Source organism: Zingiber officinale, chromosome 9B (genome assembly GCF_018446385.1).
Source record: "Zingiber officinale cultivar Zhangliang chromosome 9B, Zo_v1.1, whole genome shotgun sequence".
NCBI lineage: Eukaryota > Viridiplantae > Streptophyta > Magnoliopsida > Zingiberales > Zingiberaceae > Zingiber > Zingiber officinale.
Window position 1 is genome coordinate 1,455,255 of NC_056003.1, and position 72,089 is coordinate 1,527,343.

Below are 72,089 nucleotides of genomic sequence, written 5' to 3' on the forward strand. Positions count from 1 at the left end.
CTAGGACCCCCTGAGCAGTGACATCTATATGCGCTAACCTAAGAGAATCCAACCCAAACTCATCATAACGGGTAAGAGGAATGATCGTCCCCCGAGTCACATCTATGTCCTCTATCGTCGAAAAGATGGACGTCAGCACATGACAGTAGTGCTTGTGAACTACTGTGGATGTGACGAGACTAGCCTCATGAACTATGTTATAGAACATATGTAGTGCAATGTCTATATCTAGATGATGACATAATGCATACAAAAAGAAATAATGGGACGGACGCATCTTCGGGACGTCTCGAGATGTGATGGGTAGAATGCATGCAGTGAGAACTCTGTACATGACGTAATACTGCACCTTGAGAGACATCGACCTGAAATCAGAGACTCCAAGTGGTCTCTCCCCACCAAAAAAATACTCATAGAGTATATCTAGAGTAATGTGGGAGTAGGGGTCGCCAAATGGCAGATCCCTACTAGGGTAGCACAGGAAAGGACAGGCTGTCTGTCTAAGCTCTAAACTGGTGTGTAATAAGGCAGGTGTAAACTGGATGTCCTTTCCACCAACCTGGGTGGAATAGACCAAATCATCAACCTTCTCAAGGTTGTTAAAAAACTAGGCACATAGATCTCGATTTACTGCATGACTGCAGTAAACTAGTCTGTCCAACTGATAGTGGGCAATCATCTCTATGACAGACAGACAATAACTCGTGAAACAGAGTCTATTTAGGTATCTACACTTAATGACAGAGTATGAATGCTGAGAAAAACTAAGCCTATGATGCTCAGTGGGAAATCTAGCGTCAGTGGACGGGGTCGTGCCCGAGGTGGACGCAACATTACGTCGTTTCCTAATTTTAACCATATACATAAAAATTTGCAAAACAAGTACTAGAATCATGTAAAGGATGATTTAGGATAGTTTAGAGTATACATAGGAGGCATTGTAGGGTATTTGAAGGAGTTGAAGGGTGAAAATCCGGGTTTAAGGCGCCTTAGATCATTGAGAAATCGCCGTGAAGAGTTGGAGCGAACTTTCTGTTCGCTGCATATTTCTGTATTGAAGGCACCTTCAATCTCGCTGAAGGCGCCTCTGTCAGCGCAGAGGCGCCTTCATTTGGCGTTGTTGGAAATGTAATTTTTTTTTTTTGGTTTTTTTGTTTTTGTTTTTTTTTAAAAGTATTTTTGAATAATTTTTTAAAATATTTTTAAATAAGTTTTTAAAATAATTTTTAAATAATTTTTTAAAAGAATTTTTTAATAATTTTTTAAAAGAATTTTTAAATAAGTTTTTAAAATATTTTTTTTAAATAAGTTTTTAAAAGAATTTTTTAAATAAGTTAAAATATTTTTTTAAAAATTAATTTTTAAATAAGTTTTAAATGAATAAGTTTTTAAATTGATCTTATTTGTTAATTTTAATTATTAATTTAACTTGAATTTTAATTTAAATTATTAACTATTAATTTAAGTTGAATTTTAATTTTTAATTTAATTTGAATTATTAATTTGATTTGAATTACTAATTATTAGTTTAATTTAATCCTTAGTCATATCACCCGATCGAAATTTCAAATCAGGAAATCCTATAATTTTGTGAGATGAATTAGGTTTAATTATAAGGTTTGGTTTAACTTTGTGTTAGATTCAGGTTTAGTTTTGGGCTCAACAAATAGGCATTCTTTGGATAAACTTCTGGGATATGGTGAGTCACTTGGATATCATTAAAGTAACTATGACTTCGAGGTTTTCCAAATAGTCCTATCCACTAAACTTAATACAAAATCTTGGTCTAATTGGTTAGGATCCATAAAGGGTAGCTTCGGTTAGTTTCACTTAGCCAAATGCACCAGGTCGAAGTCATATCTTCCTAGACATGCATAGACTAAGCTTCCCTAACGTACTATCATCCAAAATTTTACTAGTACCATAGGTCAAGTTAAACTTGTTCCTTTTCTAATTAGTTCTAATTCCCCTACCGAGTAGCTTGGTTTGGGTTACCCTGCCGGGTAGGTTAGTTTTGAAGGTGCCAGCTATTCTGGAGCCTCCACCTAAATTATTGATAATTTTATATATGTTTATTTAATTTATAGATTAGATTTAAGTTTTTTACATTTAATTTAATTATGTTCTTTTACTGATTTATTTGTTTATTAATATAGTTTTTCTTTTGGCTCCCCTTGGATCATAGCCTCGATAAGGTCTATCAAGGTAATGTACTTGATCCTTGGAGACCCAATTTTGACCAAGTCCAACTTGATTTTCCAAGTTGGACTTGGGTACCCATGCTTGGACCACTTTTCTATTTGTTCTGCGTACAAGTGAAAAATATGATCTATACTTCTTTTTAGGCTTGAATCCAATTCCGGATCTGTTGTATACGGCCTTTTGTTTTCCAAGAATCAGGTCAAGATTCTTGGAACCCAAAGTGAACCGTTCCAACGCAGTCTTCAAATCCTTGACTTGAATTTTCAGGTTAGAATTCTCTTCCTCAAGCTTTTTGACTTGAGTCGAGGTTCCAGTCTGAACGGATTCAGACAAGGATTTGGAGTTGGTCACTTCTTTAGGGTTGTTACCTCTTTCAGAAGTGACTTGATCCGAATATTGGATTTTGCTAATTTACATAATAAATAATTAACTAAATGCTTACATAATAAATAAGAATACTTACAGTGGGGGCAGGCCCTTTGGAAACGGATACGGATTCGTGGCTTCTTTCTGATTCAGCTTCCGATTCGCTCTCTCTCTCGGACATATTGATCTAATCCCGGGCCATCAATGCAAGGAGACTCGTCTGATCGAGTTCGTCGTCGTCGTCTTCTGAGGAGGATTCTTCTAATGTTGCCTTCAAGACCTTTTCCTTTCTCTGTTTCTTTACCTCTTTTTGGTTGGGACAGTTGACATTGATGTGTCCCTTCTAGTTGCAGCCATAACATGTCACTTCAAATTTTACCTTTGAGCTTGATTGGGCATCCTTGGAATGAACTGCCTTCTTGAGGTCCTTCTTGTTGAACCCCTTCTTCTTCTTGTAGAGCTTCTTTATAAGGTTGACGAGTTCAGCCGTTAGCTCGTCGTCTTCATCGCATGAGTCAGGTTCTTCATCTAATTTTGGTTCGATTCTACGCCTTGGTTTTGGCTCACGTATTCTTCTTGTCCCTGCAACCAAAGCAATGCCCTTCTCGGTTGTCTGTGTAACACCCACGAAATTATAAGATAGGTATATGAATATTATTTTTCCTTAGAGCATAGAAATGAAAAGAATAAGAGAAAAGGGAAAATAAAAACAAAAATATAGAATAAGAAGAGGTGAGGTCAAGGATTGAACCTTGAACCTCCCACAAATGATGGAGATAAAATTGATGCATGATAACCACTAGGATAAGGAGTAATATTTGGATGGAAAGGAATGAAAAATTTAATTAAAGGTGAGAAGGAAATAAAAGAAAACTAAACAAAAGAGCAAGAGAAAACCAAGTGACTTACCTTCTTTTCCTCTTAGTTAAGAAAAGGAGCAAGCAAAAGAGGAATTGCCTACTTCCCTCCCTCTCTCAATTTTCGTGGGAATTAAAGGAATGATGGAGAAGAAGAGTTGAGGGAATGAATGAAGACATGTTTCATTGAACAAAGGAATAAATAGATTTGGGAGAAGAAAAACAAGAGAGTAAGTCCTTTTCTCTCTTCCTCCTTCTTCCTTCTTCATTCCTCACTGAACCAAGAACCTTTCCCTCTCCTCATTCTAATAGCTAAGTTAAGTTTTTCTCCAAGAAAACTAATTTCCGTGAAGAAGTCCTCAAGTCCTAGCCCTTCCAAGCAAAGGAAACAAAAGGAGGTACAAGAAGAAGAAGTTTTCCCCTTCCTTGGCACTTAGGATACTTTTCTCCTTAAGAAAAACCACAAGCGAAAGGATGTAAGTTTCCCTCACTTGTGGTACAATAGCTTTTGTGTATTCTATGAAGATTCGGTTACATAAAATTCTAAGAAAACCTCATGCAGAATTTCGGCCAAGATAAGACCAAAGGAAGGACCTAGGGAATGTAAAGATCTAAATTTCGACATGCTCGATATGTTTCTTGTAACATGTATTTTATGGTAGGGATTTATTTCATGTTTCTATGCTAGAATGTTTAGTTAGAACTTAGATTCATGATCCTAGACTTTCGGCCAAGCATGAACAAAAGGATTAGGTAAGCTTAAGTCTCAAACTAAAACATGCTCCTTTGTTCTTATGATAGGTGCCCTATGATAATGGTATTGTTAACAATTTCTCCTACTTGTTATGTTGTTTGGAACTTTATTTTCAGGCTCATGAATATTCGGCCATGGTAGAACTAAGGGCCTAGGAGAGCTTTAATTTAAAACTAAGCATGCCATGATTTCCCTAAGATAAGATATGAAGCTATTATGATATGCCCATGATTGTATGTTGAGTTGAACTTTATTTCATGTCTATGAAGGTTCGGCCATGTTTAGATTTAAGGCCTAGGAGAGTTTAAAACAAGTCTAAGATGCTCATGACCTTTTTGATGAAATGATATGAAACTAACTTAATGTTCTTATGTTTGTTTGTTGCATGGAAATTTGGTTACATGCTCTACAACTTTCGGACACACAAGGTTTTAAGACCTAGGAAACTTAGAACCTAACTCAACTATGCTCATGTTGTTCCTTGAAATATTTGCTATGAAAGTTGTTTAAGGTTCTCATGCTTTTAGGACACTTGAACCCTAGCTTTAAGCCCTACAAGTTTCGGTCATATCATGTTTAAGGGCCTAGGAAACTTAGAACCTAACTCAACTATGCTCATGTTGTTCCTTGAAATATTTGCTATGAAAGTTGTTTAAGGTTCTCATGCTTTTAGGACACTTGAACCCTAGCTTTAAGTCCTACAAGTTTCGGACATATCATGTTTAAGGGCCTAGGAAACTTAGAACCTAACTCAACTATGCTCATGTTGTTCCTTGAAATATTTGCTATGAAAGTTGTTTAAGGTTCTCATGCTTTTAGGACACTTGAACCCTAGCTTTAAGTCCTACAAGTTTCGGCCATATCATGTTTAAGGGCCTAGGAAACTTAGAACCTAACTCAACTATGCTCATGTTGTTCCTTGAAATATTTGCTATGAAAGTTGTTTAAGGTTCTCATGCTTTTAGGACACTTGAACCCTAGCTTTAAGCCCTACAAGTTTCGGCCATATCATGTTTAAGGGCCTAGGAAACTTAGAACCTAACTCAACTATGCTCATGTTGTTCCTTGAAATAATTGCTATGAAGTTGTTTAGGGTTCACAAGCTTGAATGATAATTTTTAACCCAATGTATGTTTGATAAGTTCGGCCATGATAAGTTGTAAGCTTAAGAAACCTAGAACTCTACCTAAACTTGCTCATGGTGTTTTCTTATGGTATAGGAAATGATACTTATTTAGGGTTCACATGTTGGTATGGAGTTTTTACCTAAAACTCAATCTATATGTTTCGGCCACTATAAGACATTAGGGTTAGAAAATCTAATTGTGTTTCCCATGTATCTTATATGCCATGTTTATGAGATTGCTATGCTTCTATGTTTAGTTATGCACACTTATGATCTATACATGATGGAAACCCTTATGCTATGCTGTGTGTTATTTATGATGAGCTGTGTGCCCAATTTACGCATGATATATGTGATGAGCTGTGTGCCCAAGTTTACATGCTATTTATGATGAGCTGTGTGCCCAAACTATGCATGTATTATGATGTGCTATGTGCCCAAAGTTTACATACCATTATGATGAGCCGTGTGCCCAAAATTCTATATGGTATTATATGATAAGAAATACGATGTGCAAGAAATGATAAGAACCATGATATGATATGCATGACATGATACTTTACTTTATATGGCTTGTACCAAGGGTGGGCTCCATAAGCGCCCCGGGGTCGATGGACTAAGAAACGGGCCTCGTTAGGGATGGGCTCCTAAGTGCCCCTAGGTCGATGGACTAAGAAACGGGCCTAGTATGTATGCCTTGTAGGGTTCAAGACTTGCTACCTTGGACCTACATGGGACGCGCGCATTTATGTATGTGGTACAAGCCGGGGCCCTAACCATGTTATGATTATGTTTAAGTATGTAAGTAAAAAGTTTTTCAAAGGGCATGCTGCATATATTATTGCATGAATCATGTTTTTGAAAGTCATCTCGCATAACACATTATGATTATGTTACGATATACCATGATGCCTATGATTATGTTATGTTATGTTAGTATGAACCTTATGATTATGTTATGATATGTTATGATCATGATTATGTTATGCTAGAATGCACTTTATGACTTTATTAGGATATGCCATGATACCATATGATTATGTTATGATATGATGCTTCTATACTTGATATGATGAGTTGTCTTTATGCTTTATGCCTTGAAGCTTTATTTATGCTATACGATTTTCGTGAGTAGGAAAGGATCTTATTGAGCCTTGAGTGCTCACAGCTTACTTTCCTTGTACCACAGATAAGGGCAAAGAATGGATGTACTAAGGGAGCAGCAGGAGGGGGCAAGGAGGACGTGTGTAGTAGTGACTTGGCTAAAGAGAAAGACCTGCTTCTAGTTAATAAGAATTATGTTATGTTGTTTCTTTTATGACTCTATGACACTTCATCATGCTCTTTAGTATTATGGGTTAAATTTATGTTAAGCATGTTATGTGACTCATATGATAGGTAGTTAGCGATGATGATTTGAAAAGTAAAAAAGAAAAGTTTAAAAGAAAAAATATATACTATAGATAAGACTTCCGCTGTTCTAAGAAGAAAAGATAAGTAACCCCCGTCCGCTTAAGCAGGAAGGGGCGGAGCGTTACAGGTTGTGCATTAGTCAGCTCATGTAATTCAAACTCAGAGAATAACTCATCTAATTTTATAGAAGATAAATCCTTGGAGACCTTGTAGGCATTTACCATTGATGCCCACAATGAACTCCTTGGAAACACATTGAGAGTGTACCTTATTATATCTCTGTTCTCGATCAATGTGAGTGCCTTCTTGGTCACAAAAAAATGATTGATTGGTGGTTGCACCAAATTGAAGCGACCCCGCTCTGATACCAATTGTTGGATCGAGAAGCGCTAGAGGGGGGTGAATAGCATTCGTGGCTATTTCGTTCGATTTAAACTGTATAGAGTAGATAAACACAACGGAAAAGAAAAGAACAAACGCTAACTCAAGTTGGTTACTTGGTTCGGAGCCTGTGGCGACTCCTACTCCAAGGCCCGCGATCATTGATCATTTCCGGTGGGCAACAACTATAAGCTCGAAAGGTGTTACAAATTACGTACAATAAAAGCTGTTAAATTTACCAACAACTAAAGGAAATAGCAGATTCAGAGCTTCGGGTTGTCAGCTTTGAGTTATAGCTTTGTCGGGTCGTTTCTTGAGCATCTCGTTGCACAATGATGGCTTAGAAAGTTGTGTACTTGTTGTTGTCTCAAGACCCCCTTTTATGCACTGCTGGAGGCGCCTCCAACACCATCCAGGGCGCCTCCAACACGCCGAGTTAGCCGTGTGGATCAGTGCTGAAAGGTTCGTCTCTTATCCTGCTTGAGGCACCTCTATGGTCACTCCAAGGTGCCTCCAAGCCCTGGTCCAAGGCGCCTCCAGCTCCGTCCGAGGCGCCTCCATCTCCTCTTCGCAGCCAGCTCACACTTTGCACCCAAGGCGCCTCCAAGCTCCATGGAGGCGCCTCAGACACTGTTCATCTGAGGTGTGACTTGCTCCTTTGTTCCTGCAAAAATGTGTTAGTCCCAAACACATACACTGCAAAACAAAGTTAGCACATAATAGTCATAAATAAAATATTGACAGTCTCCGGACTGTCTTGGTCTGACTTCAGATTTCTAACCGGAAATCCTAGGTCGACCTGACGTCTACTGTTCCCTCTACGGGGAACATGTCCTCACCTACTCCACTCAGGAGATTTACCTGATGCCAGCACGATCCTCCAGACCGACTGGACTTTTGCTTGGCGCTCGATGCTTCCGGACTTTCTGCTGGACGTCCGCTCCCCGACCCATCCAGTCTTCCACCTGGTTCGCGACACCAGGACTTTCCACCTAGGGTTACCACCCCCTAGGACTTTTTCCTGAACCCCTCGACCCACCAAGACTTTCCGAATAGGGTTACCACCCCCTAGGATTTTTCACCTGCCTAACCGCAGCTAGGACTTTTGCCTAAGTACACTTAGGACTTTCCTGCAACCTCATTCAAACTGTTAGATCATAAAACAACTTAACTTTGAACCTTTTTCCATTATCAAAACACAGGTTCGATCGTCGGATGCTTCCACACCAACACTAGTAATCTAGGTTGATGATGTTCCCTTGAGGAGCTCATAAGGATTGCCATGTAAACCCTGCAGGTGGACTTAGTCCGACATGACAATGAGGTTAAGTGGTACTACTCTTGGAGCTAGATATTAATTAAGTGAGTTGTCAGTAACTCATTTAATTAGTGGGCATTCAATATCTTAAACACAGGAAGATTAACACACTCATGGAAAGAAGGAGCTCATATTATAATATGAGATTTGTGCGGTAGTGCAATAATAACTCTTTAGTGGCATGATTTATTATTGATGAACTTGAGTTGGATGTTCAGGGCGAACATGGGAAGCTCAAGCTCATCAGGAGACCAAAACCAATTCCTCCTCTCGGTCCCTATTGTAGTCTCTTATTTATAAAGTCTTATATCTACTTAGAGCCAAGCTTCTTACCCATCTCATTGTGGTCGACCAAGCCAAGCTTGGAGCCCAAGCTAGGGCCGGCCAAGCCAAAGGATGGAGCCAAGATTAATGGCTGGCCAAGCTTGGAGCCCAAGTTAGGGCCGGCCAAGCCAAAGGATGGAGCCAAGATTAATGGCCGGCCAAGCTTGGAGCCCAAGCAAGGTGCCGGCCACATTAAAATAAAAGGATGTTTTAATTTTTAAAATCTTTCCTTTTGTGGAAGCCATGGTTTTAAAAGAGAGTTTTAAAATTTTAAAATATTTCCTTTTATAGCTTTCTACAAAGGATTAAGAGAAAGGTTTGATATCTTTCCTTATTTGTAGTTAAAAGGAAGATTTTAATTTTTGATAAAACTTTCCTTTTTTGTAATCATCCACATGTTTTAAAAAAAGAGATTTTAATTTATAAAATTTTCCTTTTATAACCAACAAGGGATTTAAAAGAGAAATTTTTTATTAAAAATTTCTTATCGAAAATAAATAAGGAGGTTTTAATTTTATGTTTAAAACTTTCTTTTTTTTGGAGCACAAGTAGGTGGCCGACCATGACAAGTATAAAAGGAAGTTTTAACTTTTTGTTTTAAAACTTTACTTTTTAGTCATTGGCAAGGAATATAAGGAAGTTTTAATTATGTTTAAAAATTTTCTTTTTTGCCAAGACCAAGGATTATAAAAGAGAATGAGAGGGTGCCTCGCCCATAACACATCTTCTATTCCTCTCTTCCAATCCTTGGTGGCCGACCCTTATCCTTCTCTCTTCTCCTTTTGTTTTCTCTCTTGGTGGTCGGTGGCATCTTGTGTGGAGATCTCTTGGTAGCCGGTTGCTTAAAGGAGAAGAAGAAGAGAAGGAAGCTCTCTTGTCTAGCATCCCTTGGAGGATAGTTGGTGGACGGTTCTTGAAAGCCTTGAAAGAAGTTTGAGTGGATTTCATCTTGGAAGATCATCGCCCACACGACGTCCAAGAGAAGGAGGGGAATACAACAGAATATCAAGAGGTCTATAAGCTACAAGAGGTATAACTAGTTATTAGTTTCCACATCATAGCTAGTTCATCTTTTTATAGATCTTGAAAAACCAAACACAAGAGGTTATCGGTTTTAAGTTATCATTTTTGTTGTCAATTTTATTTTTTGATTTCATGTTTCGATAACGTGTTTCTATTGAGGTCTCTATAGTTAAACCTAGTTTACTGCAAGAAGTTAAATATCTGATTTCTTTGTGAGGCTTTGTCTAGGAAGTGGTGGATGATCTCATACCCAAGAAGGCCTAGTGTCTCACCATGTTTAACCTGGAAGCCGATCTTTGAAATAGATATTTGATAACTTCTGTAATATGGTTTAACTTAGGAAGATCACATCGATTAAACTTGGAGTAAAAATGTTAAGTATCATTTCCAATCCAAGTTTAACATCTGAAGGACAATTTGGATTAATAATGTTAAGCATCGTTTGCAATTCAAATTTAACTTCAGTAGATCACATGGGTAGCTAGGATAGTTCTATACTTGTACAAAATTTTTGTACAGAGGAACTAGAACGGTATTCTAAGTAGCAACCAACAGGTACAAGCTAGCTCTACAGAATATGGATCCTCCTTGCAATTTGAAGGAAGTACAAAGACTGACTGACCGAATCATCGCTCTGTTTCGTTTTATCTCCAGGTCGGTTGATCGAAGTTTACCCTTCTTTAAGATACTTCGCCGAGCGACTAAATTTCAGTGGGATGCTAATTATGACAAGGCATTTGAAGAGTTAAAGAATTATTTGTCTTCTTTACATATATTAGCCAAACCAATAGTAGGGGAGGCCTGGTGGGTTTATCTGTCAGCTAATGAACGAGCTATTGGTGCAGTATTAGTAAGGCAGGAGGAGAAATAACAACAACCTGTGTATTTTTTTAGTCATCTATTAAAAGGAGCCGAGTGTCATTACACCGCACTCAAAAATTAACTTACGTATTGGTTCTAACTACCCGAAGATTGCATCTGTACTTTTTATCTCATCTGATAGTCGTATTAACTAATATTACATTGGGTCGTGTACTTATTAACACTGAAGCTTCTAGAAGATTGATCAAGTGAACCACAAAGCTCAATCAATATGATATACAGTATCAACCTCGAGCAGCCATCAAGGCCCAGGCCCTGGCAGATTATATAACAGAAATACAAGGCTCAGAAATGGAAGAAATTTGGAAAATATATGTTGATGGATCCTCTACCCGACAAGGTAGTGGGATGGGTATTCTTGTTATATGGCTCAGAGAGGATTGGATGTAGTTATTTGTTCGGTTAAATTTTCGGGCCACTAATAATGAAGCGGAGTATGAGGACTTAATAACAGGATTGTAGATCGCACGACATGTAGGAGCCGCCCGGGTCATAATTTACTCAGATTCTCAGTTGGTTGCCCAATAATTGCTCGACAATTTCGAAATCAACAATGATCGGCTCAAGCTATATGTAGAAGCGTTTGATAAGTTAAGAGCTAAATTTTCAAGAAGTGATTATACAAAAGATTTCCCATTCAGATAACCAAACAACGGATGAGCTAGCTAAGTTAGCCTCCGCCATAGTTCCCTAGAATTTGGATAGGCCTGTTGAACTGACATGATTAGTGACTTGTATCGAACAACAAGCTAATCTAGAAATATAAAGTAATTGAAGGACGCCAATCATCTTATTCTTGCAGCAGGGCATTCTATCCACTGATGGAGAGCAAACATGTATACTTAAAAAAAGGGTTAGTTGTTTTACTATAATTGGAGATCATCTTTATAAGAGAGTCTTCTCTCGTCTATTACTTAAATGTATTGGGTCAGAGGATGTGCATTATATTCTTCAGGAAGTACACCAGGGTTCTTGTGGAAGTCATATAAGAGGGTGGTCTCTCTCACGGAAGGTGTTATTGGCTAAGTATTTTTGGCCTACTCTACAGTTTGATGCAACTTAGTTGGTGAGGATCTATTTATCTTGTCAGAAACACTAAAATATATCACATCACCCCACAGAATTGCTCAAAATTTCTATTATTTCTTGTCCATTTGATCAATGGGGTATGGATATACTAGGACATTTTCCTTTGACACTTGCTCAAAGGAGATTTCTATTAGTAGCAGTGGATTATTTTTTGAAATGGGTGAAAGTTGAACCACTGGCTAAGATTACTGAGTAAGCAGTTATCAAGTTTTTATGGCAGCATATTATCTGCATATTTGGTATTCCATATAAGTTGGTTTCTAATAATGGAAGGAAATTCCAAGACAGAAGAATATGAGAATGGTGCTTAGGATATAGTCTTACAGAGGTTTTTACTTCTGTAGCTTATCCACAAAGTAATGGACAAGTCGAAGTATCAAACAGAAAAGTTATCAGAGGACTCAAGACTAAATTAGATCATGTTGGGGAGGGGGGAGTTGGGAAGATGAGTTACCCAGTGTGTTATGGGCATATCGCACCACTCCTCGAGAATCGACAGGTATAACTACTTTCCACTTAGAGTATGATGGTGAAGTAGTGACATTGGTCAAGATAGGGATAGAATCAGATCGTAGACATTTATATGATAAAGATAATGCCGACCGACGTCTTACAGAGTTCGACCTGATAAAAGAAGTTTGAGATAAGGCAGCAGCTCAACTTATGTCATACCCTCAAAGGATGAGGCAAAATTATAACAAAAGGGTTATTTCTAGATTTTTCCAGGTAGATGATCTGGTCTGGAAGCGCATCAAGCCGATCGAGGATGTTAACAAACTCGATCCACAATGGGGAGGACCATTCAAGGTGATACAAAAGCTCATCTCTGGTTCTTACTATCTAGAAGATGATGAAGGTCGGAGATTAGATAGACTTTGGAGTGTCAATCATCTACAACCTTATAGAGCTTGATAAGTATGCCTATAACATACTCTTGTATTTTGCTCAATATATTTAATGAAAAGTGCAGGCAGAATTATTACAATCAATCGGTCTTGCTAAACAAATGGTTGGAGACTTTAAACCTTACAGTCGATCGGTTGCGTTAAGCAGACAACCGGAGACTTTAAACCCTAAAGTCGATCGGTCACACTAAACAGATGGTTGGAGACTTTAAACCTTATAATTGATCGATCGCGCTAAATAGACTACCGGAGACTTTAAACCTTACAGTCGATCAGTCACGCTAAACAGACGGTCGGAGGCTTTAAACCTTGGTCACGCTAAACAGATGACCGAAGACTTTAAACCTTACAGTCTATCGGTCCTGCTAAACAGACGGCTGGAGACTTTAAACCTTACAGTTGATTGATCGCACTAAATAGACGATCGGAGACTTTAAACCTGACAGTCGACCAATCACGATAAACAGATAGCTGGATACTTTAAACCTTACAGTCGATCAGTCGTGCTAAATAGACGGTCGGAGACTTTAAACCTTACAATTGATCGGTTGCGCTAAACAAATGATTGGAGACTTTAAACCTTATAGTCGATCGGTGTCGCTAAATAGACGACCAGAGACTTTAAACTCTATAGTCGCTCGGTCGCTTTAAACAAATGATCGAAAACTTTAAACTCTACATAGTTGAACTCGAATTTAAACTTCATATAGTCGAACTACGACTTTAAACCATATTCATTCCAAATATCATCAAAGATACATATATATGACCTGTTTATTTCGCTCAGCATTCGGTTGGTGTAGTGGTTTGCTTAGCTTATTATTTCATCCGGAAGTTCATCAAGAAGCTTACTCATACATATGTTCGGACGGTTTATTTCGCTCAGTATTATATTCTCACCCAGCTTATTATTTCGTTCGGAAGTTCATCAAGAAGCTTACTCATATATATATTCAGATGGGTCATTTCACTCTGCATTATATTCTCGCCCAGCTTATTATTTTGTCTCAAAGTTCATCACGAAGCTTACTCATACGTATGTTCGGACGGGTTATTTTGCTCGGTATTATATTCTCGCTCAGCTTATTATTTCATCTGAAAGTTCATCAAGAAGCTTATATATATATTCAAACGGGTCATTTCGCTCGACATTATATTTTCGCCCAGGTTATTATTTCGTTTAGAAGTTTATCAAGAAGCTTACTCATACATATGTTCAGACTGGTTATTTCACTCGACGCTATATTCTCGCCCAGCTTATTTGTAACATCCCTAGTTTTTCCTTTATTTTTTTTCAATTCATAAATGTAACTGCGGACGTCACTTGCTTATACTTCCATAGCGGTTTCTTAGTTTAAATAAAATTACATAGACGGTTTAAAAAATAACATAGCTAAATGCGAAAATTAAACTAGAAGCTCTTCGGGTTGTACTGCCATTATTCCGAGCTAGCTCACTAGTCAATGTCTCCTGTCTCATTTGTTCCATTGTCTAAAAAAGAAATGTTAAAGTCTGTGAGTCGAGAGACTCAGCATATTCAAAACCATGTCATGCAACAATAGCGCCCATAATCTAGTATACTAAGGAAAACCATATTCTAGGTAACTAGGAACCTTTCTACTAACATACCACGAACGTACGCATAGGTATCGACATAAGCATGCGGGCATAAATATAAGCATATGAACAAACATAATCATGAGCATGTACATCAGAATAACATAAGTATAAACATAAGCATGCGAACAAATATAATCATGAGCATGTAGATAAGCATAACATAAGCATAAACATAAATATATGAACAAACATAATCATGAGCATATACATAAGCATAAACATAAACATATGAGCAAACATAATCATGAACATGTACATAAGCATAACATAAGCATATGAGCAAGCATAATCATCAGCATGTCCATAAGTTTAAACATAAGCATATAAGCAAACATAATCATGAGCATGTACATAAACATAACATAAGTTTAAACATAAGCATATGAGCAAACATAATCATGAGCATGTCCATAAGTATAACATAAGCATAAACATAAGTATATGAACAAATATAATCATGAGCATGTACATAAGCATAATATAAGCATAAACATAAGCATATGCGCAAATATAAGTATGAGCATGTCCATAAGCATAACATAAGCATAAACATAAGCATAGGAATGGACATAATCATGAGCATGTACATCAGCATAACGTAAGCATAAACATAAGCATACTTTATCATAAAATATTTTTAAGGTAAGGATCGTTGAAAGTAACTATCTATCATCATATGGTCGATTGATCAATCTCAGTTGTAAAACCATGGTACCAGGCGGCAGGACATCAGCAACCATTTTTCATTACTGTATCTTGGCCTATACTTGGCGGGGTCTCCAGCAACCCTTTTTTCATTGGGTTGTGGCCTATGGAAATAGATACCTTTTCTCCTTTCTTAAGCTTGATGTTGTTGAGTTGAAATTGGAGAAGGTCTCTTCTTACCAATTTTTCTTTCGGCGTCCCTTCATGAAACTCAACCAACTTTTCTTATAAGTCCTTGGCACTTGTGTAGTTTCCAACTCAAGTGATTTCTTGTTAAGGAAGCACATTTAGAAGATGATACATTGCTCTTGATTTTACTAAATGTTCTTCCCTTTGCTTCTTGCTCCATCTTATTTTCTCTATTATCTTATTATTTTGATCCCTAGGCATTTCAAAATCATTTTCCATGATTAGCATTATATCAAAGTTGGTTTCAAAGAATACATTCATTCTTTTCTTCCACCAAGAGAAGTCTCCTTTGAATTTGGGTGGATGAATGCTTGAACCAGCTATTTTGATGATGATGCTCTTCTTAACGATTAGTTTGTTGAAGGGCAACCTCGCTCTGATACTACTTATTGAGGATCTTTGGTCAGCTAGAAGGGGGTTGAATAGACGTTTACCCAATTCATTTATCTTCCTATAAGATGTTAGTGCGTAGCGAAAATCATGAAAGCAAAGTAAGAAGAGAAAGCAAACTCTAACAAGATTGTTTAACGTGGTTCGAAGATAGCTTGCTCCTACTCCACGACTTGTCCTTGAGGTGGACGAACCCTCAATCCATAGGTAGATTAGTCCCCAACAATCTCCGACTAATGTTTTCTCCTTCTCAGTAGAGCAAAGTTCTCTTCCTTTTTACAAGATAGAGACTTCAGTTTAGGAGGAAGAGAATAGACTTGGAACCTTGAGGGAAATGACTTAGGAGTATTGAACAAGAATCAGTAACTTCCTTCATCCCTCAAAGCTCCTTTAAATAGAGTGGAAAGAGTTAATCATAAAACAACTCATTTCCTGCACCAGTTGACTAGTGTAACCATTAGACATAGCTAACGACACTCTACAGAATTCGGGAGTCTGCCAACGGCTTTCTACCAGTCGACTGGTGAAAGTACCAGTTGACTGGTCTTTACAACCATCGGGTATAGAATCATTCTGTGCTCCCCTGAATTTGGACCAGTCGACTGGCCTCAGTACTAGTCGACTAATCCATTACATTCACTCGTACTCATTCTCTCTGGAGTCGCCTTTGAAGCCCTCTTCCTCAACCTTCGTCTCTTAGATGCACTTAAACCCACGACTCCTCTCTGTGACATCTTTCACATTACCTTGAAGTTCGCTTTCCTCAACCTACTCCTTTGTTCCTCATTCGGTGGTCCATCGGATGTATCATCCTTCACTGATCTTAAGAACCCGAGTCATAGGATGCACTTACCAAACTTAGCTGCACCAAGTTTCTCATGTGTGGTTCACCAACTCCTGTACGACTCAAGTACACATATCAAATCCATATAAAAATCTAACTTAAACTCTTTGACACACACATCAAAATCATAATCATACCCGATCAAACTTAGGTTGATTGCACCCATAAAAAGCACTTCAAGCCTTGGGTGAATAGTGATCCAAGGCGCCTCCTGTTTGACTAGAGGTGCCTCGGCTGCCTTGGCCGAGGACCCGCACAGAAAGGCTCGAAGGCTCTTCCCATGTGGTTGGAGGTGCCCTGGAGCATAGCATAGAGGCACCTCAAACCGTCTAGAATGTGCCCTCATATAGATAAAGGTTGTAGATTGCGGAGCTTATCGAATCTAAAGCTCAAGGGATAACCTTTACACTTGGAGGTGCCTCGGACGAGGATTGGAGGCTCCCTCAAATCCTATAAAAGGAAGGTTCGACCAATCATTCAAGACAACTGAAATACAACTTCTATACGCAATTCTTTGAGTTTCCGGCTGCTTCAACTTCGTCCTTCCTTTGTGCTGCCATGCAGCTATGTCCTACTACTACTGAGAAGCCATCTAATATCAAGTTTAATCTGATATTCTTCACATGTTGGGTAACCAAATTTTTAATTAAGTTTTTAATTACTGCATAAAGGGAAGTGTAGGATTGTTACACTTCTCCATTGTTATTTTTGTATTTGATTCCCTCTTCCTGTGATTCTAGAAGATACTTATAGTGGATTATCTATCAATAGGTCCGAGGGACCTGGATCTTGTGTAGATCCTGTGCAACTGACAAGAGAGGATGAATTACCCTGAAAAGACAAAAATGCCCTTTTTCAAAACTTTTGACTTAAGTAAGACAAACACTTTAAAAAGCAAGACTAAATAGCATAAAGAGAGTACGAGACAAAAGAGTTTACTTGGTTTGCAACCGGGGAAGTTGCTAATCCAAGGCAGATGAAGCTCAACTAGTAGTCTCCTTCGTTGATACAAGTCAAAGGCAGAGAAGCCTCGTACAAGACGTTGAAAGCACAAAAATTGAAAGAAAAGTAAAGAATTCGAAGTACAAAAGTGTTGTATTCAATCTCGAGCACCAGGGCTCCTTTTATAAGCTCATTGTTTAAAGTGATTGTTTGATGATGTGGCATGATCCGGGCACCCAAACCCGATTCGGGCACTCGAACCCGATCCGAGCACCTCCAACTGGTTGCCTAGCTGTCTATCTCAATCTACTTCACAACGGTAAAGGGATACCCATTTATCCTTCCCTAGGCGCCCGGATCATCTCCGGGCGCCCAAACCACTGCTGACATGGACCCAAAGTTGATCCACTCTGATGAGGCGCCTGTTGGGCACCAAAGTGGTCCGGGCGCTCAGACAGTCAGGGCAACCTGACCAATTGATCCGTCAGTCGGCCACACACTGATTGTCAAGCGCCTTCTTCGGTCGCTTGAGTGATCCTCCGATCTTCTAAAGTTGAGCTCGCCTGAACTCAACTCTGGCTTTCTTCTAGAGCAATTTTTCACACCGGCTTCTCGTCCCTCGAAAGCACCGCGCGCATCCTTCTCGCTCCACCAGTGTACTATTCTGTAGCTTCTAGTCCCTCGAATGCACCAAGCCCATCGACTCGATTCCCGTGTCATCATTCTCGCCCGCTGCATCTTCGACTCAAATTTTTATATTCCTAAGTTCCTGCACACTTAGACACAAGGATCAAAACACCACAGAACCTAACTTAACCAGGTTGATCATATTAAAACTTACTCGGGGTACTTACATCTTGGAATAGGAGTCGATAAAGGCTTCGAACCAAGTAAACCGACCGAGTCTTGTTTGTTTTTCATTTTTGTCTTCTTTTATTTCCGTTGCACTTTGTACTCTCTTTTAAGTTTCTAAAAATAATAAGTTTTTAAAAATACATGTGATTTACCCCCCCCCCCCCTCTTTTACCTCTCACATGCCTGGATCCAACAACAATAACAACACCTAACAAACTCACATTTTTCCATCTTCACATAGAGTTGATACTCCCTTAGCCAAACCAGCACCATCTCCAAGTGCTCATCTAGTGACTTGCTATAGATTACAATATCATCCAAATAAAGTATAACAAAATTGTCAAGGAAATCATACAACTCCTAATTCATCAAATTGCAAAAGGTAGTAGAGGCATTTGTCAAGCCAATTGGCATGACAAGAAACTCGTAGGAACCATAACAAGTCACGCAAGTTGTTTTGGCCTCATCCCCTTCTGCAACTCTGACTTGCCAATAGTCTTATCTCAAGTAAGCTTGAACCATGATGTCTTACTCAATCTATCCAATAGATCTCGCACCAAAGAAATTGGGTACTTGTTCTCCACTGTGACCTTGTTCAGGGACCTATAATCCACACATATCCTCAAGGAACCATCTTGTTTTTCTGGAACAACACCGGTGCACCAAATGGAGCCTTGGAGAGTCATATATATCTTGCCTCCAACAATTCATTCAATTGTTTTCGCAATTCAGCAAGTTCAAGTGGAGACATACGATATGGGGGCCTTGTGGGAGGGACAACACGAGGGATCAACTCGATTTTGTGGTCGATATTTCTCATTTGTGGCAAATATTTTGGCAATTTCGGCAGCATCACATCATCAAATTTTGTAATATCCTTAATACAATCAGACAACTCAACATTCTTACTAGATTTGATGTCACTTCAAGCCTTTCTTAAGTGACATTGTAGATATGATATCTGTCTTTCCCTTGTTCTGGCCCTTGCCATAAGGGTGAACATAGCGAACAAAGCAAGGATTTGACTCCTGTATCACCATTACTCCGTCCTAATGAGTCATGTGTACTATTTTTATCTTTCATAAGAAATCAATACCAATAATTAATTGAAGATCCTCAAATGGAATCACTATCATATTTTCCTTTTCAACCCAAGTTCTAACAATTATAAGAATATTATAAATCATACCTACAATAGTTCGCACCTTTGCATTCACCGATTTGATATAGCTTGGACATTTTCTTGGCAAACACAAAGGTATAAGTGACCCCCCGTGTCAACCATGTCATGAACAATTTTCTCATTCATTTCTATAAAATTGTGTAAAAGTAGAGAAGGTGCCTGCACCATGTCCTTTGACATATTGATTAGTAATTCAACAGGATTAAAATCAACAATTGGAGTTAACAATGGTAAAGGATTAACAAGAGTAGCAACTTCCTATTCCAGGACTTCTACATTCCCCCCACGAAGAGAGCATTTAACTTCTCACATTTGGCATAATCCTTCACAAAATAAGGGTCATTGCACAAGAAGAAACCCTAGTTTTTCAAGTTAACCTTTCCTTGGGTGGCAGGAAGTTCAATCCTCCCTTTCCATTGGTTGTTTCCCATATGCTTATTTTTCCCATCCTTCTTGCCATCTTTCTTGTACTCTCCTTTATTATCCTTTCGGATGTCCTTGGGTTTGAAAGATGAAGAAGTATTCAAATTGTCTCTGTTCATAAGGTCAACTAAGGCATTAGCAGCAACAATTACACTAGCAAGTCCTTCACATTTTGTCTTCAAAGTTCTATATGTGCCCAACGTTGTAACACATATAAGAAATTATACAACTTGCCCTCCTCATACATATTTTAAATATCCAATATCAAAGAACTAAATTATTTGGCATAGTCTCTCACAAAATCATTCTGTTTAAGATATTTCAGCCTTTCTCGTGCAATCCATGAAGTGTACCAAAAGGAATTGATCATTCATTTCCTTTTTCAACCGATCCCAAGTATTAATTTTCTATCAGCCTGCATTGGCATCATCCGCCATGCATGTTCTCTACCATAACTTGCATCACTAACAAGGCACATACTAGAAATTGTCACTTTCTTAGTTTCAGGTACCCTAGCAGCAACAGAGAAGTACAATCCATATTGTCGGTTGCTACTCGGAAAACTTAATGGTTCCACTGCACAAAAATTTTATACTGTTGGAACCCCAAGGTGTTTTGATGTGATCAAACAAGCTAAGTTAGGTCCTGCGTTTGTTTAACCCTTGTGTCTAAGTGTGCAGGAGCTTAGGAACACAGGAAGTCGAGCGGAAGACGCGGCTAGCGAGAAGGACGACACGGGAGAGAGCCGACGGGCTCGGTGCGTCTGAGGGACGAGGTGTCCGCGGAAGAGTACACCGGTGGACGAGAAGAGCGTGCGCGGCGCTCGAGGGACGAGAAACCGGGAAGGAAGGCTGCTCGAGGAGAAGGCCGGAACATGGGTTCGGGTGAGCCCTATTCTGGAAGGCCGAGATCACCCAAGCTAACGGAACCGGAGCGAACAGACCCGGACCGAAACGAGCTAAACCGGAGTAGTAGAATCGGACCACAAAAAGTCAACAAAGTTGACTTAAGGGGTCCGGGCGCCCGGAATCATTCCGGGCGCCCCGGACACTATTGAGGGTCCGGGCGCCCGGAGCTGACTTTTGACCAGGATCGCGTCAAACACGATCTGATCGTTGGGGATAGAATTTTATCCCCTCCAGGGCGTCCGGAACTCCTTCCAGGCGCCCAGACCAGTACTATAAAATAGTACTGGTCTGCACATTCAGTTTAACTCACTTGTAATCAATTCTTTCTGTGCTTTCAGTTGTGTTCTTTTCATTTGTGCTGTCAACGTTGTAAAGAGGCTTCTCCGCCTAGAGGAGATCATAGTGCGCTTACTTTCCTTGGATTAGCAATCCTCTGATTGCAAACCAAGTAAATCTCTGGTGTATGATTTCTTTACTTAGTCTCTACTTTTTATTACAAGTGTAAATGTTATATAGTTGAAATCCGAGAAAGGTTCGAGTTTAATTTTGTAGGGCAATTCACCCCTCTCCTCTTGCCGGCCTCCAAAGGGACCAACAAGTGGTATCAGAGCAAGGCACGCTTCAGGAGGACTAACCGTCGATCGAAGCAACAAGATGGCCGGACCAAGCATCGTCCCACCAAAATTCGAGGGGAACTTCGCAGACTGGAAGCGTCGTATGGAGGTATTCCTAAAAACAGATTTTGAAATTCGATTTATTATGAAATATGGTTTTGTAGCTCCAATAGATAAAGATGGAAAAGAAAAAGAAGAGAGCGATTGGACAAAGAAGGAGTAGAATGAGTCGGTAGCAAACAACCGTGCGGAACATCACCTGCTGAGCGTGTTACCGCCTCAAGAGGTCAACCGCGTCGGAAACTATTTATCTGCTAAAGAACTTTGGGAGAAGTTCTTGGAACTCCACGAAGGCACGTCCGAAGCAAAGCTCGCTAGAAGGGAATCCTCCGCAACAAACTGATGAACATCCGTCTGGAGAAAGGTGAGAAAGTAGCTGGTTTACACGCAAAGGTAAAAGAACTAGTTACTGGTCTCGAGAACCTCGGTGAAACGATAACAAATCGGGACACTATACGCTACGCGCTCAACGCGTTTCCAAGAACTCCGGAATGGACATCAATCGTCGACGCCTACTACATCTCAAAAGACCTGGAGGTAAGCACTTTAGAAGAGTTGTTTTCTACTCTTGAATTGCATGAAACCAGGTATGCAGGAACGACAAAGGATACAACCCAGACTATGGCGCTGAACGTAACCCAGAAGGATGAACTCGAGTCAGACTCCGAAGACGATCAAGAAGCATACATGGTAAGAAATTTTAAAAAGTTTTTTAGATCTAATAAATTTAAAATGCAGAATAAAAGGAATCAAAAAGGTGGAAGAAAGGTGCGGTGCTACCAGTGTCAGAAGGAGGGACACCTAAGAGAAGACTGCCCAGAACTCAAGAAGGCCAAAAGGAAGTCTCCCAAGAAACACAACCTAAAAGCAACTTGGGACGACACTTCTTCATCCGAATCAGAAGCTCAAGAATATGCCGGAATAGCACTAATAGCAAGCTACGATAGACAAAGTACATCAGAACCTAGCATCGATGAAGGGGGAGCGACCTCGGATGAAAGCAGTGAAGCAGGGGGAGATTCAGGTTTCAAGTCCGATATGGTAAGTGAGGTATGCCTCTTACCCCCTGATCAACTTTATTCTGGCATTAAGGCAATGACGAAATCCATGTATAAATTAGAAAATGAAAATATCAAATTAAAAAATGAAATTTTGGAAACAAAAAGAATTTTAGCAAAATCATGTCTTATAGAGGATTTTGATAAATTGAAAATTGAAAATGAAAAACTAAAAGAAGAAATAGAAAGATTGAAAAAATATAAAAGTTCAAATATTTCTACTTTTAGAAATTATAGAGGTTTAAATTGGTATTATAGATTTCATCAAAGTCAAATTAGAAATATATCAAAAATCTATGTACCTAGGAAATACTTGGTTAACCCTGTAGGTAGGAATCTCTACTGGGTTCCAAAAACCTGTTTAATCTAAAATTAGACTTAGCATTTTCAGCAAGGAAATTAAACGACTAATTTCATTATGAGGCTTTGTCTAAGGAAGTGGTTGTTGCTCCAATAACCAAGAAGGCCTAGTGCCTCGCCACGACCTGGAAGCCAAGTATCGAAATGAAAAGTTTAATTGACTAACTGAAAAAGCATTAATTTAATTTATCTAATGCTTTAAAAGAGTTATTCAATTGTGTTAGAAAATATTTAAAATTAATTTATAAATAAAAAAAAAATGGAAAATATTTTTTTTAATTGACTTAGAAAATTTCTGAAAATTATTGACTTAGATATTTTTTAACTTAGGAATTTTTCTATGAATATTGTCTTAGACATTTTTTTTTTTGAAAATTGCCTTAGAAATCTTTTATGAAAAATAACTTAAAAAATTTTCTGTATATTGACTTAGAATTTTTTTAAAACTAGATATTCTCTTTTGAAACATTGCCTTAGAAATTAATATTAACTATCTTAGAAATTTTTATGAAAATTGACTTAGAAATTTTTTTTAGTTATCTTAGAATTTTTTTTTTGCCTTATCATTTTTTTTTAAAAATTGACTTAAATTTAAAGTGTTTAATTTTTTTTATAAACACTTGTGACTGTTTTTATCTGAATTTACCTTAGACTTGTTTAAATGTTTAAATTTACCTTAGACTTGTTATGCCCCAATTTTTATGTGATCAAAGGGGGAGAAGTATGTTAAGTCTAGGGGGAGATACTATAATTTTTCAATTGAAAAATATTTGGACTTATTGGAAAATAAATCGTTTTTATTGCATATGGTTACCCTAACTTAACTTGGGTTGCTCACATCAAAAAGGGGGAGATTGTTGGAACCCCAAGGTGTTTTGATGTGATCAAACAAGCTAAGTTAGGTCCTGCGTTTGTTTAACCCTTGTGTCTAAGTGTGCAGGAGCTTAGAAACACAGGAAGTCAAGCGGAAGACGCGGCTAGCGAGAAGGACGGCACGGGAGAGAGCCGACGGGCTCGGTGCGTCTGATGGACGAGGTGTCCGCGGAAGAGTACACCGGTGGACGAGAAGAGCGTGTGCGGCGCTCGAGGGACGAGAAACCGGGAAGGAAGGCTGCTCGAGGAGAAGGCCGGAACATGGGTTCGGGTGAGCCCTATTCCGGAAGGCCGAGATCACCCAAGCTAACGGAGCCGGAGCGAACAGACCCGGACCGAAACGAGCTAAACCGGAGTAGTAGAATCGGACCACAAAAAGTCAACAAAGTTGACTTAAGGGGTCCGGGCGCCCGGAATCATTCCGGGCGCCCCGGGCACTATTGAGGGTCCGGAGCTGACTTTTGACCAGGATCGCGTCAAACGCGATCTGATCGTTGGGGATAGAATTTTATCCCCTCCAGGGCGCCCGGAACTCCTTCCAGGCGCCCGGACCAGTACTATAAATATAGTACTGGTCTGCACATTCAGTTTAACTCACTTGTAATCAATTCTTTCTGTGCTTTCAGTTGTGTTCTTTTCATTTGTGTTGTCAACGTTGTAAAGAGGCTTCTCCGCCTAGAGGAGATCATAGTGCGCTTACTTTCCTTGGATTAGCAATCCTCTGATTGCAAACCAAGTAAATCTCTGGTGTATGATTTCTTTACTTAGTCTCTACTTTTTATTACAAGTGTTTATGTTATATAGTTGAAATCCGAGAAAGGTTCGAGTTTAATTTTGTAGGGCAATTCACCCCTCTCCTCTTGCCGGCCTCCAAAGGGACCAACATGTACAAAGGTCTGAACCTTTTCCTAGCTACCATGTGTTCTTTTAAATTAAACTTGGATCGCCTGCGGAACTTAACACGTTTGATCCTAAGTTTAATTTATTTGTTCTTTTAGGTTTAGACTTGGATCTCCTGAGGAACTTAACACATTCGATCCAAATCACCTAGGTTATTAATTCCATTAAATATTAATTTCCAAAATTGGCTTCCAGGACTGCATGGCGAGGCACATGTCTTTCTTGGATATGGGAACAACCACCACCGCCTAGACAAAGACTTTTAAGGAAAGCTAATATTTAATTTCCTTAAATAACTTTAGGTCAACCAAAAGGAACAATCAAATCACAAGGAAAAGAAAAATAAAAGAACACAACATCGAAAACTAATTCGAAATACTAGAATCGCATGCCTCTTGTATTTGGTATTTCTACATGGAGATAAAACTAACATGATGCGGAAAACTATATTAGTTATACCTTACTTAGTAGATAATGACCTCTTGATCTTCTACCGTATTCCTCTTCTAATCCCGGACGTTGTGTGGGCAACGATCTTCCGAGACGAGAACCACCAAGGCACCTTCTTCTTCTTTGCAAGGTTCGGCCACCACATGACTCCAAGAAAGGATGAGATTCGGCCACCACCATCAAGCTCCAAGGGATGCAAGAGCGAAGCCTCCTTTCTCTCCTTTTCTCCAAGCTAGATCCGGCCACCACAAGGACTCCAAGAGAACAAGATGGTTCGGCCACAAGAAGGAGAAGAGAGAAGAGGAAGAGGCTGGCCACTAAGTAAGAGAGGGAGGAAAAGAATAATAGAGTTGTTCACCATAAAGCCTCCTCTACCCCCTCTTTTATAATCCTTGATCTTGGCAAATAAGGAAATTTAAATAAAAACTTCCTTAATTCTTTTGCCATGAAAAGAAAAAATTTATTTAATTAAAAAAAAAATCTTTTCATTATAACATGGCCGACCACTTATTTCCCCAAATCAAGGAGAGTTTTAATTAAACAAGAATTAAAACTTCCTAATTTGTTTCCGGAAATTTATAAATAATTTTTATCCCTTCATGATTGGTTTATAAAAAGAAAATTTAATAAATTAAAATCTTTCTTTTAAACATGTGGATAAAAAGAAAGTTATCTCTAAAAATTAAAATCTCTTTTACTCTACAAATAAGGAAAGATATCAAATCTTTTCTTAATCTCTTGTAGAAATTTATAAAAGAGAATATTTAATTTTTAAACTCTCTTTTAAATCATGAACATGGTTAAAAAGGAAAGTTTTCTTAAAATTTAAAATCCACCTTTTAATCAACAAATAAGGAAAGATTTCAAATTTTAAACTCTCTTTTTTTAAACATGTAGATGATTTACAAATAAGGAAAGTTTTTACCAAAAATTAAAACCATCCTTTTAATCTACAAATAAGGAAAGAGATTAATCTCTTCTCTTAATCTTTTGTAGAAAGCTATAAAAGGAAATTTTAATTTTTAAACTCTCTTTTAAAATCATGATATCCACATAAGAAATAATTTTAATAAAACTCCTTTTTAATATTCTAGTGGCCGGCCACCTAAGCTTGGGACCCAAGCTTTGGCCGGCCACCAACTTAGCTCATCCATTTGGTCTTGGCCGACCCTAGCTTGGGTTCCAAGCTAGCTTGGCCGGCCCCATTGGATGGGTAAGAAAGTGGGTATGTGGTGGGTATAAATCTCTATATACAAGAGGCTACGATAGGGACCGAGAGGAGGAATTGGTTTTGGTCTCCCGATGAAATTAAGCTTCCCGTGTTCGCCCCGAACACACAACTTAATTTCATCAATAATAATTCATTCCACTAAAGAACTATTATTGAACTACCGCACCAATCCCAAATTACATTTTAGGCTCCTTCTTATTATGAGTGTGTTAGTCTCCCTGTGTTTAAGATGTCGAATGTCCACTAATTAAGTGAGTTACTGACAACTCATTTAATTAATATCTTAGTCCAAAAATAGTAACACTCAACCTTATCGTCATGTCGGATTAAGTCCACCTGCAGGGTTTAACATGACAATCCTTATGAGCTCCTCTTGGGGACATTCTCAACCTAGATTACTAGGACACAGTTTCCTTCTATAATCAACAACACACACTATAAGTGATATCATTTCCCAACTTATCAGGCTTATTGATTTATCGAACTAAATCTCACTCATTGATAAATTAAAGAAATAAATATCAAATATATGCGCTTGTTATTATATTAGGATTAAGAGCACACAGTTCCATAATAACTGAGGTCTTTGTTCCTTTATAAAGTCAGTATAAAAGAAACGACCTCTAATGGTCCTACTCAATATACTCTAAGTGTACTAGTGTAATTATATAGTTAAGATAAACTAATACCTAATTACACTACGACCTTCCAATGGTTTGTTCCTTTCCATTTTGGTCGTGAGCTACTGTTTATAATTTATAAGGTACTGATAACATGATCCTCTGTGTGTGACACCACACACCATGTTATCTACAATATAAATTAATTGAACAACTACATTTATCATAAATGTAGACATTTGACCAATGTGATTCTTATTTCTAGATAAATATTTATACCAAAAACTAGACATTTAGTATACATCCTAACACATATTCCATAAGCAATTTTCAAGTTCCTTGGCACTTTGCCTCCAAATGAATTTTGGCTCTTGAACTCTTATCGCTATATGATCATCCATGACAAATTCGCTTCATTCACGTATTACTTCATTATATTAAGATTTATTATAATATTGATTCTTAATTGATGTTGCAAATTGAAATATAAAATGTACAATGTTAATAACTTAATTTTAACTAACAAGAGAATAATAAGTTTATTGAAGTGCTAAAATTAGAATGATAGATTTTGAAAAGGAGTAAATTGATTTAGCTTTAGCTTCGACTCGAGCAAAAGGGTAATACAAATAGAAACATGCAAACATAATGTAAATACTAGCATTTGACATTTAATTTAAACAGGGCAGGCTCGGAACAAGATGTCTACTACATTTGCTAATCTCCAATCTAATATGATACAAGATTACTACAAGCGTTCATTCAACAAAAGACAAAATCGAGAAGGAAGAATGAAGCAAAGAGGTTTAAAGAAAATCACAAGGCTTCTAGTAACATTTAACAAGAAAATAAACAAAGTCGAAAGGAAAAACTATAAACGATAAGTTGACATAGCATGTCCTCATTTTGATTTAAATCACAACAGCTGGATAAGTTTTGAAGGAAAAACATTAGAAAACTTGTTGGACTCAGAATAATCATCCACTAGCTTCATGTATAAAGAAAGATGCTAACATTCAAGGAGAAAAATAAACAAAGTAACAGGATAATAACTAAAACGTTGCTCTTTGCATGCCAAGAAAAAGTACTAACCTCCATCTTTATCAGCAGTATCAACCAACAAATAATCATCATCCTCATCATCAAGCCCATCTCATCAGCACCACCTATTCAAGTTCTGTAAAAATATTGAAACAAAGATGAGAATCCACAAAGAATATGACCAACATTCCCTCCATGTTTAGGTAAGTTGACCTACCGAGAAGTCCGTGTCATCAAAATTCATGCCATCAAAATTCATGCCTCCAATTGCTCAAACAAACATTAACAAAACAAGAAGTGAAATTCTAAAAATAAAATACAGATCATTACTAGTGCAGTGTACGGTAACAACAATAACAAAAGTAGGAGTGATTACATTTGTTTTCCTTCTCATTATCTTCATCAATCCATTTGTCCCAATCAACTTTCAGATAGAAAGGAGGCTTCCCTTCCTCCTTTAAAAACCTGCTCCACCATTTCTTCTCGGCTTTCTTGAAGAGGTATCATATGGTCCTTGACACTGTATATAAAAATGGGGTCCGATAAAATTAAATAGTCAAAAGTTAAGGGAACATAACGGTTAATAGTCAAGGGGATATGACAATCAAAGATCAAAACGACGTGGATGTCAATAGTCGAGGGGTCGGAATAGTCAAAAGTCAAGGAGACGTGACAATCAGCAGTCAGAAAAAAAAGAGAGTTGGACTGCCTCACGTTATCAACCGTATATTTCTTGGACGGTCACAGTCAGGGCATGCCCCCCAAATCTGAGACATAAGATAGAGCTCGTACTAGTTCCTGACCTGCCCCCGACTGATCGGACTTCCCTAGCTCGGTCTGTGTAGCCAAGCCTGGTACTTTCATTAAGACAACTCCCGACTGGCCCTTTAGCGATCAAGACGTGAAAGATGGGTCACTTGTCACAGCTCATTCTCCTCATCAAGACTCAAGCCGAGTGGTACATCTGAACGGTTTTCCTGAGCTGTCTGTAGCTAAACTCGGGTTGAACGGAAAGCGCTAAGCGACAACAATGTCAGAGAATCGTAATCTCCTATCAAAAAATAACTGTCATATGTCAGGGAATATTCCAATGGTCTGCTATCATCTGCGAATGGAACTTTCCTTCCACCAATAGAAGGTCACTGTACATCCTCTCTAACTCGACAGACCCTGACATTCAACATTCTTTGATAATAGGCAGGCTCTGAAGGTACGCAGTGTCATATAAAAAGGGAGGTCCTTTTTCTTAGCCAGGTATGCGCACATAGACACTCGTCTTCAACCGTTCTTTTTCCATCGTACACTATTCTTCTGGGGGAAAATGATCTGACTTGAGCGTCGGAGGGCTTCCGCCGTGGAGTTTTTCCCTTGTTTCTAGTTTCTAACGTTCCGAGTTTTTGTCTGAATGTGTGTAGAGTTCAGGTACTACTAGTCCTCATACTATAGATCAAGGAGTTTCACATAGGGTTGACTTTTCGGATGTGCATATACTGGATGCATCAAAGTCACTTCTCCGTCAATACTAACGTTATCTCCATCGACCTCCGTCTAACAATCCTCAGGCCAATGACAATTTTACTCTCTTGCAGTAGTTCATGTCAATCTAGGAAGTCGAAAAGTGGAGTTGAGTGTAATCAAACAGATTATGTTCTCTGCTCCACTGTTTGTACCGAAATAGAGACGACCTTCTCGCTACAATGTGAGCATAACATCTTTTGCATCTGGCAGTTCAATTGAAAAATAAATCGTATCCGATTTTTTAGCCCATTTTGTAGATGGACACCGACTGCAGCTCAAGAAAATAACAACAAAAACAGTAGAAAAACTTCCAAATATTAATTCAAATGGCAATTCTTCAGCTACAACATACAAGTAAATATACTTGCATGACATTGATAATATTTATTTCAATTTCCCTGAACTTGCCCCGATGACCAGAAACATCCGAAGGAGGAAATGGTTGAGATTTCACATTCTTCTATAGTATTTTAAAATATTCATAACAAGGGAGCAGAAAAATGTGAGAAGAACCTTCCAATTCAATGATAGTATAGTTGGAATATTATGACTCCACCATGCGTCACTTATACAAGTATATAAATCTGAGTGAAGAAAATATGTTGCAGGAAAAGAACATTGCATGATTAAGCATCTTTGATGAGCAAGGGAACATAAAATCTTAGAAAAACCTTTCAAATTTATCAAAGTATAACTAAGTGAAGCGAAAGGTTGCAGTTTGCACAAGTAACAAACTAAGCACAGAAGACAAACAATTGATTAAAGCTAGAAATTTCAATAGAAGCTCATATCTAAACCTCAAAAAAGGAAAAACTTAGAAACATCGTACAAAACTACCGTGAACACTCACCGTATGGTCCATATCCACAGATAAAATCAAACATGGAGGGGAAAGCAGGAATCCATGAATCTGGTCAATTTCATAGTTTCATAACTGCAAAGCAACAGATCAAAGACAGAGGAGGAGAGGGAAGGACAGGGAGGTAGGAGAAGTGAACCGGCAGAACAAAGAGGAGAGGCAACTGAGGTGCACTTTTAGGGGTTTGCGGAGGGCTCTACCCCACCAGCTCGTCCGACCCTGCTCGTGAGCACGAGTTGCTGATGAGAAAAAAATAATAAAACAGTAGAGGACACAAGTGGATAAAAATAAATTTTCACACGCTATTTCATTAATAATTAAACATCATATTTATAGACACGAATACATAACGCATACTCAAAAACTCACTAACTCCACTAAGAACATCCGCAACGCTAATACGTTATAATATTCATTACCTCATCAAAAGATATGGGGTCCACTACCACATATTCATTATAACAATATATCTCTTTTACTCACATCCTTTTTATCATTAATATGGATCCCACCATCCACTTATTCATCCCTTTTATTAGTTTTTTAAATAATATTAAAAATTTTATAATTTAAAAAAGAAAAAAAATATTAAAAAATTAAGAAAGAGGGTGTTCAAACCTTTGAACAGCCTCTCTCCTTTCTCTTGTGAGTGGGCATTATAATGCCCACTCACAATTGAGAGGGGGTGTTAAATGGGTATTATAACACTCATTTAACACCCCATTGTGGGTGCTATAAAACATCAACGTTAACCATTAACATTATATTACAATGATTATCTTATTATTTTTTTCTCCACTAACACTAATATCACATAATAATCATTATCCTATTATTTCTCCCCCACTAACTCAATTTCTAATCAACCCACTAATATACTAATTTTATCAACAATCTCTTTCTTAAATTGATATTCCAAATGTAATAATCAGTTTAAAAAGAGTTAAACTTTTAAACTCCATATAAAAACACCAACTAACTTTCTGAGCTTTTAGAATGCATAAAATTTGAAAGGCTTGGTTAGGATATCAACAATTTGATCCTCACTTCTGTAGTAAACAAGATCAATGACTTTATTATTTGTGAGATTTCTCAAGAAATGATACCTCACATATGCATTTACTTTGACCATGTAACACTGGATTTTTGTAAGAATCTTCTTTAGCAAAATAGTTTGACAAGCACAAGATGTTGCAGCAACAAACTCAGCTTCCGTGGATAATAATCTAACAATTGATTATTTTTTCGAAGACCATGAAACAACTCTTGTCCCCAACATGAAAATGTACCTAGATGTACTTTTTCGATAATCTAGATCTTTTGCATAATCACTATCTGTAAAATCAAATAGATTTGACTTTTCTCCTCCTTTTAAAAATAACTCAAACTCTTTAGTACCTTATAAGTAACAAAAATTCTCTTTACAGCTAAGAGATACATTTCTGTAGCACAATCTATGTATCTACCAATCATACTTACAACATGCATAATATCAGGTCTTGTCGTCGTCAAATACATTAAACTCTCCATTATCTGTTTGTTAAGTGTGGCATCAACCTTTTTCCTCCAATATGTTTATGTAACTTCACACAAACTCAGATGGAGTATTTACAGAATTACAATATTTCATCTGAAACCTATCTAGAATTTCTTACACATATCTTCTTTGAGAAATACAAATTCCAACAGAAGCTTGCACCACTTCAATATCAAGGAAAAAATACATCATACCAAGATAAGACATTTCAAATTCTTTCATCATAGATTTTTTTTAAAATCTCCAAATATAGATGTACTATTTCCAATGTAGATTAAGTCATCTATATATAAACAAACTATCAATATTTTTCCTCCATCATCAATCTTAATAAAAATATGTTCATAAGAGCATTTTTGAAAATCTTCCTTCAAAAAATAAGTTTCTATACAATTATACCAAGCCCATGGGGTTTGTTTTAATCCATATAGAGCTTTCCTTAATCTATAAACTTTATGCTCATTACCAAATTTTACATAATCCGAAAGTTGATTGATAAATACCTCTTCTTTCAAATATCCATGGAAGAATACTGATTTTATATCCAATTGAAAGATAGTTCATGAATTTTGTACTACCATAGTTATCACCACTCTGATTATATCATTCCTTGCTACATGAGCAAAAACTTCTTTATAATCAAGACCAAACTCATGCTTATTGCCCTTCTCTACCAAGCATGTTTTGTACTTGTCAATGTCACCATGTTCGTTTAGCTGTCTTATAAATTTACTTTATACTAATTGTCTTTTGCCCTTTAGGAAGATCACATAACTTCCATGTATTATTTTTTTTCCAATTTCTGTAATTTTATCATCCATAGACTTTCTCTATTTTGATTTTTTAACAACCACTTCAAAAATAGTAGGATCACAATATGAAAACAAAGTGAAATGTGTAAGAGGATTATCATCTTGATCAATTCTAGTCACCTTATAATTAGACATCCATGTTGGTCTTCTTAGAACACGCTGTGGCCTTTGTGATTCTACTCCAACTGGACTTTGATCTTCTATAGGAATATTTTAAGAAACTTCCACATGTTGCTCATCCTCCATAGGCTGCTGTATTTTCTCATCATCATCAAAATCTATAGGGATAATTTTTTTAACATCATTTTGATTCCATTGCCAAGTGTCTTTTTATCAAAAATAACATCACGACTTATAAAGATTTTCTTAGTGCATGGATTATATAATCTATAAGGTTTTGATGTATTACTCATACAAAAAAAAAATATATTTTTCACCTTTGCTGGAATATAAGTATAAGTAATACATTCAAAAATTTGAAAATGATCAACAGTAAGTAGGTTTTATTCCACACCAAGCTTCCTCCGGTGTCATATTTTGAACAGATAATGTGGGACTTCTATTCAATATATGGATGCTCAATTAATTGTTTCTAGCAAAAAATTTTAGGAACGCCACTTGTCGTCAGAAGATTTCATACCATATTCATAATAGTGTGGTTCTTCCTCTCGCATATACCAATCTATTGGTGTGTGTAAGATGTTATAAGTTACCTCTCGATTCCATGATTCTCACAAAAATTTGCAAATTTATGTGAGTTATATTCTCCACCATGATATGTACACAAAACTTTAATAGAGTTTAATAAAGTTCTTTCTCAACAAGTACTTTATAATTTTTGAAAGTGTCATAACCATGCATCATCATCAAATTTTGCTGAAAAACATGAATGAAATGTAGTATAAATATAAAGCGGAAACATACGATTTGCTGTCATGTTAACTTACGCAATAAACCCAACTTTGCATCTTAAATCCGACAAACTCCTTCTTTAATAGCAATTTCATATCTTTTTCTTGTAATTGACTCACACTAAGCAAATTAGTCTTTAAATCTAACAAAGAAAGAACATTAGAGATAGTATGGGTAGAATCCCCCTTTTCTTATATGGTTACCTTTTCCTTTTCCATAATAGAACTTGTAGAGTTGTCGTCAAATTTGACAGAACTACAAAAGGATTCATCTAAGTCTGAAAATATATTATTCTCTCTACACATATGATTGCTGCAAACTGTATCTAAATATCATATGTTCCGTTGAGTTTTCTCTTTCTCATGGCATACTATTAAAAGAAACACTTCTTCTTCTTCTAGAAGTTAGTTTGATCTTCATTATGTTTTTAAATTAGTATAGCATTTTGATCTATAATGGTCATATCTATGACATCGATAACATTCAACATATACTTATCTACTGACTTTGTTCTATTAGTTGTAGAATAATGGTCTCCACATCCTCTATCTCTTCTTTGAAAATAGCTTTCCTGATGTTAATTTTGTTATTGATTCCCACGATCATTGTTATTTCTACCTCCTCTTCCTCGATCCTTGCCTCTTCCTTGTGCTCTATCACTTCTATTTCTAATAAAGCCTTAAATGTTGACTTCTCTTTTTCATATTGATTGATTTTCTACTCATAAACCAATAATAAACTTTGTAATTCATCAATTGAAAGTAGACTTGCATCATTTACTTCTTCAATGACACATACAACAAAATTAAATTTTTGTATCATAGATTGAAAACAAATTTCGATGATGAGAACATCCTCTGTCTTGGCACCAAGGATCCACATTTTGTTGACAATTATCTGTTGGTGCAACATTCCTCAGGTCAAGGTTGACCTGGTTGACCAAGCTTGAGTCTTGGTTTGGATTTCGATGTTTGACAATGCAAGGTTGATTGAAGAAGAGTCAAGTAGGTCAAGGATGACCGGATACTTGACTGGGAAGTCCTAACTGGGATGTTAGGCAGGAGGAAAATCCTGGTGAGTGAAGCCAGGTGAAAGACCTAGTGAGTGAAGCTAGGCAATTGGGGAAGTCCTAGTGAGTGAAGCTAGGCAGGAGAAAAATCCTGGTGAGTGAAGCCAGGTGAAAGACCTAGTGAGTGAAGCTAGGCAATTGGGAAAGTCCTGGTGAGTGAAGCCAGGCAAGAGAAATCCAGATGGGTCAAGGTTGACCAGACATCTGGTGAGAGTCCAAGTAGGTCAAAGGGATTGACCAGATACTTGGCACGAGGAAGAAAAGTCCAAGTAGGTCTTAGGGAGTGACCGGATACTTGGCAAGAAGAGAAAAGTCCAAGTGGGTCAAAGGGATTGACCAGACACTTGGTGAGAGAGTCCTAGCTGGTCAAGGGTGACCGGATGCTAGGTCTTATGTACCAACAAGTCATGGTTGACTAGATGTTGGTTTAGGGGGCTTTGGGCTTGGTTTTGGGCAAAAACCAAGATCTGGATTGATCAGCCGATTGATCCAGCAGGTTTGGATTGATCCGTGGATTGATCCAGCAGGTTTGGATCAATTCCGTGGATCGATCCAGCAGATCTGGATCGATCCAGAAGATCTGGATCGATCCACCGATCGATCCGGTGAGTCCCCACGAACAGAACCCCTCTGGATCGATCGGTGGATCGATCCAGAGGTCCCAATCGATTAGTGGATCGATTGGGACGCTGCTGCTTCGCGCGATAAGCGCTGGATCGATCCGTGGATCGATCCAGAAGTTTTTCCAGAGCACAGAGGTGCTCTGGATCGATCCGTGGATCGATCCAAAGCCTCCCCGATCGATTGGGAGCATTTCAATCGATCGGGATTCGACCGTTAGCGTCGATTTAAGCCGCAGGCGTTCATTTCCTTCGGCAGAACTTCACCGATTCATTCCAGATTCATCACAGCTCCTCCCCAGCACTCTCTAAGCTCCTCACCGCCAGTTCTTGAAGGTTCTTGGAGGTTCATCCAAGTCAAGAGGCGAGTTGCAACGAGAAGAAGAAGAAGCTAGGGTTTTTACTGCATCTCTTGTAAGCTTTTGCTTATTCTTTACTATCCTTTCTTCTACTTGTATTGAGAGTCTTGTAGGGCTTCTCCGCCTTCGGTAGTTACCGAAAAGGAGTGCTTATTAGTGGAGGTGTGTGTGTGTGCGTGGATCCTTGGACTAGTCACCTCTGGTGAGGTGGATACCAAGTAAAATCCTATTGTTAGCATTGTTGTAGTTTGTTTCTTTGTATTCCGCTGCGCATCACTTTGAAGAAACAAGCAACGAAGCACGACGAGCACACGCGAAGCTATTCACCCCCCCCCTCTAGCTACTTTTCGGTCCTAACAAGTGGTATCAGAGCAAGACCGCTCTTCACCGGAATCATTGCCGGAAGGGTCAAGCATAACAAGAAAAGCTAGAGAGTGAAGAAGTTGGAGAAAATTCTTCAAGTTCAAGATTTTATCAAGCTCAACTTCAAGATGCAATTCCAAGATGGACTTGGATTTGATACAAGGGTGGCTCCACCATACACATCCACAAGTTTCGATTCTTGGAAATAAAGAATCGAAAATTTTCTTATGATGGAGATAGAGCAATGGTTTACTCTTATGGAAGGCTTCAAGGCTCCAACAAACTCCAAGGGCAAGCTTCTCAAGAAAAGCAAATGGAGCTCAGAGCAAGTCCAAAGGTGCGAGGCCAATGACAAAGTGACCAAGCTTTTGGAAAATTTATTGCCAAGCACCATCCTTTGCAAAATTGGAGAATTTGAAGATGCAAAGGATTTATGGAGCAAATTGGCCAAGCTTCATGAAGAGATCCCCTCCACTGTACAAGAGCAAGAAGTATCCAGAGAGGGTGACTCTTTGGAGCAAGACCAAGAGGAGGACTCCAAGGTTGAGAAATGCTCAACCTACGAAGAAGAAGTCCAAGAAGAAGCTTCATCCTCAAGGGAATGCATCGAAGGGAACAAGGAGGGACCATACTCCTTGTTTCATATTCAAGATGATGAAGCCTCCACCTCTAGGATTGAGGGGGAGCGATCCTTGGTGATGCCGGATCAAGAAGAAGGAGAAGCCTCTACATCCGGGTCAAGAGACGAAGAGGAGGAAGAAGATTCTACCTCCACAAGTCAAGAAAAATCAAATGGAGGGGAATCAAGGTCCGATCAAGAGGAAGCTTCCACCTCCGGATCCAAAGGAAAAGATGCCACCCCTACAAGCAAAGGTATAAATATTTCAATTAATAATAAAAATCATATTATATGCTTTGAATGTAGGGAAAGTGGGCACTACAAGAGCAAGTGTCCCAACTTGGCCAAGAAAAAGGGTCAAGTGACACAAAAGGGCAAGGAGAAGCCCAAGGAGACCAACCCCGGGACAAAGAAGAGCAAGGAGCACATTGTGTGCTTCTTGTGTCAACAAAAAGGGCATTACCGAAGTCAATGCCCCAAGGGGAAGAAGATGGTCAAGGCTCAAGGAGGCACTAGTCAAGGGGGAGCCTCCAAGGTAAAGAGGAAGGTAACTTTTATTGAGCCTACCTCTTTACATCATGGTAAAAAGCATGCTAGTTCTAATTTTTATCATTTTAATGCAATTTACCATAAGAATAGAAAGCATGAGGGCTTTAAGGAAAAGCATGTGGCCCTACATGCCAAAACTACCCAACCTAAGGTTAGGAAGGTAGATAGACACTTGGGCGGGAATACTAAGGATAATAGATACAAGCCCAAGAACAAAAATGCTCATGGAAAACCAAAAACTAAGGACTTAGTGATAGAAAATCAAGTCTTGAGGTCAAGGCTTGATAAAATGGAAAAGACCCTAAAAAAGATGGAAAATATTCTAAAAGGGCAAAATGAGCATAGCCTAGGTCTAGGAGCACAAAGGTCATCTAATGGCCATAGGGGTTTGGGATACAAATCAAAGGCTAAGAAGGATGTAATCTCTTACCATAGGGTTCCATATAGTTATGGAACCAACCCTAGGTCTAGTGGTCAAGTCAAAAATACAAAGGAAGTTATCCCTAAGAGTATTTTTGAAACAAATGTGACTAAGACTTCTAAGAAGTCTAAGAAAGTCACAAAGAAGGTTACAAGGGAAGCAATCCCTAGAGTTGACCTAGAAAATGTGACCAAGGCTTCTAAGAAGCCCAACAAGGTCACTAGGAAGGTATCTAGGGAAGTAATCCCTAGTGAGTACCTAGAGCATCCAAGGAGCATCAATAGGTGTTGGGTTCCTAGGAGCATCTTCTCTACCCCATAGATGGGTTAGAGAGTGTCAACTCCGATTAGAAGGGTAGTTAACCTAACTTTGAGGAAATTGACACTCAAGGAGCATTTTCAAGGTTTTTGTTAACCTTTGAAAATGAAATGGAATTATTATTTACTCCTTGAAAGAGTAAAATGTGCCTAATGGTGGAAAAATTGATTTTATCCTAAATGGGATAAATTGAGAGAACCTAGAGAAATACCAAGTTGGGATTTTGGCATTCTCTTAAGGAAATTGGGCAATCTAGGGTTTATGCTTTAGGATTAGCTAAGGGTTAAGGATACTTAGATAGATAATCTAGGTATATTTTAATTATGCTAAATCTTGCCATGTTTGGTTGCCCATTATATGCCATGACATCATGTCTATTTCTGCATTCATGTTTTATTATGAAAAATCCAAAAACACCACGTCATGACATTCATACATCATGTAGTTATAGGATATTTTCTTTTGGAAAAATTATTTCCTTTTGATGTATGCCATAACATAATCATGCATTAAATTTAATTCCTTGTAATTAAGGACAAATGGAATTTAACAACACTTATTAACAAGTGACATTCTAGGTGGATGTCTAATATCTCTAAAATGCCTAGATAGATATGCATGATCCCTAGAATAGGGCAAAACCAAAATCTTACATCTCACAAAGACCTATAAGATGACTTGTATGTGTTTTGTGCACATTAGATACAAGTGAGATGCTAGGATGATGAACAAAACTCAATATGTTGATTTAGTGCATTCTTTTGAGTTTTAAATTCATCAAAACACATAGTTATGTGTGTTCCCATCATTGGGAAAGCTAATGTACAAGTCATGTGCATTAAGCCCAAGGAATATGGTGGGATATTGGTTTTGAAAATGTTTTTAAAATAATTTTGGAAAACTTTGGTGAAGGCTATCTTTTGATAGTAATCACCATTGAATAGTTAGACACGAACTTGAAGAAAACACTAAAGTTTTTGCAAGTTCTCAAGTTTGTGTCAATCTTTGAAAATATGATGTATTTTCATAGAAAACTATTTTTCCATGATAAAATATACCCTAAATAATGTCTACACAAATTTTTACGATTTTTGGAATTTTGTAGAATTTTCTAGGGATTTCTGAAATTGGCTGAAATTGAATTTCAGCAATTTCAGGCCTCCAATCGATCAGTGGATCGATTGGAGTGCCTCAATCGATCAGCCGATCGATTGAGAAGGCATTTCTCGCGAGCAGAAGCTCGCTGGATCGATCAGCCGATCGATCCAAGAAGACTGAATCGATCAGTGGATCGATTCAGCAGGGTTCAATCGGTTGGAACCCAACTCCAATCGATTGAAGATGCTGATTTTGACTGGGAAAGCTTATTTTCAGCATTTTGAACCTATTTTAGTCTAGGAAACCATTCCAAACCCCTGAAAATACATTTGTATACATAAAAAGGGTGTTTTCGTGTGGAAAACAAGGATGGAATGGTTAAGGAAGGCTAAATTGAAGTTTAGGTTGAGGTTTGTTTCAAATTTTGAATATTTGAACCTCAAAACTTCTAAAATTGGGTTTCCTAAAGTTTTGGGGATTCCAAGTCATTGTTGGTGCAATGACAGAAGTTACCACCATGTCTTTATGGGGAGGGACTCTTTAAAGACATAAAAATTATTTTTCATGAACCTTGGAAGGTGGTTAACCTTCCGTTAAGAACATGCTCAAGGTTGAGCGTTTGAACTTTAATGGGGAGTGGATATCCTCATTGTTCAAGTGGCTTCAAGTGGATAATGCTCAAGGATGGGCATTTGCCTACATTGGGGGAGAATGTAGGGTTAAGGTTAATGAAGGGTATGAGACCTTCATTATCGTGCTGATCATAACGAGTGAAGTTGTGAATGACGATGAGCAACTCTTCAGGGGGAGAGTTTTCAACAAGTGAATCTGTTGATGTGTGCCCAAAAATGGGGCATGGTTTGATGTGTGCCAATAGGGGGAGAATGAAAGGGAGTAAGTTAGGCTTTTATCACCTAGAGGGAGTTTGCCCTCTTAGGGGGAGAATGAAGGGCTTAACTTATGTATTCATTACCTAGTGGCATGAAGAAGGTTTAGGCTATGGGATTAGCCTAACTTACATGTGGTATTGTAAGTGATAGTGTTGGTATTGTCAAACATCAAAAAGGGGGAGATTGTTGGTGCAACATTCCTCAGGTCAAGGTTGACCTGGTTGACCAAGCTTGAGTCTTGGTTTGGATTTCGATGTTTGACAATGCAAGGTTGATTGAAGAAGAGTCAAGTAGGTCAAGGATGACCGGATACTTGACTGGGAAGTCCTAACTGGGATGTTAGGCAGGAGGAAAATCCTGGTGAGTGAAGCCAGGTGAAAGACCTAGTGAGTGAAGCTAGGCAATTGGGAAGTCCTAGTGAGTGAAGCTAGGCAGGAGAAAAATCCTGGTGAGTGAAGCCAGGTGAAAGACCTAGTGAGTGAAGCTAGGCAATTGGGAAAGTCCTGGTGAGTGAAGCCAGGCAAGAGAAATCCAGATGGGTCAAGGTTGACCAGACATCTGGTGAGAGTCCAAGTAGGTCAAAGGGATTGACCAGATACTTGGCACGAGGAAGAAAAGTCCAAGTAGGTCTTAGGGAGTGACCGGATACTTGGCAAGAAGAGAAAAGTCCAAGTGAGTCAAAGGGATTGACCAGACACTTGGTGAGAGAGTCTTAGCTGGTCAAGGGTGACCGGATGCTAGGTCTTATGTACCAACAAGTCATGGTTGACTAGATGTTGGTTTAGGGGGCTTTGGGCTTGGTTTTGGGCAAAAACCAAGATCTGAATTGATCAGCCGATTGATCCAGCAGGTTTAGATTGATCCGTGGATTGATCCAGTAGGTTTGGATCGATCCGTGGATCGATCCAGCAGATCTGGATCGATCCAGAAGATCTGGATCGATCCACCGATCGATCCGGTGAGTCCCCGCGAACAGAACCCCTCTGGATCGATCGGTGGATCGATCCAGAGGTCCCAATCGATCAGTGGATCGATTGGGACGCTGCTGCTTCGCGCGATAAGCGCTGGATCGATCCGTGGATCGATCCAGAAGTTTTTCCAGAGCACAGAGGTGCTCTAGATCGATCCGTGGATCGATCCAAAGCCTCCCCGATCAATTGGGAGCATTTCAATCGATCGGGATTCGACCGTTAGCGTCGATTTAAGCCGCAGGCGTTCATTTCCTTCGGCAGAACTTCACCGATTCATTCCAGATTCATCACAGCTCCTCCCCAGCACTCTCTAAGCTCCTCACCGCCAGTTCTTGAAGGTTCTTGGAGGTTCATCCAAGTCAAGAGGCGAGTTGCAACGAGAAGAAGAATAAGCTAGGGTTTTTACTGCATCTCTTGTAAGCTTTTGCTTATTCTTTACTACTCTTTCTTCTACTTGTATTGAGAGTCTTGTAGGGCTTCTCCGCCTTCGGTAGTTACCGAAAAGGAGTGTTTATTAGTGGAGGTGTGTGTGTGTGCGTGGATCCTTGGACTAGTCACCTCTGGTGAGGTGGATACCAAGTAAAATCCTATTGTTAGCATTGTTGTAGTTTGTTTCTTTGTATTCCGCTGCGCATCACTTTGAAGAAACAAGCAACGAAGCACGACGAGCACACGCGAAGCTATTCACCCCCCCCTCTAGCTACTTTTCGGTCCTAACATTATCATCATTCTTGAAAAATAATCTGAAATTGATTCTCCTAATTTCATTTGGAGCATTTTGAACTCAGAACGAAGTGCTTGAAGTTGCTGCCTCTTAGCTCTTGTCGTATCTTGGTATTTCTTTTTCATAGAATCCCAGATATCTTCGGTGATATCCTTGCAAAGAATAGTTTTCAAGATTGAGCGATCAATAGCTTGGAAGAGATAATGTTTTGTTTTAAGATCTTTCAACTGCACATCTATTAGTGCACCACCTTTTATCAGTTCTGTTGCTTTAGAAATCATGACCATCTAATATTGTTTGGACCGTAAAAAATTCTTCATGAACATGCTCCAATGGTCATAGTGACCATCAAATCAAGGAATGATCGGTTGTACAAAACTTTCAGAAGACACAACTCTCTTTAAAACATCGCTCTGATACAATTGATGAGATAAAATAATAAAAGAGTCTGGACTAAGGAGGAGACAAATAAATTTTCACTCTATTTCATTGATAATTAAACATCCTATTTATACACTAATACATAACACATTCTTAAAAACCTACTAACTCCACTAACATCTCAACATTAATCACTAACACCACATTATAATCATTATCCTATTATTTCTCCTCCACTAACTCAATTACTAATGAATCCATTAACACACGAATTTTATCAACAGTTGCCCCCCTCTCCACCTTCCCTAACGTTACTCATATTCCTCATGAGGGAGGTCGAAAGAACGACTCCTGGTACTTTAATCTCTTGATGAAAAAGTCAGAGCTTTGAGCCCTAAACACCACCTTCTCCTTCAATAAACCTTAACATCGGCACTGAGTACTTCACCTCTTTCTAGAGCAAAACTGAGCTCTATTTTCTAAAATTTCTTAGCTTTAAAGCTGTAGTCATTGCAAAAATCAACAAAAAAGAAGAATCTACCAAAACGCTGAAGTCGTTGCCTAACCATTGCAAAAGAATTTCAAGTTTCTTTCTTGCTGCTAGGATTTCTTGAGGCTAGGATTCCTTGACGGTGTTGCAGATCAGGGAAAAAGAGTCGCTTGATCGATGAAGTATGCCAAGGAAAAGAGGTCGCCTTGGGGTTTTTTCAAAATGGGTCAAATGAAAATCGGTGCAACTTATTACTGAAGGAAAAATATTTTAACTGATTCAAACTTATTACTTTAACACTTAAAATTATAAATTTTATTTTGTAATTTATTATTTCAAATTAATATTACGAAATAAAATATTATTTAAAATTAAAAATGAACTCTGTGTTTTTTTTACATATAAAGTCTAAAATGATGTTTACTGTGTTAATTTTATAATCGAAATTAATTATCATATATTACTTCATAATTAATAATTATTAAAGTAATCAGTAGTTAAGTTTATCGATAAAATTCAACTAGTGAGAGATACTCTTGAATTTGTTCCAAATTAACCTTTAAACGATACACATCTGCTAGTGCAGGAGTGCTTCACGTTTTATTTTTCAAATCATTTTATAAAGAAATAATTGGTCAATTGCGACATCAAACTAGCTTCCACGTTTAAATTTCTCTGCAAAATTTTATCCATTTGTCCACATGCATTGAATTACACGCGAAATAAATAATTGTTCAAACATTTAAATAATCACACACAGATAAATTCACGTTTTAACTCAACGTGATTCGCTGCACGTAGACGGCAGTCATGCAATGCACGGCCATCGTGTTGCAGTCAAAGCATCGCATTTAAAATCTCATTCAAAGGCCTCAATAAAATGAATTTGAATCTGAGGCCCCACTCTGACTGACAAGTGACATAGCTCCGCTTTGACCAGAATAAATACTAATACTTAAACATGCGCTAGTCGATTAGCTGATCGACAGGAAATTACGTACTCCACATAATTAATTAGATATGAAAATTTAGATTAAATGATACGAAATATTCGAAGATCAATCACGAGGAATCGAATTTGTAGTGCTTATCGACGGCGACGGCGACGTCCCAGATGCAGCTGAGGCCCTTGGATAAAACGACGAGATCACCGGCACCGAACTCGACGGCGGAGGCGTCCGGCGAGGAGCCCTTGACGTAGGCCTTCACCCGGCCCTTGAGGAGGTAGCACGTCTCCTCGGCCTCGTACTTGAGGGGGAACTTCCCCGGAGGACAACCCCACCTAGTCCATTCGAAACAGTTCGTTAATCCTAAGAGCTGAGCTGGGAGTACAATCGTCGTCAAGCTGTATTTACTCAGTAAATAAATTTTATTTCAGGTAAGAATTAAGGAAAGAGCTTTACTTGGGCCATGCCTTAATACCGAGCTCTTTGACACGCGTCTCCGGGATGTTTCTTTCGACGGTGATCCCTGCGGCGGCGGATGAAGAGGAGGAGGAGGAGGCCATGGAGGAAGAAAAAGAGGATGGAACTGGAGAGAGAGATGAGGTGAGTGTTGGAGTTGTATTAAATAAATGTGAGAAAGAGATAGGCAACGGGTCAATAAATAATATAGGTAGATATTTACAGGAGAGAGATGAGAATAGGGAATTGTGGTTTAGTTTGACCTTTCATATTTTGTTGTTATTATATTGATATTTGGTAAAATAGAGTAGTGTACTGAAGCATTTAATACCTTCATTATATTCTTCAGCATCTCCATTAAGTTTTCCAACTAAAGCAAAAGCCTAAACACAAATTAGCTCATCTTTTTCACCAATAATCATTAAAAAAAAATTAAAAGCCATTGTAAAAGGCTTATAGCAACATTTACCAACTATTGCTAAACCTATTACATAGATTTTCCGACTATTGTAGATGTTGACCGTCTAAAGGGCAACCGAAATAGTAAAACTAATCGATAGTTTAAACTGTTTAGAAGCGGTTAATAACTACTTCTGATGTTAACAGCTTTTGATTGTTTATCATTAAGAGTCTTATGAATATATTTTTACAGAAACGCTTAAAAATTGATCCTATATCATTAGGAGCGGTTTAAAATCATTTTTAATATCAAATTTAAACTAGTTAAAAAATATCATATATCATATTTTATTTGTACATTTATCAAATTTCTAAAATTGAATGCAATATCAAATTAAATTAATTCACATCATTCACATTTCAATTCACAAAACTAATTTATATTCATAACATATTGCATTAATATTACCAAATCAATATATAATATTTATATTTCATTCCAAAATATTAATATATCTCATTTATAATTTTTCCACAATGTGCCATCAATATAAAACCTTCTTCAATTCCCAAAACATATATACCTTCAATAACAAATCTTCTCCAACATTCAATAACATATTAAATGCGCACAGCTAAAGGAGAGAAATAATGGAGGATCCAATGAAAGGAGAAAATCATTGTGTGTCTTAGTCACTTTGGTCATATGTAAATATTGATATATTATATCCGTCCAAAGCTGACTGCATAAATAGTTAAACATTGTAAAGAATTTCCTAAAAATGTGCATATAACAAGATTAAGTGATGAGGAGTCAAGAAAATGTCATTCACATATATGGTAAAATAAGATGAACAAAGAATCAAAATTAGCTAAAAATTACTCTTAAAGACTTTATATTTAGAATTTGAAAAGAAAAAAACAAGTGAAACCACAACCTATACAACCAGTTGTTCATGCAAGTTCAAAAATATTAATAATTAAAAGAAGTTGGAACCTCGTAAATGTCTAGAATAGTAAAATAGTTTTACCTTGCCCAACATGAGGATTATATACTCAATCAAATTTATAATCCTTCTTAGGATTAGCAAGAGAATCATCACTGTGTTTATTCAAACTATGAATTCATATGGAAGCTCAATTATAGAAAGACATCATCTTCAAAAGATGGCCTTATACGACGATATATTTTAACATTTCTTGAAATGATAAAAACCTCAAAACGTAAGAGGATTGCAACAAAAGATTGTTACATCTAAAAACAATGGTTATGCATGCAGTAGAAGTGATATCATGGATATTTTATATACCTTTGGATATTTTATATTTCTTTGGCTATCAACAAATCATTGAAAATTTCTTCTAATTGATTAGAGGAATTATTCTAGCCTCACTTTCAAAAATAGCTTGATCTTAAATAGAAGACAAATTTCAAACAATGGATCAAATTAGTTGAGTACAATATTTATTTCAATATCATGCCAAGTGGAGTATTAAGATATAACCACATATTGTAACAAAGAATCTATTTAGAAAGTAATATATAACACAGCTAATGATACCAGAATCCAATAGATATATCTTAATAATGATCCGGTGGTAAGAGCCCGGGACCCCTAACGAGGGGTCAACGCCACGTGGAGGTCAAAAGGCCAGGTGGTCTGTCGAAGAAGGATGAGCCGACCGGACTCATGAGAAAAGGGCAGGCCGATCGGTCTACCAGTGAACATCTGATAGTAAAAGGCGCCCTGACAGGGATCGGGGTTCCGACGCTCAATGAAATAGTAAACAATGGCCGAGCGGAAGGCCTAAGAGAAGGTAGGACGTAATGGGCGTGCCGCCCGGACGGCGCAGGGAATTAGGGTCGTCCGGACGGCGCTCTTCGTCTAGCCGGCCGGGCGGATGTCCTGGGCGGCGGGGGGTAAATAGGGACAGGAACATCTGCTGACAGCCGTCAAGTCGTATGGCTAAGCCATACTCCTAGTCTGACAACGGGGTGTCCTGTTGTCCCATCTAAGGCGCGATGGGACTGTTGCCGTATGACGTCAGGTAAGCTTTCTGACAAACACATACCGAGGTATGGGCTGCGGACACGTACACGCCTCGGTGGGCGTGTAAAAGCTCTTTCACCACTCTATATAAAGAGTCGCAGACTTCGCCGGAGGTACGCGATATACAAGCTTTGGAGCTATTGTTTCTACCACTTGCTTACCTGACTTGAGCGTCGGAGGGTCGCCGCCGGGAACCCCTTCCCGACCCGACTTCTGTGCAGGTCCGCCGGAGCTTCGTGAGACTAGCCGGAGATCTACATCAGCAACCCGAAGAGCGCCACGTGCCCAGCGTCCGTTGATTCAGCATTCGGACAGGATCAATAATAAATAAAATAGGGAACAAAAATATAAAATCTAGCAGAGGAAGGTGTTGTGTCTAAAAGAAATTCATATATCTCTATAATAATGTGATATTGTTCATTTTGGGTCTAAACTCTCATGACTTTATTTTTAGACTCTGCTAAAAAATAAAATCATGAGGGTTTAGACCCAAAGTGGATAATATCATATCATTATGGAGATATGTGAATTTCGTTTGGACACAACAAATGATATTAAAGTGAGGTTGTGACAGATTTCTTCAACATGTCAGAGACATTTTATGCGAAGTTTAATATGGTGAAGTTTGACGGAACCAAAAACTTCAGATTATGGAAGAGAAGGGTTAAAAACTTATTTGTATAACAAGGCAAGGTGAAGGTGCTAGGAGAAAGAAAATTTGAAAGCATGGAGAGATCAGAATAAGAAGAACTTCAGGTGAAGATGGTGACAACAATCAGACTTTATCTTACGGATAATGTGATATACCATGTCATGGATGAGGAGTCACTAGTGCTATAGTTTGACGACAACTAAAAAATCGATACATGTTTAAAGTCATTAACAAACAAACTATATCTTAAGCAAAAATTATACGGACTGAAGATAATAGAGGAAACTGATCTAATCCAACATATAAACTTATTCAACCAGATCATGAGCAATTTGAAGCGAGTTGATGTGAAGATCGAGGATAAAGAAAAGGCATTGATGTTGCTGAATTCTCTACCTTCATCTACTATGTACGAGAATTTTATTACTACTTTGATATGGAGTAAGGAAACTCTTAAATTGAATGAGATTATAAGTGTGTTGCTAGATTTTCATCAAAGGAAGAAAGCAAGTGACGAAGTTTCTCAAGGAGGACTTGTGGTGAAAAGTAACTAAGAGCATGGTAGGAGCAAAACTTGGTATGGATTGGACAGTGACAACGAGAATCATTCTAAGTCAAGAAGGAAGATGGTGATCACTTGCTAAAAGTGTGAAGGAAAATGTTATATGAAGAGAGATTGTCCAGAGATAAAGAAATATGTTGCAGAGAACAAAGGTAGTTCAGCAAAGTCTACAAACATAGTTGAAGAGAAAAATTCAGAGAGCGGTGATAGAGATACGCTATCAATTATATCAAGTTTGAAGCAATTGACAGATATATGGATCTTTGACTCTGCATGTTCATATCACATGACTCAAAACAAGGAATAGTTTGACACATATAGGGCAATGAATTCTGGTTCAATGTTGATGGGAAATGATATGTCATGCAGAGTTATCGTCATAGGGAATGTCCGAATCAAGGTGTTTGATGGTGTGATTAGAACCCTATGTAATGTCAGATATATACCAAAGATAAGGAAGAACTTGATATCATTAGACACACTAGATGATATTGATTGTAGTTACAAATCAGTGACCGGGATGATAAAAGTCAGCAAGGGAGCTTTGACGATAATAAAATGATAAAAGTTAGCAAGGAACATATATAAGTTGGTAGGGACTATAGTTATAGATGGAGTTGTAAGATCGTAAAATGCTAGAGAATGGTAAATAGCACAAGTCACTTTTTACTTTTCTCAGAAATCAAGAGAATGCAGTAGAAAATAAAGAGAGAAAAGCGAACACTAACACAAGTTTGTTTTACTTGGTTCAAAACCTTCAATGACTCCTACTCTAAGGCCCGCACTAAGTGTGTGCTTTCATTGGGCAATTCACTATGAGCCCAAATAGATATAAATATTTTAAGTACAAAGCAATAAGTAAAATATACGGACAATAAGTAAAGTAGTAGCTTGATTATTGGTTGTCGGAGTAGCTTTTTGGTGTTGTTGAGAGCTTTTCGGAGCAGCGTGTGAGTACAAAAGTCAGAGTAATTGTTGTACCGATGCTGCTAGTTGAAGCTTCTTATATAGGCCTTTCCATTCACCTAGACTATCCTTGAGCACTTGGATCGCAGACATGACTGCATTTCGGCGATGCCCTATCCATGAAAGTTTTATCCAACTACGAACGTCGGGATCAGTCTGGGCGCGTAGACATTGATGTGTGACAGTCAATTGGAGCACGCCAACTCAGCTGTATGCGTGGCTAGGTTCGACCCCTTCTAGGTGCCTAGACCCATTCGAGGTGCCTAAACCTACAAGCACCTGGACCCTTCCAGGGCGCTCGAACCTCCTTTTCCAGCCAATTCTCATCTTATGTTTCCTACACCATAGAGTTAGGAAAATATGCAATAACATGAAAATAAGTATTAATATTCTGACAGTCTCAGGATTGTCTGATTCTAACTTTGGATTTCGCTGAAACACTAGGTCGGACCAACATCCACTATCCCCTCAACTGGAAGCGTGTCCTCACTGGATCTCTCCTCCAGTTTGTATCTCCATTTACCTGCCAAATATTTAGTCCTTTAGACCTGCTTAGACTTTCTCTAGTCTTACTTAATGTTTGGTAAATATGATCTACTAATACATGCAATATTAAGTTAACACAATAGATATAAAATAGTAAAATAAAATAGTATTAGCAGTATTAAGAATTCACTAGTCTAGTCAACCACACGCGGTTGACCGAAAACCAGCCGGTCACTCATTACCTATTGTTACCTTCCCTTAGAGTTGTCCACTGCCTAGCTTCACTCCTAGGACTTTCTCCACCTAGATTTACTCACTTGGACTTTCACTACCTGGCTTCACTCACTAGTACTTACCTAACTTCACTCACTAGAACCTAACTTCACTTACTAGGGCTTCCACTCCCTAGCTTCACTCACCAGGACTTCCACTGCCTAACTTCACTTATCAAGACTTCCACGGCCTAACTTCATTCACTACGGCCTAGCTTTAGTCACTATGTCATCCATTGCGACTCACCAGGACTTCCCCTTGCCTAACCTCCATTTAGGACTAGTCACTCAGTAGACTTCTCACCTGCCTAACCTCCAGTTAGGGCTTATCCCTTACCTAACCTTCAGTTAGGACTAATCACTTAGTAGACTTCTCACTTGCCAAACATCCGGTTAGGACTTACCCTTACTAGTTATCTAGTCTTGATTAAACTTCACTCTTCCAAACATCAAGTCTTGTTTGCATTAATCCTTAGTCAACCTGATCTGACATTGGTATATTATCAAAGATCGAAATCTTAGAGGTCGGTTGCACCAATAGGAGTCTCCTTAGTGGAGTCTGAATCAGATAGTATAGTCTTATGGCATATGGGTCAATGTGGGATGCTGGAATTTCATAAGAGAGATTTGTTGAAAGACATCAAGATATGTAAACTTGAATTTTGCAAATTCTGTATTCTTGGGAAATAGAGCAAAGTGTAATTCAAGACAACAACACATAAGATGGAGGAGATATTAGACTATGTACATACGGACCTCTGGGGACCAGCCAATGTAATATCATGAGGGAGGTACTTGTATTTTGTGAGTTTTACTAATGAAAACTTACGAATGGTCTGAGTATACTTTATGCATCACAAGTCAAAAACTTTTACGAAGTTTAAACAATGGAAAACTGAAGTAGAGAACCCGATCGGAAGAAAGATCAAATGCCTTAGAAAATAATTCTACCCAAAATATCTTATACCAATGGAAATATCTTCATCCTTTTAAACTCATGATTTTTTTCATGACTTTTCAATGTGAGGCTTTGATTGTATTCTTAACACAATGGTATATTTATATATTACTATAATAAAAAATGATTTGTATAAAATACTTTTTCTATATTTTATATTATTATATTGAGACAAAAATAATAAGTTAACAAAAGTAAATATAATGACATTGTTTAAACAAGATATAAATAACTCAAAGAATGATAGCTCATTACCGAAAATATAAGTGAAAAATGATTTCATCATAACATTATTCCAGAGATAAAATTCGATTTGTTTTGTATGGAATCTTGATAACAAGTTTCTACAAGAGAGTACCTTGCTTCCATGTTCTTTGAATAAAAGAAATCTTAATACTGACTTTCCCCTAGCTTCCATCAACTAAAATTAATCATGGGAAGAAACATTTTGTCAAACAACTTGAAAGTATGATTCAAATTAAACTAAGTGCACACGACTAAAGTATGGGAGATTAAGCCAATACAATTCAACAAGCAATTGGAATATCCAACACAAAGGAAACTTAACACCCAATTTGAACAACTAACACAAGATAAGAATTACCAAAGAATCGGAAGAACAGAATTAGCCCCGATCGGGATTGACTAGCTTGTGGAGAAGGCCTGCTGTTCGGAAAAGTCAGAAATGACAACGAAGAGACTCCCAATCGGGCGTATGCGGCACGATCGTGGTTGCAGAACTCTCCTCTTCAAATTTGAAAAGGAAAGGTTAAGAAGGTTGAAGTGGATAGCCAGCTGTGAGCTTCCAAGGGAGATGGGGCATACCTCATATGTGAGATCCCTTGTCTCCTCTCCCAATTGTGAGAGGTGGATGTGGTGGTGAGAAATCAGCTCCCTCCTCTCCCAATCAGGAGAGGAAGGAGATGAAGTGGGTGTTCAGCTGGAACTTCTTCCAATCAGAAAGAATAAGGTGGTTGCTCCAGCGATGAGTGAAGGTGGCATCTTGGATTTGGATGACTCGTGTTCTCACCCCTATTTTGCGCTGATCAAGGAAAAAAAAAGGAGAAGGATCCATTTGCCAACCAAGAGAGGAATAGAGAATGGTGGAGTTTCAAAGCGACCCAGTGGTGGTGATGAGGATGAGGAGGTCATCGACCGTTTGTGGTGAGGTGAAGAGGAAGAAGGGGGTGCGTATGTGAGATTGAGTCGTGATACGTGAATATTCTATTCCGTGCGTAGGAGAGGAAAATAGGAATTTGACCTTGATTATGCTCTGTTTTTTAATCTCATACGAGATCTTAACTGCTCCCAAAGTCAACTTGTAGAAGCAGTCAAATTAACTACTTCTACCGGTAGCCAATAGAAACGTTTCTACAATCGCTTTAAAAATATACCAATTAATTCGGTTTTAAAGGCGATACCTACGACCGATTCTATTAGTTCTGTTATTACAACCGCGGCTAATTTTCTAATCTTTGATGCCCCATTTTTTCTGTAGTGATTAATAAATTAATCATAGGAAAAGTTTAGGAGCCTCTAGTATTGATTCAAACATGAGCACCTAATGATATGATATCCTTTAAATATATTTGGATTTGTCAGTGGATACGTCAACACTATGTTCATGCATCGTATTCATAAGAGAGATTTTTAATAGCTAGCTCCTTTTGCTCATCATCCTCGTGTCCTCTAGATTTATTGTGAAGGGCATGCAGGAGATCCAACCAAGAGGATCCAGAGCTGCAAAGAACTGCGCCAGGATTCCAACAGGCAAACCTGAGTAGTCCTCCGAATTAGAAACACGCGTTTGAATCAATAGAGAATCTTTTCTTCGGTATGAATTGATATTATTATATTTCAATTTTTTTTCCGATACCTCCAAAGAAAAATCCTGAATTGGATCCAAAATTGACGAGTTAGTGTAAGTTTATTCATGCGGTTATGCACTCTTCAAATAGGAATTCATTTGCTGAAAAATCCTAGCTTTCATGTTTTGGTGAGTCGTCCGAGATCCTTTCGATGACCTATGTTGTGTTGAAGGAATATCCATATGATCCGATCGATGACAAATACACTGCCGAAGCAAAGAACGCGAAAAGGGAGACTTCGCAACCCGACGGACACAACCGCGAAAAGAGAACCGAGAAAGGTAGAATCTTGAACTGTGCAATGGCCTCCGCTAGTGCAGACATGCACAGCACCCACAACTCATTTGATATCCCCAGCTTAGTGTTCCATCATTGTTTCACAAGAACCAAGTCTGATAACAGAGAAAGTGCATGGAGCATCTGCATTCCAAACACAGGCCTCCTCAATGCTATTCTCTTCAGGCAGCATTCATAGGACAAGGTTACCGAGAGAGCCACCAGATGACTTTTGACAGGCCGATGATCGAAGGATTGATATTCACGTACTGTATTCGGAAGCAGAACATAGAGCCTGAAAGAATGGGCACGACAGCAACTGAAGCTACAATCCACCAGATAGGACGAACAATGGTTTATGTAAAAAGAAGAATATGGAGAGAGTAAGAAATAATATGAGAGTAATAAAATTTATTATTAATTGATATTTATCTTAAGGATAATATAATATATAATGTTCAAAAAGAATTTAATCAATTGATCAATTAATAAATAATAGAATTATTTTAAGAATAATTCTGAGAATTATTCTAATAATTATAACAGAATTATTAAAATAAAATACTAATTTGATTTGATTTGGTGATTTGATTCGGTCAATTCTGGTAATTCTCTTTTATCTCTTTTACTCCTGACAAACTTAACGGGAGATCTTTAACATTGAGTTTACTTGCTAACTTGTTGAAACGTTGTTTGGATAATGACTTAGTAAAGATATCAGCGATTTGATCTTCAGCAGAAATATAAGAGACGGATAACTGCTGAGTTGTCACACGTTTACGAACAAAATAAAAATCAATTTCCACATGTTTTATACGAGCATGAAAGATTGGATTTGCTATGAGATATGTTACTCCGGATTATCGCACCAAATTTTTGGTGCAATATTTGATGCAAGATGAAGTTTAGAGAGAAGTGATTGAAGCCAAATAATTTCTGACGTTGTATTTGCTATAACTTTATATTCAACCTCAGTGCTTGAACGAGATACTGTAGGTTGCTTTTTCGAATTCCATGAGATAAGATTTCGTCCAAGAAATATTACATATCCACTAGTAGAGCGTCTATCTTCAGGAGAACTTACCCAATTTGCATTACTATATGCATGTAAATCTCGAGATGATTGGCGATATAAAAGAAGACCATGTAGAATAGTATCTGTGAGATATCGAAATATTCTTTTTTACATTATCCCAATTTTGTTCAATTGGAGCATGCATGAATTGACAAACACGATTTACCGCAAAAGTAATATCAGGGCGTGTGATAGTGACATATTGTAAGGCTCCAATAATGTTTCGATAAATCTGTGGATCAGACAGAGTAGGAGAGGATAAAGTTGGAGAGTTGTTTATAGCAATTGCGGTAGAGACCGCACATACTCCATCCATTTTGGCTCTTTGAAGAAGTCTAGTAATGTATTTGCTCTGAGAGAGAAGATAGTCATCCTCATGTGGAATAAACTCAATACTAAGAAAAAAATGAGCAATACCCAATTTTCGAGTAGGAAATTCTTGATTGAGAAGACTTAATAAAGTTGTGATACCCTTGTGATCATTGTCAGTTATTAGAATGTCGTTCACATAAATAAGAAAAAAATATCATAGATCCATCATTATATTTGTGAAATAGAGACGAGTCAGTCTTTGATCCAGAAAATTCTTGAGCTTGTAACCAATTAGATAGTTGATGAAACCATGCACGAGGAGTTTGTCGAAGACCATATAAGGATTTCTTAAGTTGGCAAACATGAGATAAAAATTATGGATGAATGAACCCAGGTGGTTGCTCGATAAATACAATTTCCTCAAAATGACCAAGGAGAAACACATTTGAAATGTCTAATTGTCGTACAGACCAATTAGAACAACAACCATTGATAATAATAGTCTGACAGATATAATTTTGATGACTGGGCTAAAAGTGTCATTAAAGTCAACACTTGGTTGTTGACTAAATCCTTTAGCTACAAGTCGAGCTTTGTGCCTTTCAAGAGAACCATCAGCTCAATGCTTAAGACGGAATACCCATTTAGAGCTCACAACATTCATTGAGGGAGTGCACAGAACTAGACTACATGTTCCATTTCGAAGAAGTGCATTAAATTATGTAGCTATTGTACTACGCCAGTTTAGATCCTTGCTTGCTTGTGTAAAATAAGTTGGTTTAACAGATTTTGAAGAGACCACTAGAGCTCGTGGGAGGGGATATTGAGTTGTATTTGGTGGGCAACGCTCATAAATGTCACTAATGGGAAGCATGCGATGAGGAGCATTACCATCTGAATCACTTATTGATGGTGATGAGGAAGTAGGCTGACATGGTGATGTAGATGACAGACTTGCATTATCTGAGGATCCAGAACTAGAGAGCATATTATCTTCGATCGGCGAAGCTTCCAAGATTGGAGCAGTAACCTGAGGTGATTCTGATGATATATGAGAGTTATTAGAGAGTTCCGGAGCAGGACCTAGGATGTCATCACTTCTGACAATATTAGGTGGCATCAAGAAGGCGCCACCTGTATCTGGAGGAGAGATCGAAGAAGCTACCGGAAAAGGGAATAGAGACTCATCAAAAATAACATGTCGTGAAATATAAATTCGTCCTGTTGGTATATGCAAGCAACGATAACCATGGTGTAAATTACTATAACCAAGAAAAGCACATTGTAGTGAACGAGAGTCAAGTTTGTGTTTAGAATAGGGGCGTAACCATGGATAACATGTGCAACCAAAAATTTGAAGGAAAGTGTAATCAGGGGTTTAATTATAAAGTTTTTCAAAAGGACACTTATGATTGAGCAATGGAGTAGGAAGTCGATTTATGAGATATACTGCAGTGCTAACAGTTCATCCCAAAATTTACGCGAAATCAATGTATGATGAAGAAGAGCTAAGACAGTTTCAATTATATGTCTATGTTTTCTCTCAGCAGAGTCATTTTGTTCTGGAGTTGAGGACAAGAAACTCGATGAACAATTCCACAAGAGACAAGATAACGATGGAGAGCTTGATATTCACCTCCCCAATCAGAATGAAAAGAGAGTATTTTACAATTAAAATATCGTTCAACTTGAATTTGAAAATTACAGAGTATATCAAATAAATCAAATTTCCTTCTCATAGGATAGAGCCAAGTATATTTACTAAAATTATCAATGAAGGTAAGATAATATTGGAAACCTTGATTAGACAAATAGGTGCAGGACCCCAAACATTAGAATGGATTATTTCAAGTGGAAAATTAGAAACATGATCAGATGAAGAGAAAGATAATTTATGACTTTTAGATTCCATGCAAGCCCTACATGAATAAGATGGAGAGGAGGTAATGGAAGTAGGTAAATCATACCTATTAATGATTGACTGAACAATATGAAGGGAAAGATGACCAAGTCGAGCATGTTAAGCTGGTTTATTTGTACGTTCACCAACAAAAGTTTTAATTGAAGAACTCTGAAGATAGTAGAGGTCATTTTTAATTTTTAATTAAAAATTTTATTTCCAGCTTAATGTTAAATTTTAATTTTAATTTTAATTTTAATTTTAATTTTAATTTTTAAATTTTAATTTTTAAATTTAAAATTTAAAATTTGAGTTAAAATTTTAAATCTAATTTTTAATTTTAAGTTTTAAGTTTAATGTTTAATTTTAAATTTTAAATATTAATTTTAAGTTTAATTTTTAATTTTAAATTCCTTAGTCATCTCACTCGATCTACGTTTTCAATCACGGAATCTTATAATTTTTTGAGATGGGTTAAATTTAATTTCAGGGTTTGGTTTAACTTTGTGTTAGATTCGGGTCTAGCTTTGGGTTCAACAAACAGATATTCTTTGGATAAACTTCTGGGCTATGGTGAGTCACCTGGACATCATTAAAGTAACCGTGCCGTCGAGATTTTCCAAATAGTCTTATCCACTAAACTTAGTACAAAATCTTGGTTTAACTAATTAGGATCCATAAGGGGTAGCTTCAGTTAGTTCCACTAAGCCAAATGCACCATGTCGAAGTCATATCTTTCTAGACATGCATAGACAGATGATCTTGCCCGGAATCTACGTCAGATGGACCGTCGGGTGAGATGGACGGAATGTTGATCGAGTCGCGGTATCCCGGAGGGAGGTGTGTTAAGATGACTTCTGTGTTGACCAAGTCTTCAAAAGTCTTTTGGTCAATGCTACCTGTAACCAGCGACCGGGTTCCCCCGGTCCTTGGTACCCCGAGACTCGAGGCGGATCCAACGAACATATAAGTAACAGACTAATAATATAATAATGAAATAAATAAGGGAGTGAGTATAGAGAACGTACCCTGGCCAAGGGGAGCGCCCTCGAATGGAATGCTGCTCGAGTGGTTGGGACCTGGAAGAGTGGATAACTGTGCCAGATGAGGAGCTGGATCGGACAGCACGGAGCCGAATGCAACCTAGATCTGGAAGACGATACGCGGACTAGGAAGCGAGATCGGCACGCAGGCAGGGACACGAGATCGGCAATCGGCACGCAGGCCGGGACACGAGATCGACAATCGGCACGCAGGCCGGGACACGAGATCGGCACATAGGCCGGGATACGAGATCGGCACGCAGGCTAGGACACGAAGTCGGCAATCGGCACGTAGGCAGGGACACGAGATTGACACACAGGCCGGGACACAAGATCGACACACAGGTTGGGACACGAGATCGGCACGTAAGCCAAGACACTACACATAGACATGAACACAACACACAAGCCAGACCGGCATGAAAGCCGGAACATAATAACGACACGAAAGCCGGAGCACAATAGCGGCACGAAGGCCGGAGGCATACGACGACGAGGGATCTACACCGGCTCGGAGTAGATTTTGCACGGGTGTGATCAGCCAGCAATCTCGCAACGACAATAAGGTGGGAGGAGGTCCCGGAGGGCAGCGTACAAAGAGAAGGGCGCCGATAAGGAGGAAGGGGCAGCAGCTGCGTGCTTAGTCTGCATGAGGTGATGATGAGATCTGACAGCTATTGCTTGCGGTGCCAGCAGTCGTAGTGACGGTTGCGAGGCGACGATGGTCGGCGGACAGCGAAGGCAACGAGAGGGGCCACCAGGCTATAATGCCTGAGATGGCATCTAGGCCCCGAAGGAAGAGCTCGACTAGAGGAGAGATGAATGAAGTCGGAGGCGAGGGAGAAGGGAGGCGTCGGCTGGCCGCCGACGGCAGCGGCTTCGTTATGAGGACGGTAGCGACGTCTCGCAAGAGAGCGTGAGAGAGTGAGAATAGGAGGAAGTTGTCGGCGTCATGTGGAGGAGAGAATGGGAGCAGCGACCGATCTGCCCGGTGGCGACATCGCGAGGAGGAGGGGGAGAGGAGTGCCGGTGACAAGGGAGGAGAGGAGTTGGCGGCACTAGTGATGCTAGCAGTGGCAGGGGAAGGCCATGTGTGTGAAGCTCCGGCCCGAGGCAGCGGCGACGGCGGCCTCCAGAGGGAAGTCATGGCGGCGCGGTAAGGAGAGGGAGAGGAGAAGAGGTGAAGGCCGGCGACTGGCGTCGACGCTGGCGAGGAGCCTGGGAAGGAGGAAGCTTTCTCTCCCTGTTGGCGGTCGCGAAGAAAAAAATGAAGAGAAACCCCCCTCCCTTTCCCTCAATGCCCTAAACAGTGATATGACCCTATTGCCCCTCTCCTTTCCTCAAACTCCCTCTATGCCCTTTAGCCATATCCGTATCACAAGTCTCCTCCTTAAGTCTAGTCGTAGGAGGCGCAAGTCCGACTGACTGGACCAAGCCTGACGTAAAATAGAATCATTGCAGAATCAGATCACTAGGCTCGTCTTGTTACGTCGAAAGAGTAGCTGTGGCGATGCCGAGCAAGTGACTCAAATAGAATCGAGCGAGAGACGAGAAATCGTGACCAGGCAAATAGAGAGAGTGATAGACAAGTCAAGCTATGAGCGCGACCGAAAAAATACCGACTGAGCGACGATAAATCGCGACCGGGCAATAGAGAGACGGATCGACGAGCGAAGCCGTGAGCATAACTGGTAAAGTGCCAACCGAGCGATGGTAAATCGTGGTCAGGCAATAGAGAGACTGATCGACGAGCAGAGCCGTAAGTGCAACCGAGAAATTGCTGATCGAGCGACGATAAATCATGACCCGGCAATCAAAAAATGTCAATTAGAAAATAGAAAGAATGCCTACCGAGCAGAATAAGAATGAGCGAGCAATATTGAGTACAGAACTGAGAAAGCCATTAAGCGATAGGCCGATCAGCGTAAAGTGAGTAACCGAGTGGTACCAGTGAATGGTCGAGCAAACGGCAAAGCAACAACGATGAGCGAAACGTGAACGATGAGTGTCGAGCAGAGCGTCGAGTGAAGCGAGTGTGATGAGTGCCGGGCGGAGTGGCAAGTGAGCGGTGAGTGGTGAGCGCCGACAGAGCAGCAGCGGTGAGCAAAACGCGAATGATAAGTGTCGGGCAGAGCGACGAGTGAAGCAGTGAGTGTGAGGAGTGACGGGCAAAGCGACAAGTGAATGGTGAGCGCCGACCGAGCAACAGTGGGGAGCGAAACGCGTATGCTGAGTGCGGGACAGAGCTGTGAGTAAAGTGAGTGTGACGAGTGTCGAGCAGAGCGTTGAGTGAAGCGAGTGTGATGAGTGCCGGGCGGAGTGGCAAGTGAGCGGTGAGTGGTGAGCGCCGACCGAGCAACAGCGATGAGCGAAAATGCGAACTGAGAGTGTCGGGCAGAGCGACAAGTGAAGCAAGTGTGATGAGTGTTGGGCAGAGCGGCGAGTGAAGCGAATGGGATGAGTGCCAGGTAGAGCTGCGGGTGAGCGATGAGCACTGACCTGGAAGGTTGTTGGGCGTGAAAAGCAAACAAAACTTGATGATAAGAGTCAGAAATGTATTCTCTTGGGTTGTTACGAGAATGTTAACGGGTACAAATTGTACAATCTCAAAACTCAAAAGCTTGTGGTATCAAGAGATGCAGAATTTTATAAAGAACAAACATGGAATTGGAACGACAATAATAATGACAACATAAATCAAATCTCATTTAAAAAAGAATATAAAGAGAAGAAAGATAAGCAAGGAGAGAGTAAAGAAGTATCATCACTACAATAAGTTGATACTCAATCAGAAAGTGATGATCCAAACAGTCCAATTGTGAAAAGGATGAAGAGCATTCAAGAGATATATGACTCCAGTCGAGTGATTGATATTTCCTTTGCTTTTAATAATTTGTGTCTATTTGCATAAAATGATCCTATAACTTATGAAAATGCCTCTAAGGATGCAGAGTGAAGAAAAACAATGGAAGAAGAGATTCATACTATAAATAAAAATAATACACGGGAGCTCACTTCACTTTCTCAAAGACACAGCTTTTGGAGTTAAATGAGTGTTCAAAATAAAGACAAATACAAAAGGAGAAATTGAAAGACACAAAGCAAGGTTGGTTGCTAAAGGATACAAGCAAAAGTATGAGATTCACTAAAAAGAAGTCTTCGCACCAGTAGCTTAGCTTAAAATAGTAAGAATATTCATCTCTATTATAGCTCAAAGAAGATGGAAGATATATCAGATGGACGTAAAATCTTCTTTCTTAAATGGAAATCTTGAAGAAGAGGTCTATATCGAACAACCGTCGGGTTTTATCATCAAAGGGAAAGAAGAAAAAAAAATACAAATTAAAGAAAACTCTTTAAAGACTCAAGCAAGCCCCTAGAGCTTGGAACTCAAGAATTGATGAACATTTTATAAAGGAAGGCTTCACAAAGTGCCTCTACGAGCATTCTTTATACTTGAAGAATCATATGGAGATATTATGTTGGTATGTCTTATGTGGATGATTTAATTTTTATAGGTAATAATATCTCTATGATTAGAGAATTCAAGCAACCAATGGAGAAGGAGTTTGAGATGATATATCTAAGATTTATGAGATACTTCCTCGACATTGAAGTACAACAAAGAGAAGATGGAATCTTTGTATCGTAAGAAAAATATGTCAAAGAGATTCTAAAGAAATTCTCATTGGAAGATTGTTTTGCTATGGGCACGCTCATTGAGTATAACATTAGAATGACTAAAAATGGAGAAGGCACACTTGTGGATCTGACTTAATTACAAGGGTCTTGTGGATTGCCTCAGGTACCTAACATGTATAGGACCTGATATATTATTTGGAGTTGATTTGGTAAGTAAGTATATGGAAATTCCAAAAACTTCTCACTTATACAATTAAGAGAATTCTTAGATATATCAAAGACACAATTGATTATGAGTTTCTCTATTCATCAATGAAAGATATTGAGTTTTTTTGTCTCAGTGATAGCGATTGGGTTGGGAGTTATGATGATCACAAGAGCACAACTAGATACATGTTTTATCTTGGTAATGTTGCATTCACTTGGTCTTCAAATAAACAATCAATTGTTTCTCTATCAACTTGTGAAGTTGAGTATATAGCTGCAACCTCTTGTATTTGTCATGCTATTTGGCTAAAGAGATTACTCCAGGATCTTAGATTACAACAAGAAGCTACAACCAAGATCTATGTAGATAAAAGATCGACAACTACCATAGCTAATAACCCAGTTCATTATAAAATATCCAAGCATATCGATACTCATCTTCATTTCATAAGGGAGTATATTAAGTCAAAATAAGCAGAATTGCTTAAAGTGATCAAGTAGTTGATATATTTGACATGTAAACTTATTCCAAAGATAAATTATGCAAGAACAATGCCAAGAACAACTTGACTTCATCGACCATACAAGGAGGTTGTCAAAATCAATTTAACTTCATATGAATTTTCATCAATTAAGTAAAATCAATATCTTACTAAGTTCAATAAAACTCTTTATGACAAAAGTCATTAGTATAGAAGAGAACAAAAACTAATTGTTTTGTGATGTATTAATTATAGAATGATGTGGATGTTAAAATCAAAAAAATTCATATATCTCCATAATGGTATGATATTGTCTACTTTAGATTTAAGCTCTCATAAATTTATTTTTAAGCGCTATCCAAAATGCCTCATACCAATAGTAAGAGATATCTTCCATCTTATAAATTCATAATCTTTTTTAAGTATTTAAAACACTTATATCTCCTCTCAAGACAAAAAAAATTCATATATCTCTATAATGAAATGATATTATCTTTTTTTTTTGTTTTGGATTAAGCCTTATGGATTTATTTTTGGACTCTACTCAAAAAGTCTCATACCAATGAAGATATCTTTCATTTCATAAACTCATAATCTCTTCTATGTATTTTCAATGTTAAACTTTGATTGTACTCCCAACAATAGAAGCATGAAACTAAGTGTATAAATATTTTCAATATGAGATTTTGATCATTATCAATAACATGCAGTAAACATTCCTTTTCATAATGTCTCTCTCCCATTCTCATACTTTATTACAAGTCTCTCCTATATTATTATTTTCTCATCCTACATCCATTAAAATTCCAACAGTATCAATTTGTACATATCGAGTTAGCCGGTGACAATCGAGAGGGTCAGAGCAAGAGTCGCCCAATCCACCACCATCTTTCAACAACTACATGTGGGTGACAAGAAAATACTATGGAAAAAAATGCTGCGTCACAAACGATATCAGTGATTTCTTGAACGCTACTTAATTTATAAATTGAATTACTTATTGAACCTCCACATTAATTATGATGAGAAATCCTACCATTAGAGAAACAGATGTTAAATATGAATTTGTGAAAGACGAGCTAAGATCCTCCAATAAAGAATGAAAGACCTTAAATGGTTTAAAATTTGCACTGCTAGTATGATCGACAAGCTATTAAAGGATACAAGTCCCGAGTCCACATACTAGATATCCCATGTAGCTCAACAATTAGATAGGCATCATTCACCTTGAAACCATTAGTCAATCATTGGTGAGGAAGGCCACTTTCAAAATACTCAAATTCAACCTAGAGCTAGATTTGAACTTAGACTAGAAATAGATAGTGCCCATCGAGATAAACTAGATGCTTCTCATTTTGAGTGGGTCATGGAGATTGAGAATTGCTTTGGCCAGTATGGTATGACTCAAACTAAACGAGCGTGATTTTTAAAATTAAACTCGTGGGTTCTTGAAGAATCAATCATACATGGGTAGAGATGAAAAGGATTATTTCTAAAAAACAATATATATATATATTCCAATGTACTTTACAAACCAACACTACTAAGTGGATTAATTTAAAACAATTAAGTATGGATTAATTTAGTTCGTTGGAAATGACTTTTAAAAAATAATGAATCTTGGATCACTAAGCTTAGGCAGCTTTCTCTTTGAGTTTTTAAAAGAAATGAAACAACAACTATATGATTTTGTTAGAGAGATGTCGTCACCTCACGCCAATGTGCAACGCAGCATACTTGATTTCTAAACTTCATCTCCCCACTCGACGGAGTCAAATTCTTTTATACTAGAGAGAATAATAAATCATGCATATCATAACAGACAACAATATAAGAAAAGAAATTAAAAATAATTCTAAATTAATACTTGAAATAAATTAATTGAATTTTCATTAGTGAGCATTGAGTGAGGATCGTATTTGTTCATTAGCTGTGCTACATCAAACAGCTATTATTTTTCTAATAATTAGTTGTTAATAGTTTGGTCACTTGTCCAATTATATAAAAAATGAAATGCGTCATGCTCATAGACTGCCCTACAAACACTATTATGAAAGCTAAAAGTAAATTAGAAAACCGAAATTAACATCACCAAAAGCTAAGTATGTGATGTGAGAAATATATAAATTTCTACGTGTGTGCACCCATGTACTTCGTCTTCTTCATTAGAAAAAACAGAGATGGCTTCGACCAAGGACTGTGCTTGTGCTGGTGCTGGTGCTGGTGTCGTTGTGTTGTTCCCACTCATGGCTCATGGTCATATGAATCCTTGCCTCTATCTAGCACGCCTTCTCTCCACACGATATCCTTCCCTTTCCTTCATCCTCCTCACCACCAGCGGCAACTTACCTCACCTCTCCCGCTGCCAGCTCCCCCTGAACATCCGAGCCGTCGGCCTCCCCTTCCACCCCGCTGATCACGACCTCCCCCCTGACGCAGACACCACCTTCGCCCTCCCTCAGAACCTCGTCACCCGCTTCAACCACGCCGTCCAGGACTCCCTCCCCACCCCCTTCCGCGACTACCTCGCCACCCTCCTCGCCGCCGACTCTCCCCTGCTCTGCCTCATCGCCGACATGTTTCTCGCCTGGACTGCTCCCATTGCAGAGGAGCTCGGCGTCTTCCATGCCACCTTCTACTCCTCCGGTCCATACGCCATGTCCATATATAATTCCATATGGATCAACCTCCCCCACGCTGATGGCCGCGACGGCGACGGAGACGAGATCGCCGTCCCAGGAGTGCCCGGCGTCACTGTGCTCCGCCGCCAGTTGGCGCCCAACATGCGCGCCGCTGAGTCGATGCCGGACCACCCCAACTGCCGGTTCGTGCGCCGTCAGGCGGAGTGCTACCGCCATTCTCGCGCCTTTCTGTGGAACACTGCGGAGGCCATCGAGAAACCCTTCCTCGACTTGTGGGCCAAGTCGAACGGGAAACCGGTCTTCGCTGTGGGTCCTCTGTTCGCCGCCGCCGGGGGTCGAGGCACGGTCGTGGACAACAGAGACGTCGCTGCGGAGTGTCTCGCGTGGCTCGACCGCCACTCTCCCCGGTCAGTGGTGTACGTATCGTTTGGATCGCAGAACTGGCTGACACCGGAAGAGGCGGCTGAGTTGGCGGCCGCGTTGGAAAGGAAGGCTAGGCCGTTTCTTTGGGCTGCACCAGCGGTGAACCAAGCCCCGCCACATGCGGCGAGGAGACAGGGGATTAGTATGGTGGCGCGCGGGTGGGTCCCACAGACGGCGATCCTGGGGCACCCAGCTGTGGGAGCGTTCGTGAGCCACGGTGGCTGGAACTCGACTCTGGAGAGCCTCGGGTTCGGGGTTCCCGTGGTGTTCCGGCCGATAGGAGCGGAGCAGTTCTGCAACGAGAAACTTGTCGTCGAAGTGCTTGGGGCGGGGGCGGCGACCGCGGGGAGAGCTGCGGAGACAGCTGAGGTGCTGGAGGAAGTGATGGGGGACGGGGAACGGGGCAGAGAGGTGAGGCGCAGGAGCAAGGAGATCGCGGCAGCACTAGCGGCGGCCGTAGCGGATGGGAATGACGGTGGTGATGGCGTCGGCGAGTCGCTGCGTGCGTTGGATGAGTTCATGAGCTTGGTCAGCGGTCGACGTTGACTTGTTCAGAGTTGACTATCGTGTTTGCTTTGTGAGTGAGAGAGAGAGTGAGAGAAATTAATTATACCATTCCGTCTACGCAGTTATCCTCGAATAAATTAAATCTCGTCCCTCTTGTATTATTTTTAATTAAACATAAAATTATATGTATCTAGAGATTCCATATTATATATATTCATGGTTAAAACCTCTAACCATTTTGCATGGATTCCATGTTGCAACAAAATTTAGTTTAAATCTTGATTAGATTATACATATATGTTAAATAAAAGAACATCTTATTATGGTTTAAATCATATTTTTCGTGGGAGTAATTCTAGGGGGCCGCTGATGTGACGGTTCCACATTTAGAGATGATAATTTTTTATTCGATATTAAAATATGGCCCGAACTGAATATAAAAAAATTAAGTTAGGATTAGATTATTTATTGGATTTGGATCATATTCAAATCAATCTGATTGACATGATTAATAAATTGATCAAATTTTGATCAACCTGAAATGACTCGATTACAACCCGTGAATTCGTTTATAAATATTTTCGAGTCGGATCCTGGTCAGATTCTGATTTAGTTTGGGTTAAAATAAATATATTTTTATAAAATTGGTCTTTTGAGGTCAGGTTCAGATTGAATTCGGGTTAAGATGAATATATTTTTTATAAATGAGTCATTTCAAGTTGAGTCGGATTCAGGTTGAATTCGGGTTGTAGACCATTTCAGATTGGATTCGAATCAAATACAGATAAATAAATTGGGTTGAAGTCGAATAATTTTGACCTGAAATATTAATTCAAGTCGGGTTCGGATTTTAATGTTTTAATTCGTCAATTCGTCAATCCGCCAATCCGCCAATCTACACCTGACAGTCTGAATCCAAATCTAATATGAATTGTCACTCCTAATCTAAGGTACGTTTTCTAGAAGGATGTCTAAGGTTAGGATTTTTTTTTTTCTTACATCTCATCTTATAGTTTATTTTCATACAAATAATGAATTCTAAAGAACTAAATGACCTGTTTTTCTCTAGATCTAAATAATTAGAGTGTTCAATAATTTAGGATTAGCTTTTTTTCCCTTTTGTTTTTCTTTCTCTTCTTGTGCTCCAACTTTATCTTTGCAATTCACACTCTTTCTAATTAGGGTTTAGGATTTTAATGTCTTGGCTTCTCTTTTTCATGTGCAATAACTATAAATGCATGATGCTTAAATATTCATATATCAAAAAGAGTTTAGGGTTTTGTTACCCAATAAGTAAGAGGAAGATGTGGATGGTGTCTCGTCTTGTGTGGATGAGTATCTTGATGCTTTATAATTTTACTTTACAAATCTTTTATCATTTAATTAATCTCCTACTTTTTTATAATTCCTCTGTAGGACGCATATTGTAGGGTATTCAATGTTCTTTGATTAGTCATCATGTATCTCTTTTTGATCATTTGTCCATTTAATTTGCCTTCTTAACATGCAATGATATTAGCGCTGATGCACCAGATTTTACCATAACATCAACGTTAAGTGTACACGAGAGCCGTATTAGGATGAGTGACCCTTGGAAAATTCTTATGTTGCACCTATTTATTCTTGGGGCTATGATACAGTAAAAAAATGTTAAATTGTCACTCAGGTATTCGTGATTCGATCTTTAGCTATAACATATTTATAGAGATTTTTTCTTTAAATGGGACACACAATTACGGAATGTTAGACTTCTAAACACACAATTACTGGATGTTGAGCTTTTAGACTGTTCGTCATGAGTATTTCTCAATTTATCCTGACGGCCAATACAATGGTGGAGCCACGTTGATGGCTACCTGGGTTGTAGCCCGGAGGCTCAACGATGGTAGAAAGGTGATTTCTTGGAGGAGAAAGGGGAAACAATAAAAATAAAATAGAAATCTAGCCCAGGTAACGACATCGACGCCCCCACTTGTGGCCTATAGCTCGGGTAGATCACCCGAGCTGACTCTTCCAGTGGGTCGGACTGGTCACCTCAGGTTATGTGTTACCTGGTTCAACATTTTGTTCCCATAGGGTATTCAGTTGGCTAGAGGGTGATATACTTACTACAATAGGATAAGGGATTAATTCCCAACAAGCGCATATCAGGGGAAAAACTCCTCCTGTCCGTAATTAATTTAATGATGGGCTATAAGATGATCATATAATTTATCTTTTTTTGATAAATTAAAAATGAATTATGAAGAACATCTTAGATTATTAGAGTGCAATGATGATCTATTGGTTCTCCAAACTTTCCTATGAGATATATAATTTGCATATAAAAATCTCTTCTAAAAATGTCTCCATCTCAATTCTCAAATTAAGTAAAATTTTCATCGGATAACAACAGATGCATGGTTGAAAAAAAACTTTTGAATAAGTGGTCATTACTCTATGATGTTAAGCCTTTTTACTTTGAGCGCTTTGCACAAATACTGATTATTAGAACGTTGATGGCTTGGATAGAAAGGAATTTAATTAGAACAAAACCTTTTCTTTCAATTGTTACAACAACACAAACTCAAATGTGTTATGATACATGTTTGGTGTATTACATCTAATTAATTCACTAATTAATCCAATTTTTTAAATGATACAATGCGGTAAGTCATAAGTGAGAATGTAATGATGCTAGAACTTCTCACAATTATGATGGGTTACATAGCACTAAGTGAAGATTTCAACTAAACTTCTCCATGTTGTTAGTTGAATAGATGTCATCTACTCAATCACACCATCAAGACCTTTATGTGATCTTCCTCGATCATCCTAGTGGAATTTGAATTGTTGTTAGAGACCTTCTAGTGTACGGTATAAGGCAATCTCTTACTCTTTGACAATAATCTTTAGAGATAAACACACTCTCAAATGATTTACAATAAGTATAGATGAGTAAATCCTTTTCCTTCATCGACGTATAGATAAAAAAAACTAATCTTAAGTGAGAAAATTACTTTTGGATAACTTGATATCATTGAAGACCTCAATATTTAATTGGTTAACTTGGTCACACACTTTGGAACAAAAAGAAAACATATGTTGACCAACCTCAAAACTTTTGGATAGTCAATTAACACATTTAGATAACAATAATAATAAGATGCTATAGCCAAAGTACAATGTATATCGATCAATACAATATATATATATATATATATATATATATATGCATGTATGAATCTCCAGTCTCTACTTACTAATGTCAGATGCTTGATTTTTAAAAACTTGTAGAAAGAAAATATCATAACAATCTACGTGTTCCTATATATCCTGCCTTAGATCAATATCGGCCCTTTCTCCTTCGAGTGTTCAATTACATATGAAACCATTAATACACTGCACTCGCATGCATTATTGCTCTCTCTTTCTTCTTCTAGTGACAACTACGTGAAGCATATAACATATTGATGTCTAATAATGTGGATCCTCACGTACCTTGAGCTTTATATCTTGTTTCCTCCAAATTAACGATATGACCTGAACCTTACTTCACATCATCAGCAAAATGGCATGAATCCCTATTTGTATGCATTCGAATGCAGGCATGGCTTCTTCTTATGTTTGGTCCAGTTATGGCCTTACAGAGAGATTCAAAAGCTAATGCATTCTCATCCACAAGGGGGAAAAAAAGATAATAAATTCAACTTTTCTATTATATGTATAGTTTGTCTCGACTATCCAACGTATAATGAGATACTTGTTAGGTTTCAGATAAAACATCTGTCGGAGCTGATGTGTGGTAAAAATAGTTTGCTTGCATGCTCTATTTTTGATTTGAATTGTGGGGTCTTATGCTTGGTGTGGATATGGCAATGTTTTTGAATGTTTGGATTGACAAGGCAATGTTTTTGAATGAGGGGTCCTTGTGGACTTTTAGAGACTCTTTCATCACAAATTTATCAAAGGTTTCAATGATCCATTTAAGTGAGCTTTATGAAAACATAATGAAGATATTATCGTTTCAAGAGTTAAGAGTATCATTTTAGAAAAAAGGCCAAAGAGTAAAGCACATATGAAGGCTAATAAGACCTCAAGACAGAACAAAGGCATGCTACTTCCTTTCTCCTCGCAAAAACATGTTCTTTCTATATATATATGTATGTTCTTAGTCATCTTAGAATTGCAAGTGACGTTTGTGTCACTTATTTTCTTCACTAAGTAAGCTTCAATGTGGATGTTTTCTAAAGTTTTTATTTTATTTTGCTCTCATATTACAATAATTGATGTCTATTAAGTATTAATTGACATATTTTAATTCATGATGATAATTTGTCATATCTTATTAATAGTGCCGTCATTGAATGCTATATATATATATATATATATATATATATATATATATATATATATATATATATATATATATATAGATTAAAAGAATTATAAAATATGTTATAAAAGTCAATAAATGCGCATATATACCATTTCATTTTAGATGTTTTCTTTTATGCATTTAGGATGTCAAATGTATTTCCTAAGTATTGTTTTAAAAATATATAAATAAATTAAACTGTGTATATCTATATCATCATCATTCTGACGGTCTAAGTTTAACTAATAATAAATGGATAGATGGATCATTCATTGGTTGTCCCAAACTAATAGTAAAAAAGAATAAAATTATATTCTATTTATCTATATTGATCAAGCATCTATGGTGTCATAGATCTCAAGCTAAGATTAATTAAGTTGATTATGTTTGAATTGACTTAAGTTGAAGTTTTAATATTTATTGGTCGAGATATTAAGTAGGTTAAAATTGATTGAATATTTGATGGTCAACCAATATGTTAAGTTAGTTGAGTGAAAAGTCAATTCAGTCAAGATTAATTGGATACTTAACAAAATATAAAAAGTCCAAGTGGATCAGGGTTGATCAGAGATTTGATTATCGAAAGTTCAACAAATAGTTGGCAAGAGAAAAGTCCAAGTAGATCACAGTTGACTAGACACATAAAGGTAGAAAGTTTAACATGGAGTTGGCACAAGACAGAAATTTCAAATGAGTCATAGTTGAACATTTGATGATCGAAAGTCTGACAGGTAATTAGAAATAGAAAAGTCCAAGTAAGTCACGGTTGGCCAGACACTTTACAGTTGAAAGTCCAACATAGAGTTGACATGAAAAAGAAAGTCCAAGCAGGTCACGGTTGACCAGATACTTGGTGATCGAAAGTCCAACATGTAGTTGACAAGAGAAAAGTCTAAGTAGATCATGGTTGACTGGACACATAGTAGTTGAAAGTCCAACATGGAGTTGGTACAAGACAGAAAGTCTAAGTGGATCACAATTGACCAGACACTTAGTGATTGGAAATCCAACTGATAGTTGGCAAGAGAAAATTTCAAGTGGGTTAGAGTTGACCGGATACTTAGCTATCGCAAATCCAACTGAGAGTTGGCATAAGGCGTGAAGTCCTTGCAGATTAAGATTGATCGGATGTCAGGCAACGATGACGTCTTGGTAAGTCAAGGTTGATCGAATACTAGGCAACGGAAAATCTTAAAAGGTCAAAGTTGATCTGATGTCGAGCAAAGGAAGTCTTGGTAGGTTGAAATTAATTAGATACCAGATAAGACGATAATTTGGCTTTGATAAGGTGGAAACAAGAGTATTAGTTGATTGATAGTAATGCAGAAATAACAAAGTAAAATTTTGAAAGGCATAACTTTTGACTAAAATATTATAATGAGACAATTTTTATTACAAAACGAAGATCGTTCAAAAATATATATATTTCTTATTCCATATCAATCGACTAATAGTTTTAAGAACCAAATAGAAAAAAATGATAATCCCAGTTAGCCTCATTGACTATTCCTGGGGTGACCTGCTCGACCTCACGGAAGTTTTCCACAGGCTACCAGGGTAAATCTGGAAGCGCACGCGGTGGCCAATCTAGAAGCCCAACATCCTTTGGTTACGCTCCCCATTTGGAGGAAAACTTCTTATAAATACGTCGTAACTGGAGTTCAAACCGCGGGTGCCTGGGTGATAACCTGGATGTCCTACCACGGTACCATGACCCCAAGGACTTTAAGAACCGAGCAGAAGTAAGTTGATTTGATTGTTAGACTCAAATGATTATATCAATTGACTGATGGTTGATATAAGTAAAACCATGGCTTCAAAAATCAAATGGAACACTATAAAAAAATGGATTTAGCGATAAATTTTGGTAACAAAAAATATTTGTCACAAATATGTAACAAAATTAGTGATAAAAAAGAAATCACCGCTAATCAATAATGAAATTACCCATAAAAAAATTTTCGTAGTAAAAATAGTAAAAAAGAACTTTTGTTACAAAATCCATGGCTCAAACAATTATTGTCACAAAATTCAATGTAAATTAGCGAGTATAAAAAATTCATCGTAAATTTACAATAAATTCAAAATTTGTCACAAACTAAAATTCATCACAAAATTTACAACGAAATAAGCATTTGTGGCAAAATTTGTCATGAATTTGGAAATTCATCATAAAATTTGCCACGAATATGCTGAGACCAAAAGGGTTCATATATTTCCACAATGGTATGATATTGTCCACTTTAGGCCTAAACTCTCATGGTTTTATTTTTGGACTCTACCCAAAAGGTCTTATATTAATGGAGATATTTTCATCCTTTTGAACCCATGACTTTTTCATGTTTTTCTAATATGGTACTTTGATTGTATTCCTAACAATCCTCCTCTCAATGAAGGATCATCATTACTCTTGACCTGCTTTAGGCCTCCCGACAAGCATTCGACCACTCTTGACCTGCTCTGGGTTTCCCTACAAGCATTCGATCACTCTTGACTGTCTCTAAGCCTCTCCTCAACTTCGTTCAAGGTCACCCCATATATCATCCGATCTAGACCATGACTCTAATATTATTTGTTGGGACTAAAAGAATTCATATATCTCTATAATAATATGATATTATCCACTTTAGGCATAAATCATCATTATTTTATTTTTGACTTCTACCCAAAATGTCTTATATGAATAAAAATATCTTCACTCTTTTAAATACATAACTTTTTCTATGTTTTTTCAATATAAAACTTTTATTATATTTCCAACAAAATACTCTATCCATGGTAACTTTTAAATATAAAACTTTTATTATATTCCCTTGGCTAACTCATGAGGTATTATCACCCTAAGATCTGGAATTCGAATCTCGACAAGGTCGACGTAAATGTCTCCCTTATGTGCTAGTTTCTATTCCAAAGGTTAGTAGCCACTCGTAATTTACTTCCTCCGTATTGGTCCTAAGACGGATTGACAAAGGCGCTTCGCGTTCTGCCACCATGAATACTCTATTCAAAACTGCAACTAATGAATGATATATCCCAATTAGCCTCATTGACTAACCCTGGGGTGATTAGTCTGGTCCCATGGGAGTTTTCCACCAGTCACCAGGATAAATTGGGAAGCGCTCGCGGCGATCAGCCCAGAAGCCCAGCATCCTTTGATTACGTCCCCCATTTGGAGGAATTTTTTTTATAA

At 38.2% G+C, this 72,089-nt stretch overlaps 2 protein-coding genes and 1 pseudogene across 2 annotated transcripts; 1 reads left to right on the top strand and 2 right to left on the bottom strand.

Annotated features, from left to right (window-relative positions):
• Positions 1-13,964: 13,964 nt before the first annotated feature.
• LOC122025104 lies at positions 13,965-29,799 on the bottom strand (annotated as a pseudogene).
• A 13,287-nt stretch (positions 29,800-43,086) lies between these two features.
• On the bottom strand, positions 43,087-44,006 carry LOC122024908. Its single transcript, XM_042583645.1, has 2 exons — positions 43,820-44,006; positions 43,087-43,698 (listed from the first exon to the last, which is right to left on the bottom strand). The coding sequence occupies exons 1-2, from the start codon at positions 43,921-43,923 to the stop codon at positions 43,479-43,481; spliced, it is 324 nt and encodes a 107-aa protein (XP_042439579.1). The 5' UTR covers positions 43,924-44,006; the 3' UTR covers positions 43,087-43,478.
• Positions 44,007-63,150: 19,144 nt separating this feature from the next.
• Positions 63,151-64,581, top strand: LOC122025106 (UDP-glycosyltransferase 92A1-like). Its single transcript, XM_042583863.1, has one exon. The coding sequence runs from the start codon at positions 63,151-63,153 to the stop codon at positions 64,579-64,581; it is 1,431 nt and encodes a 476-aa protein (XP_042439797.1).
• The last annotated feature ends 7,508 nt before the right edge of the window (positions 64,582-72,089 follow it).

Coding starts and splice junctions, on each gene's coding strand:
- LOC122024908 (XM_042583645.1), bottom strand. CDS start 43,923: ATGGCCTCCTCCTCCTCCTCTTCATCCGCCGCCGCAGGGATCACCGTC. Junction 43,699..43,819: donor GGTATTAAGGCATGGCCCAA/GTAAAGCTCTTT, acceptor CGAATGGACTAG/GTGGGGTTGTCCTCCGGGGA.
- LOC122025106 (XM_042583863.1), top strand. CDS start 63,151: ATGGCTTCGACCAAGGACTGTGCTTGTGCTGGTGCTGGTGCTGGTGTC.